We start from the raw sequence: 72,089 nt of genomic DNA on the forward strand, positions 1-72,089 counted from the left end.
TCACTAAAAAATCGATGAAATTTTTTAACTGATGAAGCAAGACCGACATCCAAACTGTCAGAATTTCCACTCCGAAAATTTCGATATCAAAGATATAGCTTACTCTGGTCGTCAAAAAAATTCTTTAAGGTATCAACAACACTTCCCTTTGTATGAAGAATATATTTTAAGTGAATAAAAAAGTGACAAATTTATTATAAATACATCTTTTGATGGAAGTTCGACGGTAGTGACCAGAAAAATTATGAAGCATGAAGCTTACTCAAAATCCTTATATACAATCCTTGTGTGCATCGCCTAATCTTCTCAATTTGAACAAAAACTTCCTCACCTTCTTTGTCAATTCAGATTTAAAAGGATCTGTAGTATGGTATCTTTAAAAACTTATTTTTTTTTAATTATTTATCTAAATTTCAAATGAAATTTTTTGTTGAATGTAACTTTTCCTCTCAATTTTAGTAATAGTCTTTGTGTCAATCCTTGCTCACATCAATTCCTGCTAAAGTATGTTTAACTTTAAATTACATATAAACCAATTTTAATAAAATTATATTTTATTTTGAAAATTCTAAACACTGACCTCGACTATTTAAGGCATGTTGTTAATAAACTCTTCTAAACTTTCTGAAAACTTAAATTAACTTTTCATTTTTCGCACTGAATTAGTGAATCGACTGACCCAACCCCGTTCGTTTGTTTGTTAATTATGGAAATATTTGCAATATTTGAATTAAATAAATTCGCTCTCTGTTTCCCTGTTCCATGGCAAAACACCTAAATTAGTGGAATTTAAATGTCGAATGTGTCAGGGATCAAATAAACTATTTATATGAAAAGCCCAATTTGCAAAGGCTTTAATAGTCGCAACAACTCAAAGCACCAACAAAGCAGAAATATAATTTGCTCTTCGGATTAATTTAAATTTCCAAATTTAAAATAGAAAATAAATATTAAAAAAAGGATAAAACTGAAAATAGAATAGAAAATGAAATTTTATGCATTCGAAATCGAGTCGAGGACAAAGGAACTCTTACTGAAAAATTTATCAAATATTTTGTTTAATTAGTTTGAATATTGCAATATTTAGCGCCGAGGCTCAATAAATGCTCATAATATCTGCGGTCGTCCGACCAACATTTTTGCTTCACCTACCCCTTCGCCCTGCTATATTGCATTGGATGCATTGGCCGTGTAAATATTTCATATTAATTTGTTGTGTTATTTATTTCGTTATCGTCCAAATACTTTCACAAATCCAATAATTCAAAATACATGCCTGATCCTAACTAATTTTTGCAAAGCCCTTACACAAATTACCCAACGCTTACGAGGGGATTATAGTAAGTTTTTTTGTCAAGTAAGCAAAATTATTATTATTAAATTTGATTTTTAAATAGAACAATAGTTTCTTTCTAAATAGATAGTGAAAATAGTGAATCACAATAAAGAACAATAGTCAATCACAACAAAAAAATTTTATTATTTTTAATTAGTTGAATATTTGACTAACCATACAGATGTTTCGAGTATTACCAAACATCCAATGGTCTTTTAAAACTATTTCTTATATCTAATTATTCGTAAATAATTTCTTGAAACTGCAAGAACCAAGACTGGAACTCCAACCCTGCCAAATTTAAAGCTCAGAGTTAGTGTCAACTAGTCTACTGACCCAAAAATTCAATTAAATAATAAATAATATTTTATTGTTGCGATTTACTAATTTCTTTCTCTTTTTCACATTTTGTTATTATCATTCCATGTGTCCTCTCTCTCTCTGTCTCTGTCTTTCTCTCTCTTTCTCTTTACTTCTTTTTTATATCCACGGTTGCCACTTATGGTACTTTAGTACCAAAATTGGTACTTTTTTTTCCGTTTGGTACTCTGGTACTCATGTTCAAAAAATGGTACATTTTTCGGCGACCCAACTTTATTGTGGATATTGTATTGTTTTATACTTTTTGTACATTTTATTAAATTGTATTTTCTTATAAAAAGACAATAGAAAAATTTTGGACCTTTTTTTACAGAAATGGTACCTTTTTAAACCAATTTTGGTACAGAAAAAAATTTTCAAGTGGCAACCGTGTTTATATCTCTCCTTCTGCCTCGCTAATCTCGTTGCATTGTCTCTCTCTCTCTCTCTTTGTCTCTTTCAGACTCTTTCAGACTCTTTCACTTTATTTCTTTTCTTCCTTTTTTTCTCCCTCTCTCTCCCTCGTTAAATCTCGTTTTATTGTATCTCTCTCTCTCTTTCGCTCTCTCTGTCTTTCTCTTTACCTCTCTATATATTTCTCTATCTCTATCTTTCTCTCTCAAATCAGATAATATCAACCTTACTCTCATAAGTGAGTCACTCAAAGTCTGCAATTACACAAAAAACTTTTAAGCCAAACATAGTTTTTACAAGTTTGAGCACATTTCTCATCCATCTCCCTCTGTCTCTCTTAGAAAATAAGAGAGCCTCTAACATTTTCTGTATTAGATGTTATATACAATAAAGAGACTTTGTAATGTTAGTACTTATGTTGAAGCTATTTGAGCCAGTGTACTTAAGCACTTTTACTCTTTTTTAACTCGAGGTATTTTCAAAACCCCTCTTTACGCCTTGAATGGATTATTGTTTATCACTTCAACAGACTAATAAAATACTCAATAATAACCTCAATAATTAACAATAATAATAATCGATAATTAACCTCAGATCTGCATAGCTCCTCGGGGAACCTGTAACCATTCTGAGATTTGATAACGCGGTGTTGATATGTTTGTCAGTTTTCGCCATAAAATAATTCTATACTACCTAGAGAATTCCGATTTTGTTCCGATCTTTGGTGCGTAAATATCTAACCGATCAACACAATCTATTCCCCGATATTCTCCTAGCTCTTTTATTTGCTCCTAGCCCTATTCAATTTCAAGACGATCTTGAGTTTTTTTATTTTTTACATTTATATATAGTATATCGCTTTTAATGATACTATAGTAGTTTATACCATACTACTTTACCATTTATTTTCTTCATTAAAACATAACTTGGCATACCCAAAACACAACTCAATGTAGAATCTTGGGTTGTATCTTTGTTTATGTGTGAAGACGTTCTATCTGACCCTGTTTTTATTATGTATTTATTTATTTTTTTTATTTGTGTAACTTGACTCATCGCATAGTAAACTGGTCTTATCATAATTGCAATATCCGCAAAATTGTACTATTGTAGTTTGTCCAGATTGTAATATCTCTAATAAACTTGTTTGGTGCCCAATTCAACTGTCACATAGGTATTGCAATCGTTGAACTATAATCATTTATAATGATGATTTAAATTTTTACTGAAAGTGACGCTTACGATGAAAAGAAACTTTTTAAAAGTTGGAAGGGTTCGAATAAAAGTGAAAAGACAACAACAAAATTATTAGTGAACTTATTGAAATTTTGCTGACTAAATCATTTATGTATATGATTTCATTTTAAGGACTGACTTTAATTTTGTATTATTTAATTTTTTTTTATCATTTACCTCAAAACGAAACAAATTTACTTTGAAATTATTTTCAGCCTTTCAGTTTCTCTATGACTCCGTGCATCATTTTTGCAGTATGATGTGCTCGATAAACGAGGCATTGTGCATTTGTACTGCACTACAGCACTAGAGTGCTACGTGCAGACACTTCCGTTAATGTATGAATGTGTATCTTTTGTTGCAATTTGCCTGGGTCCTTCGCTGTGAGCTATTGAAGTTGTTATTTACGCTGTCAAATTTAATTGGCGACATTTCTCTTTTCGAGATACGTGATTGCATTATTGCGTCTTATTTAAGTGTTTCGACTTACAATTAATTTGCGTCGACCAATTACGAACTGCAATTTGGTCAATTTTATTGATTCAAAAATTAATAATAAACGTTCATGTGTCAAAATGTTTTAAACAATGGCTGAGTTACTTTTAAATTGAATCAAAAATTTTTATACAACTTTAAGTTTTCATTTGGGCCGTGTGCGAGTTCGAGTAAATTGAGGTAAAGTAAATTGAAATTTACTACGAATTTTTTTCACTGCACTTATGTAAATATTTATTTATTTATTTATTGCATTTATTATTTTTCCTTAAAAGTTTTCAAATTTATTTATTTATTTATTAAACATCTTATAAAATTTTCACAACACCTAATTTACCTAAATTTTATCTAATTTACCCTACTCGAAGTTCTGGCAAATACCAACATTCGCTGCCATACCGATATAATTTACTATTTTCCTCAATTTACCATGAAATTAATCGAACTCGCATACGGCCTTAATATAACTATTATTGTAATTTTATATGAATAATTTACGTTAATTTTTAAATAAATTAGATTATTTTAATTTTTATAAAAAGATTTTAAATAGTTTTTGTGTATCTGAACTACTCTTTAAAAAGTATCTTTTAAATAGATTTTATAATGTGACTATAGCAACTAGTTTAAAATTATTAAAAAATATATTAACAAATATACTCGTACAATTATACACCCAAATATAATTAATAATTTATAATCTTTTTTGCTTTTTTAAAGAAGAAGAAAATGTTTTACAAAAATGGAACTTAATTTTTTCTTCCGCTATCTTCACTTTAAGATCTGAGCGACCTACACTCGTACTGAAGGACTTAAATAACGATTATGCACAATTGCGAATATCTACACATGTAATGACTATAAATCTTTTTCGGGGAACTGATAAGGATTTATTGCGATGTAATGTGTTTTGTCTGCTGTGGAATTGTTACAAACAGACGTAGTCCTTGTGTAAGTGCTCCTTACACAATATTACAGTAATATTGGGAAAGGAGGGGTGGGGGGGTGGAGAGCAAGCATTTGACCAAGTCACAAAAAACTGTCACAACCAAATTAATGATGTGAAATTGTTGGGCATATTAACAACATCTTCAAGGATATTACCGAATATTAGCAACAGTGTAAGCAATGGATGGATAGTTAATCCTACCCGAAAATTGGAAGCAGTGTAAATTTATTAAAGCATTACTTTCGCATTCCAAGAATAATTTCTATATGCATTCACCTAATTATTTTATGATGTTTTATTAAGTAAGAAATTTGGTAAATGTGGTTTTTAATAAAGATATATATTTATAGATAAACTGCTTTTTCAAATAAAAATATTAAATTTTTTTATGAAGAAGCATTTTTATAACAGAGCAGTGTTAGCTCTTTTCATAAGATGAGGGCCACCATTTTTTAGTTGATATTCGTAACATTAAACAATTAACCATCCCGTTAACCATTAAACAATATTAATCAATATTTATAAAATATTTTTGAAAAAATTAAATTGAAACCCGCAAATGTAGTAAAAAAATACTATTCCATCGTTAAGTTTAAAAATAAGATCATTCTTTTGCTTGAAAATTTCAGCAACTACAGTTTCTTCTCTTTCCAATTTCTTCTTAGAAATGCCATATACCATGAATTTTAACAACTTAATTTTCTATTCCTTCCTTTCCTTTTTTTGACACCACATCCAGATAAAGAGGACTATTAATAGACCAATTCTGAATCCGCTTAAATTGTCTTTTTGAAACCAAAAATTTAACTTAAAAATAGTGTGCTCATCTATGAACGATGAATTCTACTCTATGGTTGACTCGCATTCAGCTACGTCTACGTAACTCGCATTCAGCTACGTCTACGCTTTAGCAACTGTAAAAATTCCAAACTATTACCTTCATCACCAAAGTATACCAATATTATAGTCTCACAGCTATTCAGCAAAATATCCGATCATTCTAAAATTTCTTTAGCTTCATTAAAAAATAAAAAAATTCAAGCCCCGAAAGGAATATTTGCCGATAACCATACGCTGTACTTTAAAAATAACACAAAGGTTCCAATAAAAGAGATGTATATTGATATGTTCACCCAGAGTAAAACATTGCGTCCTTCCTAATTACCTAATGCTAAGCTTTGCTGTATAAAAATTGCACCCGAATAAAAATTTTCTCAACATTCAAATTTCAGATTCAAGAAGATCTGTTCAAGGTTGAATTGAAGCTATAGAGTATATTTATATCTAAGGTATATTTATAAGTACGTATCTAAGGTATATTTAGATCAATGACCGGATCTAATAATAGTCAGTTCATCAAAGCTAATAAAATATATAACAATGCCCAAGAAAGCACGGAAATAGTGTTAAATTCAATAGATGACACAGTCTCTACGATAAATGATGGAGTTTTGAACAGAATCTCGAAGTATTAGGGAATTTGAGAATATAAGGTGGTAAAGTTCTAGATAAACGAATTGATAACATTTTTATGGAAATGTACCATATAGTCTTATCGAGTAATGTCAATATCAGAAGCGAAGCTGCTTAGATACTGTCTCTTATACCGTAGGACAGACACATTTTCCAATTAAATAATTGAATGCGCTCTTGCGGAGAATAACTAAAAACTTCAATAATGGTTTGTGTCTCTGCTATTTGCTTATTTGTAATACGTATAACAGTTTTACAACCAAAGTGCCCAGATAATTTCACTTCTCACAGTTTTATCATCATAATTTGGAATTTCATTAATTTTTAATAAATGTAATTGGTACGGCTTTAATTTCTATGGCGATACGATTTCACGATGATAGATATCTCATCTACTTGTAGCTTATGTTTTCCCCACTGGACGAACTGGAGAATAGTAGTAGTATCTGGTTTTCTTATCCAAATAAATTATTAATTCATGAAACACACTATCAAAGGATTTTAAGTTTAAACATTATTAGGTTAGTTCCTCATATGATCAATTAAAGAAAATAATTTCTAATTTCTAACTTTGGACATACTCATTGCCCCATGTACATATTTTATAAAAATATAGTAGATTTGTGTAATCAAAAAAATAATCTTAGGAACAGTAAGCATACAAGGTAAAGCATATGATTTAACTTGATAAATACCTGCACGACCATCGTCACTGTTCTCTCCAAGTCAGCACACAACCACCACGTGGCCCTCTCTGGAGGGATACATTTGGATAGGATACATACTTTTGACGACACATACAAACCGTTTTAAGGAATATAATTTAATATGTACCTAAAATGTTCGAAAGTTTTACAGAGAAGATATATCTACTCAGCTAGTTAGTGTCTTCAGTCTGTTAAAATAATCAATGAGTATTGTACTCATACTAATAATCTTTACAAAATTATGTCATAAAACAAATGCTACTTCACTCTAAACTTTTTGTGAACCGGAAAATACACTCAGTCTGTTTTACAGAAACTGTCACCAAAATTTTTGAAAAGAATTATATGGTTTAATAAATTATTTTACAAACCGGTAATGGTAATCGTGGACCGACAGTTCGAACAGTGGAGAAAGTGAAGGAAATTATGTAGCTAGATTAATCTACTCTAACTCAAGGGACTGTAATGTTTTCATCCCATTGAATCGAAGTCATAACTCAAGTATAAACTTCTAGGAGTTGAAATGTATGAGTATTAAATGTATGAACAGGATAAGTAGAAACGGGACGATGTACAAAAAAAAGAGAAATATTTGCAAGAAAACGGGGTCTACGCCATTGAACCACTTGTCTACCATTGAACGAAAACGAAAAAGGCAAGTTCCGATTTGCTACAACAACAACGAGCAAGAGCAAATCACATTTCTAAGTCAAAATCCTCACATAAAACCTATCTAAAGGCAAGATCCCGGTTGCTACAACAACAATGAACAAATCTCACTTCCAAGTTAAAAACCTCACTTGAACCCTGTCTAATGTAAAATTCAAAGACGAATTTTAGGTTTTTCTCCTTTTTATTCATTTTTTTTTCAAATTTTTATTTATATGCAAATATTAAATTTTTTTTTTGTAGTTTATGGTTTTGTAATTTTTTTTTAAGTTTTTAATTTAAATTAGCAATATTACAATAATATTAGCAATTTTTAATTACTTCAAACTTAATTCTATCACTTTTTAAGTAGACTTACATACGGATATTATAATAGTATAACGTATTATTTTATTTATAATTTTTTTTTAAATAATAAAAGAGAAAAAAATAAAAGAATAGCATTAGAAAATATTTTCCCAAATCAACATTTTTACATTTCGATTCATTCCATATTTAGGCATTTACTTAAAATATCAATAATTCAATATAAAATATAAAATATTCGTGCGCGCAGCAGTAGGCGGCGTTTTATAATTTATATATATGTATATATATGTATATATATATATATTTATTGTAATTAAAAAAGTTTAGGTATTTACAGGAAGATAAAGAACAAAAAAAATGTGCAATGGCAACAAAAAGTGTATCGCGCTTAATTTACTTACAAAAATAAATCATGAAATCATTTACAATTTAAACTGAATTTTGAACATTTTTACTTTTTTTGGCTTTTTAATAATATTTATTCATATATCTCATATTTTTAATAATTTAAAAATAAAATATTTTTCGTACAATAGAAATTCAATTCCATACTAAAAACAAAAAAGGAAAAAAATATTATTATGAAATCTTACATACGTAATTATTGTTTATTTATATAGAAATATTAGTTAAAAATTTAATAAGTTTAGAATAAGTTTATGGTTCAGTATGTTTATCATTATCATATGTTTATATTTATATATATTGGACTAACTTTTAACATATTAAACATCTTAAAATTTTGTCAGTTACGATATTTATATAACAATAAAAATATAAATCAATATAAAAAATATACAAGTAATAAAAATATAAATAAATACTAAATATTTTGCCAGCAATTATATTTAATTTTAACTAATTTAATTTTTTTTTACTTTTTCTGATTTTGTTTCAAATGGTCGCATACGCCACTTATAAAGTATTAAAAGCAATTTAGAAAAAAAAATAATAGTCTTAGGAAAACAAATCTTATAAACTAAATTTTAAATTAAAAATGAATATCGAATTCATTTTCTTAAAAGCGACTATGAATTTCACACGGCAAACATCAACATAGGACTCCGGCAGTTTAAACGTGTACCTTTCTTTAAATTAATTAATTAATAACATATAAAAAAATTCTCTAGAATAATTATTATTCAAATTATTTATTTATCTGATGATGACGATGCTGTCACTGTTTTCATTTTTGTTGCTGTAATGGTTCCCTCTGCTGATGTCGAGTCTGTGGAAGTTACTTTATTTTGTAGCTCCGCCGTGGTTTTCAGCGCTGGCGCTGAATTCACAACGGACGTGGTCGTGGAATCTTTATTTTGTACTTGTGCTGATTTCGACTTATGTGGTTGTTTTTGTTGTTGTTGTTGCTGCTGCTGCTGCTGATAGTGTGGTTGATGATGATTATGGTTATGATGATTTTGACGGTTTTTTGTTGCTAAGCCTGTATTGCTGCCACCACCACCACCACGTCGCAAATCATTTGGTGAGCCATAACGATAATTTCGATTAACAATTTGTGGTTTATCACCCAGAGAACCACTACGAACTCTGACATTTCCACTTCCGAAGGAACCTGTGCGTCTTCTGTTATTATTATAATGATTGTAATTGTTTTGTTGTTGTTGTTGATGCTGCTGCTGTTGTTGCTGGTTATGATTATGTATGGGTGGTTGCAATTGTGCACGAGGACCAACGTAGTCACTTCTATTCGTAATCGTGGTATTCGGCCTTCGACCGTGCGATACGACCACAGCCGTACCTTCACTCTCAGACACACTTCGATGGCGCTGGAAACTACGACCTCTGTTGAGTTTACCAACGCCTTGTAACATTTCGTTAATTTCAGGTTCCACAACACGAAAATCTTCTATAGTTTTAAATTTCTTAAGATATTCACTCAATTTTGGTTGAACATCAAGTTTATTTGCATTTTTATAGTATTTTAGGAAAGCCCAGAATTTTTCGAGACCATATAGTTGACCTAAAATTATAGAATTTAATATATTATTTACAAATTCTCAACATGTTATAAAAGATAATTTTGTTATACAAAGTGCATATTCTTACATTAAGTATGGAACTCACCTGTTTCGTAATCGGCGATAGTTTCGTCTTGAAAATCTGAATATACATTTGGTCGGAATTTCTTTTCTAGACCATATGAAAAGAAACGGAAAAGACATTCTAGACCGTATCTAAATCCATTACCCGCATCCTCTAAAGCCAGCGTACGGAATTCGTTGTACATAGTTTTATTGAAATTTTCTCGCAAGAAGAAGGACCAGAATCGGTATAATGTATTCATTTCCTGAGACTGTCCATATCCCAAACGACGACGTTCCTTAAGGCAACGCGAGTGATATTTATGATATGCTTGTTGTGTGAAATTATTTTCTTTGAGCAACGAATGCGACGGATGTTGGAACACAGGCAATGATTGTGGTACTGAAGATCCGTATGAAGAAGTCGTAGGCGAAGTGCCTGCAGAAGACCCCATAGAAGTAGTACGCGGCCTGTGCTCAACTGAGTCCAATAACCAACCAACATGAGCTTCTACAGGCGGATTAGATGAATGTCGTGTCTTGCGTTTCCGTGGAGTACGCAAATCAATTGAATGTGTATTTGGCGCAGCATAAAATCGTGCACGACGTGATTTTGTTGTTGTGTTCAACGTCGAATTCAAAGTTGAATTTAACGTATTATTAAGTAGTGTGTCATCATCATCATAGGCTGGAGGAGGGGGTGGTGGAGGTTGTTGTTGTACACGTTGAGAACGTGCACCACCAGCAAGCATTTCGAAGTCTTTTTGCGAGATAACATTTACAGTACGGTATTCGTTGACTACATTAGTTGTTGTCCATAAATCTTCTTCATAATTAGCTAGTCCATCGTTAATGACATTTTCCAAGTCTTGTGTAATTTTTGTACGTGAAGTGAAATCCGCAGTACGGTCATAACCTTCGTGTTTTGGAACTCTCTGCACTTGTGCAACAATCAATAATTTATTTATATCTCTATCAGCAAACTCGTAATCAGATTCGTCATCATCAGAATAATTTTCAGTAAAGTTATTTATGCGTCCGGTAGCTGGTATGGGGTCCATTAGCTCTTCGTCGAATTGGAAATCTAATTCTTCCTTCTCGATGGTAGCTGATGGATGAGACTGAGCGGATGTTGCAGAAACTATTTTAGAGGAATGGGAAGATTGTGCAATGGCGGAGGCATTAGATGGTAATAATGTGGTGGCGGTGAATTTCGTATCGATTTTGTTCGTGGATGATTTGGATGTGGATGTAGAGGTGTTTTTATTGTTGGTTTTGTTGGTGGCGATAAGCGATTGAGATGGAATTTGTGTCGAATTTTGATTTGTTGATTTAATATCTTTTAAAGCATTTGATTTTGATCGTCTTTTTACCTCTTTCCACATACCATCAGGATCTACTCCATCTGTCTCTATTGGCACTTGCTTTGCATTCGTGTCCTCTTTATTTGTAGCATCACCACTCTTCATATTGTTTTGCTTCTGAGTAGTTGAAGAAGACTTTGGTTGTGAAGTTGTTCCCTTGATATCTACAACTGCTTTAACACTTTCTGCCAAACCGCTTAAATGATCTGCCAATTCAGCTACTGCTGCATCGGAACTTTTCAATTTTTGTTTGGCCGCTTCGGCTTGCAATGCACTTATAACATTTACCGGTGGTAAAGACGGTAAAGTGGTTTCATTTGTCGTATTTTCATTTGATATTATTGACGATGTAAGATTGAGTGGATTGCGAGGTATTGGTGGTGGTGGTATACTAGTTAAAGGAAGCGCTGCCATTGTAGAAGTAAGAATTGGTGGCATTGAAGATTCAGGTACATCCACCGTTATGTTAGACTCATTACTCTTTTCTAATGGTGACAGATCAATAGCTTCAGATGCAATTTCTTCTGCTGCATCATAAGCTTCGTCAACGATTTCTTCACTCTTAGGATAAAATGATGAATGAACTGCACTCACTATCTGTGCAGTTTCGATCACATCTTTTATTGGCCAAATACTTGGATTCGTCTTTGTACGAACTTTATAGCCTTCTAAGAGTTCTAATTTTTCTGATTCTTTTATTGCCGCTATTATAAGAGCCACTTCAGTAGTTAGCGCTAAAACGCGGTGAAAGGATGCAATCAATGTCACTGGAATGCAACCTTCGGGATCCATTTTACGACGCAAGAAGAAATCACCAGTGAGATTCTCTTCACTGAAATAATATTCACTAAAAAAAAAACAAAATTTATATTAGACTTTACCAAGATAATAATAATATCAATAATAATAATATCAATAATAATAATAATAATAATAATTACAAGAATAATAATAATAATAATTACAAGAATAATAATAATAATAATTACAAGAATAATAACTACAATAATATAAAAAAACATATATACGTACACTTTAATATAAATGAAATGATAAATAATAAAATAATTAAAATGAAAAATTATAAAATAGAAAAATATATATATATAATATACAACAAATATAAAAAAAAATAAATGAATTGAAAAAATAAATATAATTAAATAAATATAATAAAATAAATATGATAAAATATATAAAATAAAATATATAAAATAAAATATATAAAATAAAATATATATAATAAAATATATATAATAAGATATATATAATAAAATATATATAATAAAATATATATAATAAAATATATATAATAATATATAAACAATAAAATATACATAATAAAATTGATATTATAAAAAAAATAATATAACATAATAAATATTATTTCATATGTAATATAATACAACATAATAATATAGTAATATAATATAATAAATAATGATATAATAAATAATAATATAATAAATAATAATATAATAAATAATAATATAATAAATAATAATATAATAAATAATAATATAATAAATAATAATATAATATAATATAATAATAATATAATATAATAAATAATAATATAATATAATAAATAATAATATAATATAATAATATAGTAATTATGACATAAAAAAATAGTAATATAACACGATAGCACAGTGAAAGCTCTGTTAAATGGTGCTATTACTAATCGATCTTTCTTAACCATTGTATGTTGTTAGCTCTTAGTTTTCATAACTAAACATACATTTCTTTTAAACGGATAAAATTACTGTCTCTATACATACTCGTTTAAGAGAGCTTTAACTGTATATTTTAATATTAACGAGCACATGTAATAAATTTAAATAAATTGAAAACTAAAAAAAATACTTACACCTGCTTCTTTAAAGCCTCCTTAACGCTATCAGCGTCCATTTCGATATAGGCAGCAGGAACTGGACCATAATAATGTGTGCCCATAAGCACATAAGACTGTTCTCCACCGGCACCTTCGGCCGATAAAAACGTAGCGTAATCTCCACCAGCTAACAGATGGCGTGGTAGGCGATTTGACGAACGACCTGGTCCCTGTCTTGAGAATCCGCCGCGGCCTTGGCGACCACCGCGGTACGACGTGCGGTAACGTCTCGGGCCACGCTTGTCGTTTTCTCTATCGACACGTTCGGACCCGCTGCCGCTACGCCAGGAATCAATCCTCGTAGAAGTGCTGGTAGACTGTTTTGACCGATCATACGAGTCCCGTTCATTTGCATTTGAACGACGTCCATCGTTTTGCCCTTGGTCGCGATTATTCCAACGTTCTTGCCGATTAGAGAGTGGACGCCTTGATCTGCCAATCGGTTTTGTTCTGCTCGATTTAGACAAATCAATTGGCAAAGGTCGCCACTTGTGCTTGGGAATTTTCTTATTGTTGCCATTGGTGCCTGAGGAAGTTGCCGCTGTTGTAGTAGCTGTTGCGGCATCACCACTATGTTGTGATGAGTGTGGGGATTTGGACACATTTTGCTGCGTTTGACTTTTATTAGAATTTGCTCCACTCGAAGAAGACTGATCAGCGGCGTCTGATGTGATTTCAGCAGCGCCGGCTTGAGACTGTTTTCTTTCAATATTCTGAGCAGACGGATTCTCTTTATTTGTACTTGAACGTTTCTTAGTTGAACGTCTATTTTCGTTGTTTGAGGATTTTGAGCCAATTAGCATTGGCCAATCGCCAACGTTACTAAAATCGCTAGCCTAGAAAAAAATAAATGGATTGGTTAGGAAATGGGAAATTAAGTAAATGAAATTGCAGTGTCATTACTTTTTGGTTAGCTTTTCTTTTGTCTTTTGCAACACCCACAGTCACTGGTTCCGGTTTAGTCGCTTCTATAAGTTGAAGAAGAAAAAAAAAAATATAATAAAAATGAAAAAATATTATTGGAAAATGGAATGGAGAAAAATATATATTTTTATTTTTATTATTTTTTTTTTTTTCGGTGTCAATGTATTGCAAGTTGGACACACCCAAACAGAAGAAACGCAATAAATAAACTTTGCTTGCTTTGCTTAATTTTTTTTAATAATATTAATAATAATATTTGTATGAAAATAATTTTCTTACTTTATTTTTGTAAGATTTTTTTTTTTTTTGGTTGAGAGCAAATTTATACAAAGACGCCATTTTAAAAATAATTAAAAATAAAAACTTAATTAAAATAAAAAATAAAATAAAAATAAAATGGTAGAGGAGATAATAAATTCAACTCACCAATTGAGGTCGATGCTGCTGCTAGTGTTGCTGTTGTTGTTTCTACAACTGCTGCTGCTGCTGCTACTGCTGTTGTTGTTGCTGCAATTGTTGTTGTTGTTACTGCGGGGTTTGTTGTTGTTGTTTTATCTGTTGTTTGTTTGTTATTTTTATTCTGTAAATTGTTGCTGTTATTAGTGTTGTTAGTGTTGTTTGTGTCAGTTTGATTTTGCTGCTGCTGCTGCTGCTGCTGTTGCTGTTGTTGTGTCTTTCTTGCCTGGAAAACACGTTTATCCAAAGGCGAGGAACCAGTTTTTGGACTTGAAGACTGTTGTTTACTTATCTAAAAAAATAAATAAAAATATTGTTTTTATTTATAAGTTTTATTTTTATATATAGAATAATACAAGTGAATTATTTATTTAGAGAAAAAAAAAATTGCTACGACTTTCTCTCTCACATTTCTTTCTATGAGACTACCACCTCAACCTCAGGTCACCCACCAACTCTTATTATCCCTGACACAGTTTATTTAAAATATATATATTTTAAATTAAAAATAAATTAAAATTAAGTGAAAAAATATTTACCTAATTTATATTTAATTAATATTATTTTTTTTATTTCTTTGCTTGAATTTTTATTTGTAGAGCAAAATAAATATTTTTCACTTGTCATTGAATATAAAGAAAACACTTTTGTGGCTGCAATACAATTCATTACTGTTTGAATATATCACAAATAGATTTTTTTTCTTCTCTTCAATATTTAATTAATTAATTGTAATAATTTTTTTAAAAAATTTTAATTTAAAAACTGAATTTTTCTAACTGCGAAGCGGTCGGTTTCACTGTTCAATAAATTCTGACTGAAGAATTGTCTTCTGCGTTCTTTTTGCTGCGACGACTACGTGAGCAAAGCAACGAAAAATAAAGATTTTTCAAACAAAGCCAAAGCCAAAACAAAAACAAAAACATTTACATTTACATTATTTGGGCGACAAAGAAACATGAAAAAGGAATAATTCAGAAAACAAAATACATAACGAAAAAAAAGCAGAGCAAAAGAGACTACGTAATTACTGTGCATGCAACCCTCTCGTGTGATGTGTACACATGTTTTTGTTGTGTTTGTTGTTGTTGTTATTGTTATTGTTGCTGTTTTCAGCTTGAAGCAGTTGTGGTTTTTCTTCTTGTTTGTTTGTTATGGAAAATTTGTGACTGGCGCAAACACGAGAGCATAACAAAACATAAGACGAAAACAAAAAAAACATGTTTTTTGAAAATAAAAATAAAAAACATGTGACGTTGTGCACGTAGGCCAGCCAATGGATCTCAAAAATTGCATCAACCGTCAGCCAAGCAAGGAAAAAAAATAAAGTTTTATTTTTAATTTTCATTTTAAAGTTTAAAATTTTCCACTCAAGAAAATTGTAAAGCAAAGAAATGATAAAAAAAAGTATAAGAAAGTATAAAAACTGTTCTAACTGTAATACTGTACTATTGAAAGTGTGAAGTGGAGTTGCTAAATTTAACAGATGAAAAATCCAAAGTTAAAATGTAGTGGTAAATGGTAGTACATCATTTACAAAGCTAGCGAAAACCCAACTCAAGCGTTAGATTGGAACCTATAGGACAACCGGCGATATAGCACCTAATAAGAACTATAGCTACTCACAATTGATACCAAAGTTATATAAGCTCAGTAGACAAGTACAACGACACCAATAATACCGGTTCCAATAACAGTCAATCCTACATATCAGAACCACCCGTCAAGTTTGACGAACATGTATTGAAGATAATAATACTATAGTTCAGTACTCCCAAAAAGCGACTACACAAGCAAGCAAGCATAACGATAATTCAACTCGATTCCAAAAACGGCCGGATTTATGTCCCGTAGTCACTCGTTGACCAAGTGCCGTTCGACACCCTCTCAAAAGAACTTCACAAGCAGATCCCAGCGACTCACAACAACAACATAATTCGACTCAAAACAAAACAATATTTAAAATTAACGGGGGCAAAAGTATAACATGTATGTGGAGGTCCGGTGTATAAATGGTAGGACACACATATAATTGTAGAGTTAGTTTTAGTGTTGATAGACAATATATTAACAATATATTATGTTATCTTAATTAGTAATTATATAATTTAAAAACACAAATAAAAAGACTCTAGAATATTTAAAAATTTAAAATAATTTAAATGTTTTATCAAGTGGTGGATTAAAATCTTACAAATGTGGTAAGTTTATTAAAATTTAATGATAGAAATCATAGTCTGATAGAATATGTGAAAGATTCTCGTAGTTATTACAAAAGCTTACAGGTTTCTTTATAATTATAAATTTGTATAGACTTAAGTGAACAGAACATAATATATAATATAAAAAATTAAGACAAAAAAATTAAATTTAATTATAATATTCACATAAGTCTATACACAAATCCGTAAGTATCTTATATGGGAGATATATTTAAACTTGATAACACGAGTGCTAAGATGAACATAAAATATCAAAACTTGAAATAAAAAAATTAAAATCATATATTTAGTTCATCTAAGCCCCTACTAGTCCATAAGCATATAAGAACTTGAACTTGATAACACATAAAACAGAACGTAGAACTCAATCTTTAAAATTGAAATAAAAATTAATTATATTATTGTAACTACTTCGTTACAACTGGAGAATTAAAATCCTCAATACACATAGTAGTGATAGCAATTAAAGAGCACCGGAATTATCAAAACTATATCGAAAGTTGAACTTTAAATTTATATTATAATTATTATAATGAGATTCCAAATTACAAAATGAAATATGTTATAGAATCACGATACCAGTAAATTGTTAGACCTGCACTACATAACACGTAAGATAATTTTTATGGACTTTCAATTAGTAGTAGATACACACAGTTAGAAAAGAAAACGTTGCTTTACATAAAAATTGCAGGGTTAATTAATTATATGACTAGAAGCCCAACAATTTTACACTTCATAACAAATCACAAATAACAAATTAAGTTAAATTAGATTAATTATTCCAAGTGATGACAGTTTGAAAAAGTTCCACACGTAACAGTCACGTTTCTTAACTCAAACTATAATTTATAGACCAACTTTTTTTGAGTGAACAAATTATGGAAAATTATATATTCCATCAGTTCTTTAAATAGATAATATCAAAGTTTAATACTTTAATATATGTGAGAAATAAATTAACATTTAAACAATAATATTTTTCATAAATATTGAATAGAATACTTTATTATAAATTAACACATATCAGATCAGGACAAGTGATTATCATTATTTAATATGTATTTTTATTTAAAAAATTTAGTAGTATATATTATTAATACCTTCAATAAATTATTTTCTTATTAACAAAATTGTTTTTATAGTTTATTTTTTTTTCTGTTATTTAATTAATAAATTTTATTTGCATTTATACACTTTAAGAAATTGGTACTGGGTATACTATTACTATTATACCAATCCACTTGAAAAGACAAAACTGTTATACAAGTTCCACTTGCGACGGCAAAAGTGATACTGAACCACGTATTTGTTGAGTGGCGAATATAACAGCAACCGGCAAAAGCAAAAAAAGCACAAACAACAAAATATATAAAACTAAGCAAATACACTGCAAATGCTGATTAGAGTAAAAAATCAAGAGAATTTGGAGTAAAAAATGAAAAACGTGTTTTTTTCGCTGTCGTTGATAAGTAATAATAATAATTTCTACTTTACACATTTATTGCGTTTTAGAAATTCAAATTGAAAGGCGCTATTTAATTATGTAAAATTCTACACAACACCATAAAAACTTAAAAATAAGAATTCTTACTCACAGCTCTGAGTGGAGAGACGGGTTAGAAGTGGTGTCAGTCGAGGTGTTTTTAAATCATTTGTAAATAAATAACACAATTTATCAGTCAATAAAAATCTAAAAATAGTGAAAGGTCGGTCGAACCATTGCTCATATAACCGACCGAGTTTTCTAATAGAAGCAAAATAAGCCGGGGCTTTGCCGAAGCTCTAATACCCTTCAAAGAGATAACTACAATAACCCGTACATATCAGTTGTTGTGTGTGTGTGTGTGACTATTTACTTACTACATTATTTTTCACCGAAAAGCTAAAATTTGTTTATTTAATATAAACCCAAATCAATCAGTAGAAGTTTATTACCGACAGCTATTTTGCATGGGCGCTATCTGTAAGAGCCAACCAATTTGTTCCTTTTGTAAACATGATTTACATAAAATCCCCAAGCATAGTTCCATTTGATAAGTTTAGTGCTACTGGAGAGATTGTAACTAATTATCAGAGAGTGGCATAACATGCATCATCATATCCCCAAAGATCAAATTTTGACGTGCCCATTACATTCTACATAACATGGGCGTCAGCAGTTCTTAATATCAAATAAGGACTAGAGCTCCCAGCCAAGTCCACTACTTCTGAACCAGAGCTTAGTCGGAGAGTTACAAAGAATGTGACATTCTGTAATCTAATAGAATCTCTGTATTAAAACTAACTCTCTGTATTGGCTATATGGAATTTTGTCCTTGTTAAGCACTTTTTACTTCATCTACAAAATATTAATGAGAACATTACTTATCGATCGATTTACATAAAATCCCCAAGCATAGTTCCATTTGATAAGTTTAGTGCTACTGGAAAGATTGTAACTAATATTTAGAGAGAAGCATATTGCAACATTGATTCGTCACATCGTACCAGTTAATACTCGTAGTGCACATATATCTACTGTATACGTTACAAGTCTTTTTTATTACTAACGAAATAACTACCTGTAATATTTCGATCAATCTAAAAGATCCGAGTTGGGCAAGAATCGATCCTTTATGAAAGATATTTTAGACAGATGGAGATAATATACCTAAAGACCAATCCATTTAAATAGACAATATCGAAAAGTTAATGATATGTCATCAATGATATTTTGCGTTCATGTCTTATATAGTCTGTATCTTCTCCTTACTACACATATTTTGTTTGCGTTATTGTTTGCATAATCATCTATTGATATAGACGCTATTTTCAGATACTCTTGAAGACCACACATACTCTTAAAGACCATATGTCTTCAGACACTTTTAAAGACCATATGTCTTTAAAGAGTCTTAAAGACCATGTATCTTTAAACAATCTTGAAAATCATATATCTTTAGACAATCTTGAAGACTATATATCTTCAGATACTCTTGAAGACTTTATATCTTCAGACTCTTTTGAAGATCATATTATCTCAAATGTATTATCACCACAAAAGTGTATAAATATTTTCTGAAGAAAATTTGTTTGTTATGTCAAGATTTAATATTCTAATAACCTTTTACATACTAATATAATTTTTGACTAAAAATTAAATATGAGTAGATATAGTAGATTCAGCATAACAAAAGGTACATTGTCAACGCCTTTCAACATTTATATATAATATTCATTATATATAGAGAACATTTTTGGTATGTTTGTTATATATCAAGTATTTGATTTTTCATTATTTAGAGGATTTACTATATTTAAGTCTTTATTTTATTAAACCAGGAGTAGTAGCCTCCTAGTAGGCTACTAGCCTACTAGTAGAGTAGTAGTAGTAGTTACAAATATGAGTTTAGTCCTGACATTTATTTTGTACTGGTGCTACTTAATAGAAACTAACAATTTATTCATATATTTCAATTTTGAATGCAAAAATATAATCAATAAATTGTCACTTACACATAGTAAACTATAAAATATTCATACTAACAGATAGACAGACTTCTGACTTCATGGAATCACAAGATAGATTAACAACCAAATAGATATCGTTAAGGCAATTCGTTTAAATGGTTGCCAAAGTTTACCAAAATCTCTGCATATCATGTAATCAGAATAGTGTGAAGGGTATAAGAATCGTGGTTTGATTAAATTTAAATTGAAGGAAAACTAGTCTTCAAGCTTCATTATCATCATTGCAGTTCAATAACATTAAATATAGTTTCGCTAGCTTCGTTTAGATTTTGAAAAGTGTACTGCACTGTAACAGTGCTCCAAAAAAAAAAAAAATTAAAATGAAGAAAACTAGATACAGTGGTCAGAAAAAGTATTCGTTCGTGATATGTTGCAACAACGACTTAACGAAACAGAAAAATGGAAAAAATAATGCAATTTTCAACGATTGTATTCTGTTTATTTATTTTTATTGTTTTTACTCCAAAAATTTAAAAATAAAATAACATAACAAGTAATTCTATTGTGGAACACCAAAATATAAGGCAAAAAAGTATTAGTCATTTATGCAATGGACTGCAGAGTTTTGGTAACATTAACTACGATTTAATATTTCGTTAGGCGTCCTTTACGTTTTATTATCTAAACGCTTTGGCATTTTCAGTTTTCAGTATTATAAAAATATTCTATTATAGAATTAAATAGATAATAAAAAAAAAATACCAATAATATACTGAAGATTTTTTTATATGCTTCAAATTTGATACTCTCCCTTTTTTTTAGAATGAAAATTCGCTTTCATACTTCAAATATCATAAAAGATAGACATAGATAGATAGAAAAAATCTCCAAATAAAAAATTCATATAAAAATAAAAAACTATAAACAGTATAGAACTTTTCTACTACAATTGACTGTAACCAATCAGATTGTACTCAAAGTTTCAAAAGAAGTGCAGAATATATCCATTTGGTCAAGACCCATGTTATGTAGAGTGTCACGGCCACGTCAAAATCAAAATAATTGTTGCTTTCAATACAAATTAAAAAACTGAAAGCGACAGAAGAAAACAAATGTCGGTTTAAATTCGGTCATGAAAGCCGAGGCTATATGTGCCTCGTCACTCAATCAAAGCCGTGTTTTATGTATGTACCTATGTATGTATATATTTTCTTTCAAATTTAGGCACAACGAAGAAATATAAAAGTAATAGTAAAAATATGAAATTGACAAACTGATGTGACACTCTGCATAACATGCATTTTCATCATATCCCAAAAGGGTAAATTTTGACGTGCCCATTACATTCTACATAACATGGGCCTCAGCAGTTCTTAATATCAAATAGGGACTAGAGCTCCCAGCCAAGTCCACTACTTCTGAACCAGAGCTTAGTCGGAGAGTTACAAAGAATGTGACATTCTGCAATCTAATAGAATCTCTTTATTAAAACTAACTCTCTGTATTGGCTATATGGAATTTTGTCCTTGTTAAGCACTTTTTACTTCATGTACAAAATATTAATGAGAACATTAATTATAGATCAGCCCCAATAAAGCTACGATCCGGAAATTATGTAGGTTCAAAATCAGGGATAATTTCGTAAAATCGTAAAAATGCACGAGGTTGTCTGTTTTGAATGGCTATCAAACACCAACTGATGGACGTATCTTGCTCAAAATGAAAAAGTTGCCCACTGGTAGATTACAGCTGACGGCAGCATTGTTGCATTTGGAGTAACTGCGCGAAAAATTCAAAAAGTCACTGACTTATCAAACCACCCTCGTATTTCTCAAAATTAAAAGACGGCTTAAGGTTTTTTTCTAAACCCAAAATCTTTTGTCTTGCAAAAATGAGGGTTTAAAAATACTAAATGGATTGATTGGCAATATAGAAAAAACCTCTCTCAGATTTCCTAGAAATCTATGTTGGGTTTATTTTTTAAATTAAGTTCATATAATAGCAGTCTGACCTCTACACGTGACGGGTCGGAATATCAACATATTTAAGTAAATTTCCCAATAGGTCAATTTAAATTTCTAGACTGCTATCTCTACGGTTAGGTGACTATCTGTAAAATGTATTTATTTATAAAAAATATAGATTTTTTTCTTAAGTCTTTAGCAATTGAATTGAATTGATTGATTGATTAGAATGAAAAATTATCAGTTTATGTAAGTAATTACATGTGCTATTCACATGTTATTTAATTCTTTAAATAGAAAAAAGGGAAAAATGGAAAAAAACTGTGAAAATCGTTATCGGTAATTCAAAATTATTATATAAGAGGAAATTTTAAAAAATATTTTCACTTGGGATTTAATTAATATATACAATGGATACAAATTGAAAATAGGGACCAAAAACGAAAAAAAAAAAAAAAAGGGTCAGAGAATGACAGTATTGGAAAGATAAATTATTGTATTTAAAAACTTTAAAGATTCGTTTATGATTATGATAAACCTCATTTTTGATTCAATATAAGATCTTCAATGGACAGACATTTATCTGTTGTAGTTGTTGAATAAGTTACAAATGATGCAACTACTACGGGAGTTGCTAGCAGCAATTAGTCGTTGATAATAACTGACTTCCAGAACTGACTTCTGATCCATTTTGTTCATTTTTTCCGTCTGGATGATATGCTGGGCTTCAAAGTATACTTCCATAAAATCATCTAAATAACTTAATAGTTATCAGAATTCAACGGAGTTCTTATTACAGTGGTTCAGTGGTCATCCAAGTGGTCACAGACACTACTAAGAAAAAGTGCTTTAGATACAAACTTGAGTTTGATCAAGCAAAATAGAAGAAGACTCATTTCAGACTATTTCTCGACTAAATTATTTTTTTCTATATTTTAAATCTTCTTACCGAAACCTCGACCAATGTCATTTTTGGTTAACCGCATTCCAAGTCATTGTCGTGACAACATATTTAAACAGGTTTCTGACATGGGTACTTCTATACCCGAATATTTATTTCTTATATATAAGATAACACGAATGCAGTAACATTAGCAGTTACTATATTCTTTGGGCTTCATTTCTGGAACTTTGTCATAATATCGTAAACTAAAAATAACACCAAGAACACTAAATTTAGTGTTCTTGATAACTCAAATAACTATTTTATAGCGAGATTAGATTAAGTTTATATTGCAAACTCAATACAATGCAATAGTTTAATTAATTAATAAACTATATCCTTCAATTGGAGATCGCTTCAGATAAGTTAGGGTTTTTGAGTATATACTGCTGCATTGTACTGATATGAGACTGAATATGCTGATCTAACTATATACTATATAGGCGTAAACCTACACGCATTTTTGATTGAATCAACAGAGCTTTTATTTTAATGGAGCGACTGAAAATTATCTTGTTTACATATTCTAAAGCTTTAAGTATTAAATTACATAATAATCCTAGATATGACTATACAGCAATAATGAGAGGGGTCCTCAGTCACTTAAAAATTTATTTATTGAAATCGTTTAAGAAATTGAAAAAATGTGTATGAAGAAATTAATGTGTTTGGAAATGAAAGTAAGAGTAGATAATACATAAAGAAAAGTTCATTTCTACTTAACGACTTATCACAACGTTTCCTATATTATCACATACAATATTAAAATGATTCATGATCAAGTACATTGCTTTAATTCTATCAGACTTTATACTATTGTATAGTATATTATAGTGAATTTTATTTAAAATAATAGCTTATTATAATCACCTCACAAATCTAAATTAATGATTAAAGTTTATTAAAATGAAGTCAAAATTGAAAAAATCAGTAAAGCAATAGGAAATTGAGCCCTATAATCTTTTATATCTGTTAAAAATAGCACCTAATGTTATGGTCCGAATATATTTATATTAAATTTAATTCAAATTACGTCAATGCAAATTATTTTGAGGTCACATTATAAAATATGAACTTAGATTAAAATAAATATAAAAATGATACATTTTTTTTATTGATGCATTGTATATATTTAAATTTAAATTGTATATACATATATAAATGTACAAATAATGATAATTATAAAATTATAACACATTAAAAAATATTTATTATAGGAAATATTTATATTAACACAGATGTTATAAAAAATCTCAAAATTCGGCAAAAATATAAACAAATAACCAGAATGTTTCTTTTGTTTAATATTAAATAATATTTTACAAAATGTACGTATGACATATATATGAAGTAATATAAAAATCTCATAATGAACGTGTTATAGTTTTTAAAAAACATCTACCACAATGTAGGATAATACTTTATTCAAGCAAAAATCTTATATTTACACATCCACATCATCTCCTACAATTCTTAACAGATGGAATGGAGTCTTCTTTTAGCTTTTACTTAACTTTCATTAATAAAAAAAATTATTAGAAGTTGAATAATCTATAAACTTGGCTAAATCACTAATTCTACAAGATAACAGCTCTGTTGGGTGGGTCAGAAAAGGGGTCCCGAAGATCTTATGGACACTGACACATGAGCTTCAGCACAGTTTTCTTTTCACCCACATAGCCACAACCTCGACTAAAATCATTATAAGCCATTACAAAATGGCTCTTCAGCACTGAAAACGTAATACTGAACAGGTTACACCTTAGTTAAAGCAGCTGATTAGTAGTTATTTAACTGGACCATGTGTCTAGGAACCTATGTGAATAACAGGATATGCTATTTTTATTTTAAAACATACAGAAAAGCATATATACAAGAGGCAAAAAATTTATCAAAATTTGCTTTTCTGATAACAATACGTAAGAATCTCACGTCTTTACTCTACTGTTGATTGTAATAACTATCTTATCCCATTAATAGTCCCATTCTTAGGACTATCATCACAATCTAATTTATTATATATCGTATTTTGGAATATGATAACTTCTTATCGATATCGTCAGTCTTTATTTGATCATATATAATATGATATAATATAGTTAACGTAAAAGAAGACAGTGACGCAACAGCAAAGTATATTAAAAAACCAATTTTAGACATTTTTTTCGTATGTAATTTGTTGTTGTTCTGTGGCTTAAAAATACATATTTCGAGCAGTTGTCATCTATCTACGAGTTTACCTTGTCAGACATATAAAGTGTTCAAAAAATAGTTTTTTTTAATTGAATAAAAATTAAAATTAATAGAAATAAAAACTAATTTATTTGTTAAAACATGTGTTCACAAAAGCCGGTGCCATAGTAACAGTTACTTGCCATTAGACACCGGCGAAAAAAGGCGTTGGGTCCCATAGGACTATAATGTTGAAATAATGCAAAATAAATTTGAATCGTTAGATAAAGAAAAAAAAATGAGAGTAATTTTTATTTTACTATTTACTATGGAAATTTTACCATAAAATTTCAAGTTTGAACTTGTCTGGTAGTTAATGCGTTAAATGACTATATAATGCCGTTTTCTTTTTGGTAAATCTGGGGTAATTTTTCAACCGAAATAAACTTTTAATGCATTTCTTGTACAATTTTGTTTTTCAATTGGTAAATCTCGAATGAAATGTCTAACACTCGAGATTAATTTATAGTGCTCTAGATATTTTGCCAGAGTAGCAAGATTACTCTGAAATTAACAGCTGTTTTATATGATTTGTGATTATATTCAATATACATATGTATGTATGTATTTATGAAAAATATAAATGTCTACTAACCACTACTACAATAATATTAGATTACTCTAAAAATGTGGCCCCGCACTATCAGAAATTCCGAACTATGGTCAAGATGCCGCCAACTTCCCATAGCAAACGAAATCAAAAAGCGTAAATGGCAATGGATCGGGCACACTTTGATCGTGACAGTTGGAAAAAGTTCGTTATGGTCCAATCTTCCCATGGGAACGTACTGGATTGATTGATTGATTGACTCTAAAAATGTTCGATTGGGCAACAAAATTTTACAGATCGAGATTAAATCTAGATTGAATCCAGACTTACCAATCAAAAACACCATAAAAAAGGGAATATAAGCAATATCTCAAGGATGATTTGCTCATTATTTGATCATGACCGAACTAGTTTAAATGAACTATTTAAATCTATAGCTTAATTTAAAATTCTAACTAAATTTACGGTATTGTGATCTATATTTTATCTGGTCACCTTAACGTTAGCATACATATTACCGGCTGTCTTAATTATATCAATCACTCTTGTAAAATATGAGTGCATGTTCTTTCTTATCAACAAAAAAAAAAAAAAATTAATGTAAATAAAATTATAAAAATAATTATTTAAACAAAAACAAAACACAGTCACCATAAATAACAAAGCAATAAAGATAAGAATAAGCGGGGAGTAAACAAAGATAGTGTCGATCGCAGGGAAGGTGGCGGCGGTAGGCAGTTATCAGTTAAATTATTGTCAATTTAAATTTTCCATATACCATATACCATATACCATATTCTCTTATGAAAGAACAGAACAACAAAGCATAAAGTAAATGCACAAAGAATACATAAAATAAAAGGTAAAAAAAATACAAAAAAAAAAAATTATATAAAATAAAGCACATTACTTTTGTTTTCATTTTGTTACTGTTGCTTTCTTCCTCCTTCTGTTGTTGTTATTGTTTTTGTTTTTGTTGTTGTTCTTTATTTTGTTGTTGTTAAGATACAGAAAACAGTGGAAAGGCAGAAACCGCACAAAGCACATTTACATTTACGAAAACGAAATTCACAAACATTTCAGTATTTTGAAGACACCTCTTCCCCTCTCTGAAATGAGTGTTGCCTTAGGGGGGGAAAATTCCTATTATTTAATTTAAATATTATCACACTATTTATTTTCTTATACGCTTGTTGATTTCTTTATCACATTCTGCTTTAATTCCTTTGAATATTTCAAATCTACACAAGCAAAAATTCCACGTTTTCTGAGCGAAAAGCACACGACTGTTGTGAAATTTTCCACGATAAACAATTTTTGAAATTTTTTTATAATTTTATAATTTTCGAATTAGAAAAATTAATTAAATTTATATATTTAAAAATATTGTTTTACTTAAGAGTTAACTGATCTGCTTAAGAACTAAAACTAAAATGTGGACTTTGAAAATTTGCCAAAATTCGAACAGAACGAAAGACTGCAGAGCAACGAGTTCAACTGGTTTTGCTCGCACTGGTGTTGCCTGAACACTTTTTGTTTACCACTGGTGTGGCCAACTTTTATTCAAAGTGGCCACATATTTTGGCCCGTTTTACCCTTCATATGATATTACATAGCTTTAAACTTTTCTCTTTTTCAGTATTAGCTTTATTGGTTTAGACTAAAGATATGAAACAATAGAGGATGTCTGTCACCATGATGACATCTTATGGCAACCATAGATCTAACCTTTGATCTTATAATTATAGCAACAAGTAAATGGTAACAGAGCTTAACGACAAGAGAAGAGAAGTCAGTTACCATCCAAGGTTTTGGCACGATGACATCTTATGGCAACCATAGATCTAACCTTTGATCTTCTAAGTATAGCAACAAGTTAATAATAACAGAGCTTAACGACAAGAGAAGAGAAGTCTGTTACCATCTAACGTTTTGGCATGATGACATCTGATGGCAACCTAAGATCTAACCTTTGATCTTCTAATTATAGCAACAAGTTAAGCAACAGAGCTTAACGACAAGAGAAGAGAAGTCTGTTACCATCCAACGTTTTGGCATGATGACATCTGATGGCGACCTTAGATGTTACCTTTGATCTTCCAAGTATAGCAACAAGTTAATGGTAACAGAGGTTAGCGATAGAAGAAGAATACTCAACAGATATAACCAACAAAAAAAACATAAACATCATTTTCTAAAAAAATTGACTTTCATTCAAAGAACGAAATGTCTTCTGTTCGGTTAGATCCTGTACCAGCACAAAAGAATAACTATAATCGCGGTGCTCTGATCCGTCAAGAGCCGAAACCCTGTTTATTTCTATTATATTCTCTTTCATACAAAAAATAAATTTAATCAGTCTTTGGAAATGGTTTAAAGTTCAAATAAAATAGAATAAAATAGATAAATTATAGATAAAATAGAGATAAGATAGATTAAAGAATTAAATTTAAATAGAATGTACCTATATAGCATAGTTTGTGAAATATATGACTTTAAAACTAAAAATTTGTATATAAAAACCATACACAAGTAGATGCGATATCTGGCGTGTATTTGAAATTAAATGTATTTTAATAAAATTACATCCAAATGGCGTGTACTCTTCGTTAGTAAAAACAATGTAAGAAGTTTACAACCTTAAACCTCGATATCACAAAAAGTAAAAAGCTATGTATTAAGGCTTCGAACCGGAACCGAACTAAAAAAACCGATATTTTTGTCGCAAACCGGAACCGAACCGATATAGTTTTTTTGTTTTTTGAACCGGAACGAAAACCGAAACGGAAAAAATTCAGAGCTTCGAACCGAAAACCGAAAAAACTGATATTTAATCGGAGCAAAAACCGGAATATTTTTTTTGCTTTGAACCGGAACGAAAAAAAATTTCGATTCATAGCCCTGCTATGAAATAGCTAACTACTAAAATCTGTCGACAAATTTGCAACGACATGACCGGAATATCAGATTAAATCACAATTACTAAGAGATAATTTAAATAAAAACTAATTAATTAATGTTAATTTTTTGCTTCGTATGACGAAAAGAAACTATTTAAAAGTTAAAAGGGTTCGAATAGTAATGAAAAGACAACAACAAAAATTAACTAAAAACTAAATAATTGATTAACATTTAAAGTTGGTACTATTCGACTACTATATTTTAAAAATTTTCAATAAATAAATTTATGCTAAAAATTATTAATTTACCGATTACCAAAATTAATATTTACTAACATTCATAGTTGTCTATAGACGCAACTATAAATTCATAAGGCTCACTATGCCATTTTAGCGGTTGTGAAATAGGTTAGAGTGATAAGAGACAGGTCATAGGGATGGGTAGTGACATTAAGTGTTTTTTGCTGCTAGTGTGGAACGGACCTAAAAAACAATGATAACAACAACAAAGGGATATAATGAAAACCAACAAATAACAGAAAACCAGAAAATAAAAGTGACATTAGAATAACAGCAGTTGGACTAATGGACATTCCGACCCGAAAGGTCGAATACAGTTGCGAAGTCAAAACACAACAAAATCGTACAAAATTTAATTATTCATTTATAGCACAAAAAATATTTTATGTTTGCTATACCCTGCTCCACTGGGCCCTCAAGTCCCTGTTGTTATGCTAGGAAATTTTTGCACTTTGTGCATTATTTAACCTCGCGCCGTCACTGAACATGGTTAAAAATATATAAAAGACTTCTTAACAGTACTTGAATGATATTAAAAATCACTTAACGTACAATAATTCAAGAAAGATAAGCATAATTAATTTTTATAGTTGATGGAATACAAACGATAATTCATTATTGAATTGAATATTTTGTTGATAAGAATAATTTAGCAATAGGAAAAATTATTAACTCGTTTGTATAAAGATAGGTCTGTCCGAATTGTCAGAATTGACATCGTCTCTGCTTGGAAGAAGATAAGATTTTTATTCATATTCTTTCGAAGAAAAAAAAATACAATCCACGTCTTATATTCAATATGCTTTAAGGGGTGACAATCTGCTTATTATTTAAAAATGAATGAAATTTCTTCGATCAGAGACAACAGTTGCAGCAAAAGAGGCCTACTAGTCTAGTAGGACTAATAGATGACGGGGGTCATTATTGAATGTTGTTGTTGTAAACTGCTGGGATCTGACTGTGAAGCCCTTTTGGGAGGTATCGAACGGTTTTTGGTTGTCATTAACAAGCGGTTCAGGGACGTAGACCTGAACGTTCTTGAAGCTGTAATGATTACATGGATTTCTCTGGCAGAGTTGATTTAGAATATAAATAGTTAATGCTTCTAACTACTTAAATACTAATATTTAACAAATTTGGGATAATTAAAATACTAAACTACTATCTCAGAAATTCAAAGATTTCTGTGTCTTTACAGACGCAATAATTCGTCTTCTAATCCTCCAAATGTCCTGAAATTTTGACTTTACATCAGTAAAGGATCTACCCTATCGGCGCTTATAATTACCAATAGATGGCCTTACTATCAATAACTGCTTTTTTAAAAGGTGCTATTATATATTTCTGTATTATAAAAAAATGCAAAATATTCTAAAGTGAATTATTAACAAATACGTATCAAGTATGTTGACCTTGTTAGTTAAAATATTATGCAAATAGATTTGAGATTAGCATTTTAAAATGCCAATGACAATAAAACCACTCACAAGAAGTTTCTGATAGATAAATTAAGACACATGCATACTATTTACTGTATAAGAAACTCATTTTATCAGAAAAATTATTTTGAAAAACTTTCGATTTTATTGCTGCTAAGCAACTTAGCAACAAAGTTAGCAACATGACAGTTAAACAGCACTAATTTCAGCAGATCAGAATAAATTATTAATAACTTGAATTGCTCAATCGACTTCAATTTAAGTTTCTGGTATTAAAATAAAATGTGATGATTCTGGAACAATTTATCATATACCATATATAATATAGTTCTACTCAGACAAACATGTACTTGTAGTTGCACTGACTTTTAATCTGTTTCATGTGATTTTTGTCATCCATAGCTAAAAATACCATTAACTGTTTTTGAAACATAACTGATAGAAGAAATTTTCATATTAAGAACGCACAGTAAATAAATACTTAACTATGTATAGACCCTGACCTTAACTACTTGCGACTCAATTTATAAACACTTGATCAGTATCTATATATATTTTTAGTCATCTACTAGACATAAAAAGTAGAGATGAAACAAAAACTTTTATGATATAATCCTTAAGAACAATACTTATAAAGCATAAGTAAAGCAACTCAACCACACCAAGTAATTCTAATCTAGTACAGATTCAGCTAAGCCATCTTTGCAAATGAAGTGTAATATTAGATAAAATAGAGATGCTAATGGATATATTCTGTAACTGAATAGACAAAAACTATTCTACGTTTTTGTGTTTCCAACTTTAAAGGACAAGTATTATCACAATATTAGTTCTCTTTGGCAAATCTTTTTTGTCATTGGTGAAGACAGAGCAACTCCAACAAAGAATTAATACAACTGGAATTAACGGCATGAAAGGTGAGCTTTAATGTAACAAATTATATAATATTATAGAAAATGGTTTTTACACCAACATATACCTATAGATCAATTTTGAGTCAATGAATACATTGAACTAATATAAAAAGCATTTTAAAAGAAAACCTGGATTTTCACCGTTCCTGTTAAAAAACAAAAAAATATATAACGGATTGGTTCCGGCTTACGCTCCGACAAAAATATCACGTTTTTCCGTTCGGTTCTCGTTTGAAGCCCTGATTTTCAACCAATTATATAACTGTATATGTATGTAACGATTTATATCTCTAGTATAAGCAATTATTGGGATTATAACAAAAACTTATTTAAAAACTCTCATTCTTAATCCCTCATCTAACTTATAAAAAAAACCTTTTTTGTTTAAAGATTGAGAAAGAGATATCGACAAATCTTTTCTCTGTTGCGTGAGCGATTATGATCATTATGACGTTGGTGCGCCACACATATTTTTCATGGGCTCATTTGAACAACACTGGGAAAACCTGGCGTTCTATATTACTTTTATTATAAAATCCTTTTTTTTCTTTAAGTTATGAGGGTATGACTGATATCGGCAAATTAACCTTCAATTTTTATATATCTGGTGAAGTATTTCATAATGACAATGCTGGGCCATACATATTTTTCGTAAGTTTATTTGATCAACAGTGGAAAAATCTGGTCAGCCTAAGCACTTTTAATGTAAAACACTTTTTTTTGAAATTTTTTGAAATTTTTTTGAAATTATCTGACTGCCAATATCGGATGTCTTCCCTCCGTAACTATTTTAATAAATTTTTTATATTAAGAATAATTGACTAATACGAGAAGATGTTTTTTTGTTAATTTAAAAATTAATTTTAGAATTTAAAACAATAATCTATTAAATAATTTTTTCTATTAAATAATATTGTCTATCAAACAATAATCTCCAAATGTTTAATATCAGCACTTAAAAACAATTTTAATTATTTATTTTTTACTTTTCATTAATTTTTTATGCAAATATATTGTAATTTCAGTTTTACCGCCCCTTATTTTTTAAACCCACGTCTAACACTGCTGATCGTGCGCTAGAGATCATTGGATCACTAGAGTTAGAACAAATTGTCCCATGAGTGGAAAAGACGTGTGGTGCGAAAAAGTTTGAATAAAACAAATGTGTTTTTAATTATGTTTTATTCACAAAATTTATTTTTTGTTTGTGCTTTCACGTATGTTCATAACCTTGACATTTATTTTTAAACTTGAAACCTATTTGGATTGTTTTCCACAGTTTCATTATCATTTCATGTATACATAAAATTAATAATATTACATAAAATAGATTAGAGATCTATCTCATGATGTCAACACCACAATAGAATCCACACAATTTTTTTAAGCGATTTGGAAGAGGACCCCAAACTAACTCATAATGTGAACGCAATAATTAAGCGACTTGGAAGAGGACCACTAACGATCTTATTACTTATGGCACTACTAATCGATATTTGTTAATCTTCACTAAGACTCTGGCAAAGTTACTCTAAAGGGTGTTTACGCACTCTTCAGTGAACATAAAACTTCAACAAAAAAAAAAAAAACAAAGCTTTAAGCACATAAAAGTTTTTGCGTTTTTTTTTTGTCTTCCATTTTTTATGTTTTATGCTTTTATGAGTTTTTACGCATAATTTTACGTTATGTCATTCTACGATTATTTGTTTACATTTTTAGTATTTATTATTTTTAAAACGCAATTTCAGTTTTTCATGCTTGAAGTTTGTCGAATACAACGTTTGCTACAAACAGATTAAACCAAAACACTGACTGACACTGACGTCATGGACGTCCAAGACAAAAGATTTATGAGGTAAGAACACCGACTGTAATTATACCAAACCTAACTTTAATTTCCTCTTGGTATTATTTTTGAAGCATTCAGGCTTCACTCCACAAAACAAATGATGATATTGATAAACCCGATAGGGTCCAAATATTTCTGTATATTTTTTTCAACTTTAAGACCTTAGATCCTCAACTTTAAGACCTTATCCCATATAGATTTATTTCTGATTTATATAATTAAAAGGAACATGAACAATTTTTCTTACTGGATCATTTTAATTCTAATTAACAAAGGTATCCATTAATCCTATAAGAATTTCTAGGATTCATTATTGGATTTAAATTGATTTTCAAACGCTGGACAAATATTATTTCTCATATATTTTTATCGGTGATCTATACTATTAATCTGTAATCTAAACTAATCTTGAAACCGGTACAAAATACACACTATCCCATCCGAAATTAATATCATTGTTGCAACCGATATATATAACATTTATTGGAGAAATTTTTACTTTCTCTTCTTTATGTACTGTAGTACTCTTGGAGTGGAAACAGATTGAAACGCTTAACATTTTTAACGCATGAATCATTATCAGGCAACGTGAAGAAAACCTATGATGTTTGGCTTCAACTGTAGTGAAGAGGTTCCTCCGCTTCGACTCAGACTAGCTTCAATTAAAACCTATCCACTCATCTCATCCATTCCTTATTACCACATGTATTCACATGCTCTATGTCATACCACTAACAGCAGATATTCACTCTATTCACAACTATTTTCACTTGAATAGTACAAAGACTAGAAAGACTTAATTCCTAGCATAGTCTTTACGACTGTAGAAATGGCATTATCTAAAATTTTGTTTATAAACAAAAAAAAGAAAACTAGTACATTTTAAACTCAAATATTTCCTCAACAAAATGTGAAATTTTATGGACTCAAATTACAACTGATGTCCTGTCGATAACTATACCGAATTACTAACTCTTTCTGTCTTAAAATCGATAAATAAATAATGGTTGCACTTACCTTCCAAGCATTAACTTTTGGTGGCGGTGCAGCTACAAATTTTTTCTGTTGTGTGGTTGCAGCAGCATTGGGTGCGCTTGAAGTTTGTGTATCACCTTCAGCTGATTTCGCTTCGACTCCACTGCTAGCAGTATCAGCGCTAGCACTGGGTGATGTCTCCTTACGTTCTTTTTTAGATTTCCTATTAGGTCCAGCATTTTGACCATCTTTACGTTCGCCTCCACCACGATGCCTTCGATTATATCGTTTATTTTCAGTTTTACCTTCGCCATTATTTTCATCTTTTTCTCCATTAGTATTGCTTCTTCTATTACCACCATTTCCGCCATTACCACCACCACCATTTCCAACATTTCCACCATTATTCCTATTACCATTACCAGCATTCCTCTCGCCATTATTACTGTTTCGTTCTTTTGGTTTGTCCTTACGTGGCTTCTTGCGCTCACGCCTATGATGAGACACAACCGGTACGAAATCAGTATTGTCATCAACTTCAGAAGAATTTTCAGCTGTTATGTCCACATTTGCCGCACGTTTTTCACCAGCCACCGCAGCAGCAGCAGCAGTCGAACCATCCGTGGTAGTTGCTTGCTGATTATCCGCAAGAGTGGTTGTAGTGCCAACTGCAATTTCTTCTCGCCATGATTTAATAGTTTTAACAGCCGTTTTATTATCCTTAATATCCTTATTGTCCTTATCCAAACTAACAGAATTTACAATTGCACTACTGGTTTCATTTTCTTTATTTTCTGGTTTCTGCAAAACGTTGGCGTACGATTTACTGGCGGCAGTACCGGTTGCAGTAGTTGCGGTTGCAGTAGTAGCGTTAGTTACTTCAGTATTAGCCGGTACTGATCCGGCCGTTGGTAAAATCTCTTCTTTTGTTGACATAACTTGTCGATGAATTCAGTTGTAGGAGTGCTGTAACGTGCGTATAACTTGCGCTTTACGTTACCTCCTCCCAATCGTTCTAATACGTCTCGGAAACTCTTTGATGCTTCCTTGCCCAGAAATAGACAATAAACGTTTATATGTTATTTTGTTAATTTCACACTGTAAAGAAAAACAAAAATTTATTAATAATATTATGCACACACTATAAGGAATAATAAATTTTTTCATTTGAATTAATTTTTCATTTTTGCAAAACCAACGAAATAAAAAAAAAAAAAAAAAAATAAACTATAGTGAAAAATTTATTTTTTATAAAATCGAAAACCTTTTCTAATTATAATTACAATATTTGTGTATAATTTTTTGCTTTAATAACTCATTCAATTTGATTATTATTATGTATTTTAGTTGCACATAACGCACGATTTGTATGAAATACAAGAATAGGAAGTAATTGAGGTTATGTATGGAACACAATATTTGCCCCACACTAACGAATATTGAATAAAAACATACAACAAAAAATAGTAATGCTCGGTGAACTGCTTATGTGTGCGAGCAGCACAAGTTACAACAACGTCGTTCTGATTTGCATTTGCATTTGCATTAATAAAATAAAAATCCAAGAACATGCCAAACTAAATTTGCAAAATTTATTAAAACTTTTAAACATAAATATATATTTAATTTAATACATTTATTTTGTTTGTTAAAAACAATTTCGAATATAGGGTTTTGTTATGCAACACTGGTAGTAATACACGATTCTAGCACCTTCATCAGCTGGCAACAGCAAAAGGTTATATTGTACAAATAATATAGAAGCAAAAAATAAAAAAAAAAAAAACAATTTAATTATATTTATTTTGTAATACACACCAGTTAAAATTAAAATAAATTTCAAATTTCTTTTACGAGTCGCTTTTCCTTATTGCGGTTTATTTTATCGCGTATTTCGCCGTATTTTCTGTTTTTACACACAAATACACAAATGTCACTGTGTTAGAAAGGAAAGACGTTTAGAATAAAATTTGTTACTTTGACAATGCGAATGTCGTTTGAAGACAACGGAGTTTTTTATCAATGCGATTTTTCGTTATTTTTAGCAATTAACGCAGAAAATTTGTATTTATTTCAATAAATGGATATAAACCAATTTTTTAATCACACAAATTTCATTTATTTGCTACACTTTTCACCATAATTTACTAGAAATTTATCACAAACTCAAAACATGTGGTTTCCACACCGTTCGAACTCCTTCGAAAAGAAAGATGACAGTTCTCAACTTATTTATTTTCTTTTCGTTATTGTGAATTTTGTGGATCATAAAAAGAATAATAAAAACAATATTCCAAAAGTTATGAAAAATATATTATGATGTAAAAATTTAAATAAACGAATTGTGTAAAAAAACTATTAAAAGCATTTTAAATATTTTTAATTTGAATTGGAATTTATTTTAAGTTAACTTAATAATATATAATTATAGAAAAATGAGTTAAATAATATTAAAGTGTTATAAAATACACATATGAAAAAAATAAAAGTAATATATATTATATATAAAATAATACAAAAATATGACAATTAGATAGCACATATTTGTTTTATTATATTGTTTTATATATATTTTAATTTATTGTTTTATAGCTATATTTTATTTATATGTTCTTAAATGCATTAACACGATTTTTTAAAAAAGTTTAGTTTAAAATATTTAAACTCTATATATGTAATGAAAATATTTATACATAATAATATAATATGTATTAATAAAAATATTAATATAATATTTATACACACAAATTTTGAGTACAATAATAAGAATTTTAACATATATACAAGGTCACCTTTATTGGGACCATGACTGATTAGTTTATTTCTAATAAATGGTCTATTATATCTAATAGACCATGACTAATATCTAGGGAAGAGTAAATTGTCGTTAATTGCCGATCTGATATTATATGATCACCTTTATTGAGACCATTTCTTTCGCACTAACACCTGTTTTCTGATTAGTTAATTTCTTTATAATCCATTCACTTGGGAGGAGTCAGCTGTCATGAATTGCTGATCTGAAAGGTTTTTAACCTCTAAGTGGATTCAACTAATCCCCGTTATAACCTAATTTGATCTAACTTTTGATCTGGATTAAGTTGTTAGTGTTATTTGTGTGTTTATCATCGATTTTATTTACTATATGTCATATATCATGCCCTCAAACGAGACAGGTATCTGTCTAATAGATCTGGCCTGTTGAGGAGACTTAATAGAATTAAGCCTTCAGATCTACTCCCGAATTAGTAATTTAATAATAATTTAAATTACTACCACATTAGCACTAAATCTTTGACAAATTAATAATTATAAAACATAATGTAAAATATCACAAAACTGTTTGATAGTTCTCTGCACTTCTACCATGTGACAACAGTCAAATAAAAAATAAAAAAAAATTCGTGTTTAGTTTTTATTAGTCATGTGAACAGTAAAAGAGTTTTGACATAATTACTTCACCATTTTAAAATACATTATCTTGAGAACTAAGTTATATCTGCATAAAACATAGTGCAAAAAGGAGCTCAATATAACCGATTTGATAAAATCCATTATTGCGGGACATTATTAAGGGACATGCTATAATTTCAGTGACGTCACGACAATTGTTGGTGGTTTCAATACAAAATGAATGAGCTGCTAGTGTCAAATTTTCATTTTGCATTGAAAGCAACAACAATGGCCGTAATGTGACTACAACCATATCATGCTCCTAAGAAAGTGGTGAATAGGTTACTGGCATTAATTGGTGAAAATAGTTATATCTAAAAGCACTACATCTACTGAATTCGATAATACAATAAACACAAAACTTACATTTATTTATTTATATATAAAAACTAAATCAACAATAAAGCATATAAATAAAAAAAAATTGTCTTAATATTTTTCTATAAGCAAAAATCCTAAATTTGTTTTGTTAAATGTGCCTAAATAAGGCACTAGTACGATAGTCATATATAAAAATTAAAAAAAATATTAAGATAAACTAATTTGTTTAGTGCAATTAATATAAATTAAAAATGAATCTATAAAGGTTAATATACTTATATTTGAATTTAGGGATGTCGTGTATGCTTTTCATATTCAATCTAAATGCGACACGTCATATAATTAAGTATTTGTGGATTCTATTCAAATTCTATTGTGAATATTTTGTTTTATCATACATTTCAACTGTTATACGTTGTGGATCGTCAATGCATTTGTTTACATTTAATTGAATGATCAGCTGAGGTGACTAGTGGGGTAGATAAAATTCTTCAGACACAATTACTCAGACTTAAAAACGGAACAGACGTGGCATTATTGGCGATAAATAATAGCTCGATTATATATATTATACATAGAGTTGGTGCCAAATCATTAAATTCTTAAAAGATATTAAAATTAATATAACTAAATGTGTGGAATATTTGCTTACTTAAATTACCTAACGCCAAAAACACGGCAGGAAGTGTTGGATTTGCTGGTGAATGGTCTAAAGCGTTTGGAATACCGTGGATATGATTCCACTGGCGTTGCTATTGATGCCGTCGACAGTAATGATATTATAATGGTAAAACGTTGTGGAAAAGTAAAAGTTCTTGAAGATGCAATAGGCAGCAGTAAGTTTCCACTATTTCACCCATTTTTGTGTATTAAGTAAAAGTTTTTATTTAACAGATTTTGAAGACGCACGTTACAGTGAAGAACCTGTACTAACACATGTCGGTATTGCACACACCCGTTGGGCTACGCATGGTGTACCCTGCGAATTGAACTCTCATCCACAGCGCTCCGATGTAAACAATAGTTTTGTGGTTGTGCACAATGGCATCATCACCAACTACAAAGACGTGAAAACATTGCTTGAGAAACGTGGCTACGTTTTTGAATCTGAAACTGATACTGAAGTAATTGCCAAACTGGTACATCATTTATGGTTGCAACATCCAAATTATTCATTTCGCGAGTTGGTGGAGCAAGCCATACAGCAGTTGGAAGGCGCTTTTGCAATTGCATTTAAATCAAATATATTTCCTGGCGAGTGTGTGGCTTCAAGAAGAGGTTCACCACTGCTCGTTGGTATACGCACCAAAACAAGATTGGCTACCGATCACATACCCATACTATACGCTAAAGAACATCGCCCACATGGACCTTCCTTGCAACCGTTGCCTTTAGTTTCACGTTCAGACAGCACGTCCGAGTTTCAGCCATTGGAAAACAAGGAAGTGGAGTACTTCTTTGCTTCGGATGCGTCGGCCATAATCGAGCACACAAATCGGGTAATTTATTTGGAAGATGATGATGTGGCTGCTGTGAAAGATGGTGCATTAAGTATTCACCGTTTGAATAAGGTGTTGGATGAACCACACGCTAGAGAAATAACTACATTGAAGGTGGAAATTCAACAAATCATGAAGGGTAACTACGATTACTTCATGCAAAAGGAAATTTTCGAGCAACCGGAGTCGGTTGTAAACACAATGCGTGGACGCGTATTTTTCGAAACGAAGAATATTGTTTTGGGTGGCATAAAGGAGTATATACCAGAAATAAGGCGTTGCCGTCGACTAATGCTTATTGGCTGTGGCACCTCATATCACAGTGCCATAGCAACACGTCAGCTGCTAGAGGAGCTTACAGAATTGCCAGTAGTTGTGGAGCTGGCCTCTGATTTTCTGGATCGTAATACGCCCATTTTTCGGGATGATGTTTGTTTCTTTATATCGCAATCAGGTGAAACTGCAGATACATTGATGGCTTTGCGTTACTGTAAACAACGTGGCGCGCTGATTGTTGGCATAACCAACACCGTCGGTAGCAGCATTTGTCGTGAGTCTCACTGTGGCGTACACATAAATGCTGGACCCGAGATTGGCGTGGCTTCAACCAAAGCATACACCTCACAATTCATTTCTTTGGTCATGTTTGGTCTTGTTATGTCTGAAGACAGACTCTCTCTGCAACAGCGGCGCTTGGAAATTATCAATGGTCTTTTCAATTTACCAGATCAAATACGCAAAGTTCTACAACTTGACACCAAAGTTCAGGAGTTGGCGAAGGACCTCTACCAACACAAATCGCTACTGATTATGGGTCGTGGTTATAATTTTGCTACTTGTCTTGAAGGTGCACTCAAAGTTAAGGAATTGACGTACATGCACAGCGAAGGTATACTTGCTGGTGAACTAAAGCATGGACCACTTGCTTTGGTCGATCGAGAAATGCCAGTGCTTATGATAGTACTACGAGATCCTGTCTATACCAAATGCATGAATGCCCTACAACAGGTCACTTCGCGTAAAGGCAGACCGATTATTATATGCCAAGAAGGGGATGATGAAACAAAAAGCTTCTCCTCTCGCAGTTTGGAAATACCTGGCACCGTCGATTGTCTTCAGGGCATTCTAACTGTAATACCCATGCAATTGCTATCCTACCATATTGCAGTACTGCGTGGTTGTGACGTCGATTGTCCGCGTAACCTGGCTAAATCAGTCACAGTGGAGTAAGTGGACATAAGCATTTGAATTTTATTCCATACGCGATATTCCAGCAAAATAAGTATTATTTGTTCTCTCAAATGAGCGTAGGAGGGCTGGAGTTATTGTTATTTTGTGCTTCTACACATTTTTACCACATTTCATGATCTGGGTGAAGATAAAGGACAACTGCGGACTCTTAAAACTATTCAATATATTATCTTATATTAACCATTCTTATACGCTATTAAGTACACAATTTATCACACAAAATACTTTTGCCATTATAATCAAAGTTTTATGTTTAAGTTTATTCCTGTGCAATTATTGTATAAAATATATATTTTACAATTATTTGTATAAAACCAATATACCAAAGAAAAAATAAATTGTTTAAAAACAAAAAAAGGATTGTGGAAAAATATCGTATTTACTGGATGTTTACACTATCGCATTTAAATCGAATCTTTCATACAAAATTGTGCTATGTTAATAAAGTTCAGTCATTGTAAGTCTAAACACAGTATTAAGTATTTTAACCACAGTTTATGAAAATGGTATTTTACTTTTCCAAGAGTTGTGTTTAGTGGGTTTAAGTGTTACACTACGACTTTCCACTTAAAACCAAGTAATCATCACATTGTGCAATTGCATATTTAACTTAATCGCATGTCTAATAGCGCTATTATGAAGAAGGTCTATCAGAATTTGTTTATGAGGATTTAGCAGCAAATTAATTTTAATAGCTGATTAAAATTTAATAAATAATCTGCTATTTTATGTGTTCATATAAATTATACAAATAACTTGTGCAGTGTGAATAAGGTTTTAATGGTCAAGTACTGTTAGAGTAAAACTTATTCTCCTTAAATAATAAATCATATTAGCCCTTAAGAATCTTAAATAGGTTTGTCCACATACTTATTAGTAGTAAAATTGTTTTTTAAAAAAGATAATTGTGTTTTCATACCTAAAAAATAATTAGTAAATATAAGAGAAGAGATTTGACATTTATTAAATTTTTTCATTTAAAAAAATTGAAAAACTCGTAATAATTTATAATCCTCTTCAAACACACTAGAGCGATTATACTCATGATGTAGATAAAACATTGCATGTTTATTAAGATCAAAATTAAATAAAAAAAAACTAAATTTAGATAATATAAAAAAATATTTATTTTAATTTTTTTATTTTTTATCTTATTAATAAATAAATATAAAAATTATATTTTTTCATTATATAAATGAATGGTATAATTAGTAATAGATATAATTAATAATTAGTAAATATAATTTACGGAAGAGATTTGGCATTTATTAAATTTGTTCATTTAAAAAAATTGAAAAACTCCTAATAATTTAAAATCCTCTTCAAACATACTAGAGCGATTATACTCATGATGTAGATAAAACATTGCATGTTTATTAAGATCAAAATTAAATAAATAAACTAAATTTACATAATATGAAAAAATATTTATTTTAATTTTTTTATTTTTTATCTTATTAATAAATAAATATAAAAATTATATTTTTTCATTATATAAATGAATGGTCTATTGGAATAAAAACTAAAAGAATAGTTTTTTTCTTGAAAAGGTTTCCGTACTTGTGCACAAACTACTTGTTTTCAGGGAAAAATATTATATTTTTAATTTTAACGTTACTACATTTAAACATGAATAATACGGAAACACACCTTATATACTACCGCGATTAATTTGTTTTCCAACTCTCGTTTTATTCACCACTTAAGAGTTGCCACGCCGAAGAAACACATTTTTTGCGTCTTAACGAAATAAAATTCTGTAGAAGTTTAATTAAATTTGTTGTTCAATAAAAAATGTTCCGTCATATCATTTTTATATTATGAACTTTGATGCTGCAGGTCAACCACTAAAATTGGTGAGTTCGAACACGAAATTAGTTCCCAAATTAGTTAGTTAAATAAATAATAAATAAATAAATAATTTCTCTTTGAAAAAGAGTCAATAGTTGAACAGTTCGGCGTTCATTGAAAGTTACCTTCATTAAATACCTTTTCTGGAATATAACTTTAAAAATATCATATTATTAATAAATTTTTGATATAAAAATCTTAAAAAGGCATACCGTTTTCAATTTCGTCGAGAATCTGTATATAAAGTAACCCAATATATCAAAGGTGTTAACAAAAATATATAAACAAACTTAAAATGTAAATAAAAAAAATAACAGAAGCAACAACTGTGAAAATGATAAGTCGAAATAATATAATAGGTTCTAATTTTAGTAATTTTTTACAGCTAAAGTTGGTAATGTGCATATGGCATTAGTGCCATTTTATATACACAATAATATGACTACATTTGTTGTTGCTTTCAAGTAAGTTTATAAATTAAAATCATTAAAATCAGTAACAAATATAGTGATCGATTATCATTATTAATGAATCTAACTACAAACACAAGGTTGCATTTGAAATTTTGAGTTTTCAACTGATAGTCATAGTATAAACTTTTTTGACATATTATTTAAGTAAATTTTACACTATTGCTTTGATTTTTGTATTGCAGTATTTTATATACAAACCAATTTTATTAATTAAATATAAAATAAACGGAAGAAATATGAAAATATGATTTTCATTTATGTTAAAATCAATAATCATGTTTTGTCAGTGTGAACAGCATTTAAGAGCAACGAGAATGATTAGTAAGGTTCCTACCAGGAAAATGAATGCATATTATAAGTATTGTATATATTTTATGTATCTATAAAAAAAAAATATATATATATAATATTAATTTAAATAGCATTTGAAAAAGATTTATTCTTTAACTAAAAGCTATTAAATTCTAGAGCAGATATAATATTGATTTGATATATATATATATTTTTTTTTAATTAAAGAATAAATATTTTTAGGATGTGTGCGAGTTAGGCTAAGTGGATGCTAAACCAAATGGGAGTTTTCTTGGGATTTTTTGCACTGCACACATTTAGCCATTTATCAACACGTATCGACATATCACTATATTATCGGCACAACTTAGAATTTCCCTTATTTAGAACGCAACTTAGCCTAACTCGCACACGACCTTAAAACGTTATTTGGGACGTGTGCGAGATAGGCTACGTTGCGTTCTAAATAAGGGAAATTCTAAGTTATGCCGATAATGTAGTGATGTGTCGATACGTGTTGATAAATGACTAAATGTGTGCAGTGCAAAAAATCCCAAAAAATCTCCTATTTAGTTTAGCATCAACTTAACCTAACTCGCACACGTCGTTTGCTGGTTACTCGCTCTCTTTTTGTTTTTTATGGTTATCTAATTTTTTTAAGATTTTCCTTCTTAGTGGCAGCACTGTCTGAAGTAGCATTCAATATGGAAGACTATTTGGAATGAAAAATTAGTTCCTAAGTGCAGATTTTATTATTAATCAAAAACACTGTTTTAGTTGTGCGCAAAGTAAACGGAGAAAAATTGGAAAGTCATAATTTATAAAATAAGTTAACACAATGACGGTGGGCAATGTAACGCGGCCACGTTGTTTTTTCGATATTTCACTAGGTGGACTAAACATAGGCAGAATTGTGTTCGAGTTATTTAATGATGTGGCTCCGAAGACCACTGAGAACTTTCGAGCACTTTGTACCGGTGAAAAGGGCTTTGGCCTTACAACAGGAAAAGAACTTAATTATAAAAATGTTATATTTCATCGTGTGGTAAAGGACTTCATGATACAGGCGGGAGATTTTTCCGCGGGTAATGGTACTGGTGGAGAGTCAATTTACGGTGGAACTTTTGAAGGTAAAATTAATAAATTTATATAAAATAAATTAACTTAGTAGATACATATGGCCTATATATGCTAAAGTAACCCATGAAGTTTTTACTATTTATGAAAACGTTAGATCGCCTAACGGAAGTTGTTTGCGGCATTTAGTTTCCGCTTAGTCCGCTGCTGAAGGACATTGTTTTTTGAAATAATTTCCTCCGTTCAGTGATATAATATTATTTATTATTTTATGATAATAATATATTATTTTTTATTATATGGTATTAGTATAATATTAATTATTATATGATATTAATTTAATAATATTTATATTACATTATTAATATTTATTATTATATGATCATAATATAATATTATTTATTATTATATGATATTATATCATGTTTTATAAGAATTTAATACAACTTCAACAATTGAGAGCGAAAAAAAAGTATTTCTGGTATCCGCCCACATAAAGTGATAAGACAATATGAGTGACTGACACGTAAGCCTTGTTGTTGTAACCTGCAGAGATCTGCTTGTGTAGATCTTTGGGAGTGTTCCACTCGGCACTTAGTCGTCGAACTAGACTAGTCAGTTCAACTCTGTGGTTACTGGACGTAGATCCAGCCGTTCTTGGAACCAAGCATAAACCCTACTTATGTTGGATATAATTACTTTCTACTTATATTTTATAAATATTTATTGATATAATACATATTGTAAAATCTTAAAATATTTTTAATCAATCTTTGCATTTTCAGATGAAACTTTTGATTTGAAGCATGACAAACCGTTTCTGCTTTCCATGGCCAATCGTGGTAAAAACTCAAATGGATCGCAGTTTTTTATGTAAGTATGGAAAATGCTTGGATGCCGTATGGTAATAAAATTAACAAAAAGAAAAAAAATCTAATAATAAAAATGAAAACATAAACATAATTCTTTGCTTGCAGCTTTTATAATTTGTTAATATTTAATTGAATAATGAATGTTTGTATATTATATATTTTATTATTGTCATTAATTTGTTATCATATAGCTTAAACAACCCAAATGAAAAGTTAATCCTGAGATTAAAGATTTGGTGCGGCATCTGTTTGCATTTGGAGTGCAAAAAACGCTATTTAACAATTTGATAATTTGTTTTGCTGTGGAATTAATTCACAATATTGTTTGATAATGCTGCCGCCGATATATTCAACCAGTTAGTGTGTTTGTATATCAGCTACTCCAACACAATTTCTTCATTGGCCAATGTTGGATTGAAGCTGATAGCCATTTAGTACCAAATAGAAATTTTTACTTTGTTGCACAAAAATTAAAAAAAAAATCAGTTCCTCAACAAGATGTATTCAATGTGTAAAGAATATTTTTCTCTTATGTTTTTTATTATAGTACTACACAGCCAGCTCCACACTTGGACAAGTAAGTAAACTTAGCTCTTAAGCTTCCAGAATATTTATGATTAATTTGTTTTATCTTTTATTTTTCATTTTAGCATTCACGTTGTTTTTGGACATGTTATTAATGGACAAGATATTGTACGTCAATTAGAAGAGTTGCCTGTGGACAGAAATTCGCGTCCGCTGCAAGATGTAGTCATTGTTAAATGTGGGGAATTGGTTAAACAAGTTAAAGGTAAGCTTTAATTTGTAATTACTATGTACTAATTTTTATTTATTTGTTAAGAAAAAATTTTAAAACAATATTAATTTAGGCTACTCTGGTTTATTTCTTGGGAATTCAAATAAAAAGACCCACAGTAGCTTAAACTAATAATACTAAACAATATAACAAAATGGTCAAAAATAGCAAAATTATCATTAAAAGTTGACTGTCGTGTAGATCACATCCACCGATCTATGTTCTTAGCACCACTGGCCCGTAAAATATTGTATTTTCGTCTTAAACGATAGTCGTACCGATCCTTGTAAAACACACTAAATATTTTTCTTTTAATTTTAATATTTTTTTAGGCTGTTGGATTAAAATGATTTGTATTTAAAACAAAACATTTTGGTTCAATTTAATTATACAGAGGTTTCGAAAAATAGTGAACTACGTTCAAAATTCTTTTTATGTATATTATTTTAATTAATTGACTTTTGAGCTGAACATACAGCTGTTTCAAGAACTACCCAATACCTATCATCAGTGGCCTTGGAACTATTTTGTATATGCAATTATTTGTAAATAATTATTTTTACACTTAATTTTTTTTAAGTTATTAATAAATTCAATATTTTGACTATCTTTGAAGGTTATCTTTTGAAACAGGTAACGGAAACACTAATATAGATCATCGATAGGCACAAATATCAAAACAAACACGAACTTCTCAGAGTAGTCCGTTTTAAGAGTGTTGAATGGCGCTCGGCGAGTTTCTCCGAGTCAATTCCATTCGAAATGTGTACCTAAATTGCACCCCTACTCTACATGATGTCGCAGAACTGTTTGCCTGTCGCAGCACATACATAATCTTAGTTCAATCGAACTTTGGACACGCTCCATAAAAGTGGCTAGGTTTTTCTGTCTTAATTCTTGTTTGCTTCAATTTAAATCTCCCATCTCCAATCCACACCCACACGCTAATAATCGTCACTCCTCTCACACAACCATTACCTATACACATCTTAATCCAAGTATTCCTCGTAATTACCTTCATGTTATCTGCTTTAGGAGAAAAGCCTGTATCTTGGACGGCTTTTCTTTCTATTCTGCCACTAAGTCAATCAGGTGCAACACCTACCTGTACCTTGAACCATATTGGAATATTCAATAAATATCGTTATTACTCCGATTTGAAAAAAAAAATGTTCTTCATTCCACTTCTTAACTGTTTATAAATCTATCGAAGTTGTAAAGTTAACGGATAGCGGAATCAAGCTATTGTTTATAAACGGCAAGAGATTACTTAAAAATAATGCAATGTCTACAGATCCCCGAAGGCTAAAACAACATTCTCGATTATTTATTTATAACATTTAACATTACGTTTTATATAACATTTGCATTTTTAACACATTTCTATATCCTTCATTGTTGTGTAGATAATATTATCTGCTTTCCAATTTCTAGGAATCTTCTTTTGATGAGTCTTTAAATTGTAATTACTGGGACGCACTTAATTTTTTTTCTAACATTGATAATATGTATACAGAGATTTTATTTAAAAATTTTCAAGTCTAACGGTGTATTTTTATGTTTTCGCTTTACCCATTTTACCCCTTCGACCCATTTTTGATACTATTAGCTGGCACTTCTGCCTGTTTTTTTAGCAACTACTTTGATATTTAAGCTAATGAAAATTTAATTCGATTTATTTGTAGTGGAATATTTTTAATTTATGAATTCATTAATTAAATAAATGATGTATTAAAAAATATTTGTAAAAATTAAATTTTTAAGGTTTTCTTTGCTAATTTGTTATTATATTTTATTTTCAGTGAAAAAGGAAAAGAAGAAAAAGAAAAGAGCCTCTTCTGATAATGAATCTGAATCGGAGGTGGAAAAGCGTGACAAACGAAAGGAAAAGAAGAAAAAGAAAGATCGTAAACGCTCAAAAGAAAGAGCAGGGTAATACTTAAACAAAATATTTTTGGTCTCTAATTAGTATATTTTATTTTATAATTTAGTTCTGAAAATAAAAATGTAGTTCCGACTAGTTCAGAGGGAGTCGATGAAGGTGAAATACATCCTTTAGTTACTGTAACTAAAATTGATCCTGACGAAATACCTGAAGTACACTTTTTAAAATACATATTGTATTCAATTGGGTATATGTTTTTATGTATTTCTAGGTTTCTAATAAATTTCTATTGCGTAAAGAAAAAAGCGACCGTTCACGAGAAAGAGAAATAAGACAGGATAACTATGAAAGCAAGGGTAGAGATAACAGAAATGCGTTTGGTTGGTCAAAGAGTCGTGTGCCAAAGTCACGTAGTGGACGTATTATCAAAGGCCGTGGAGTATTTGTAAGAATATAACAAACCCAAAATAAAATATATAAAATAAATTAAATTTTCTTATTAGCGTTTTCGTACACCTTCACGAAGTCGGTCCCGCAGTATTACGCCGCCACATTGGAAGCGTGCCCAAAATCGTACCATAAAACTTTCTGATCTTGAGAGGTTGGAAGAAGAGAAGAAACTTCGCGAAGAGGAAATCAAACGTCGTGAAATTGAACGTAAAAAACGTCATGAAGAAATGTCTAAAGATCCAAAGAAATCATTTTTCGAATTATCGCATGCAAGTACATATGGTGGAACAGTTGGTTCACCAGAAAGGGTGGAGAAATCTAAGAAAACCAGCGACAGGCATGTAGAAGAGAAACAACGTAGTTATAAGACAACATCAGAGAAACGGCGTAAAGAAGATAATACTGATCAAAACGTTTCATCAAAACGCAGAAAGTCCGTGGATATGAACGCACTCGATTATGAGCAACAGTCAGAGAGTGAAAATGATACTCAACAGTCGTTATTAGTAGCTGATAAAAATGTGAAAGAAAAAGAGAAATTATCGCAACGCGAAATGGAAAAAGCTTTAGACAAAGAAATTAAAAAAGTAACTGAAAAAATTGCTGAACACGAAAAGTTACAAAAAAGTGAGGAACGTTCGCGAAATCGTGGTCGATCTAAGACTCATTCACGTTCTCGTTCTCGTACACGTTCACGTTCACGTACACGCTCTCGTTCACGCTCGCGTTCGCGATCTCGCTCATATCGACGACGCTCACCCATACGTGATAGACGTGATCGCTATCCAATGAGAAATCAAAGTTTCAGATCACCTCCACGACGTAATTTTCGTGGCAGGCGTGGCGGTAACCCATTTATGGATCGACGTATGAGGTCTCGTTCAGCTGACAGATATAGAAACCGTTATCCTCTTTCACCAATTCGTAGACGTTCTTCTGTGGATAGAAGGCGATCCCGTGATCGCAATCGCAAAAGATCAGCTTCATTATCAAAATCGAGATCACGCACTCGTTCTCCTCGTCGCGATTCTGGTCGTTCGAGGTTTGATCAAACAAGTCGTCGTAGCAAGGAACGAAGTAGGGAACGTGGTAGCGCTCCGAGATCTAGTCGCCAAAAAAGAGGTCGTTCAAACTCTCGATCACCACGGCGTACCGTGTCTGATGATAGAAATCGTAAATCAACTGATAAGTCATCGCCAAAGAAAAATAGTATACCACCATCAACGTCTTCAAATGTGGAAGATAAGGATAAGAACGCAAAAGAAAAAATGCAAAAACGTGCTGAAGCCTTACAGATGTTTAAAGATCACATGCGTAAAGAAATTGCAAGAGAGGAAGAAAAACGAGCCGAAAAGCAAAGACAAGATGACATGGAGAAAGAGAAAACTGCACGCGAACTTGAAGAATTGGAGCGTCTAAAGAAGGAAACACTGCTCAAGCTTGAAGAACATGAAAAATCAAATAAATCAGATACGAAAAGCAATACAGATAATCAAAATGACATGAAGAAGAAACATAAGAGATCTAAACATAATGAACACTCCGGCTCTGACACTGAATAGAATTAAATAATTATTTTGAAAGTCATCAGTACTTGTCTATGTAGTCATTAATTTCGAAAAATAATTTTGAAGTAAATTATTAAATATTTGTTGGAATTCAATTTTAATGTATTGCTTGTAAAAATATTATTGAAAATAAAAATTAATTGGAGAAAGTTAAATCGATCTTAACTACATTACATGTAACAGTATAGTATCGTATTCAGGTTGGACAATAAGAGATAGATTCACCGTCCTTGACAATATAAATCTACAGATAATAACAACTATACAATTCTTATATATTTTTGTTTTTAAATTTTATTACTAATATTAACTAGACCGTTTGATTTAACATTTTAGAAATACTGAAGAAGAGTTAGCATTAAAGAATATATATATTTATTTACTTACAAGTTGTGTAAATAAATTAAACTGTTATTAAATTTGTTCATGATTACTTTAGTTTACACAAAGAAGAAACTGAAATACAAAATACTTCCCAGTATATAATCCGTTTGACATAATCATCGAACTTTAATAAATAATTCAGTGAATTGCAAACCCCGGTTCTTCGCACAATCCTGCCTCTACCACTAAGAACAGATATTAAAGTTTAAGAGAATTTAGTAAAATGAAATGTATGGAAAGAAAGTATAAGGAAGTCGACATAACGTGTGAAGTAAAAATTCTGCCTGGATGGATATTGTTAGTATATGATCCTGAGCTTAAATATGGTCGAGGCAAACGGCAGAGCGTTAGACATTAAACTAAGCTATACACGGTTTTCATAAGGTATGTTCTCTACAAATGACTTATTTAAATCACATATATTGTTCTCCGAGTAGAATAAAGTTATGAAATGGAAAATAAAGGCGAAAAGACACAATCTTTACAAACAATTTGAAACTATGAAATGATTTACTTCAACTTTACTTTAAAAAAAATTTGCAATTCTGTAAATTGTTATTTTCAAAAAAAAGTACGTTTTTATAAAGTCCCCAGATCAACAGTACCTTTTTGTATATGCTATGGTCTTCTCACAATTCCTTTTGTATTTGTAATGTTCCAGGTGGACATTTTATCAAAATTAACATTTGATTGAATGAATGAAGCGGATTCCCCCCTCCCCCCCCTTACTAAACAAAATTTGATGTGAATTTAACCCATCAACTAATCTAAAAGTGTGCTTTACTCTATCGCTAATTTGCCAAGTATTTATTTATACGTATATATACGTTATAAGTATTTATTTATGGATGAAGTATACATCCATTTAATATCTCTACGATGTTAGCGATTATTTGCAACATTAATTTATGGCAAATTAAATCAATTTGTAATATTTTTCAGAGTGACATCTTCAATTAAATTACCAGAACGTTTAGAGTCCAATAAGTAATCCTTAATTTTTTGTGGTTAAAGTCCTCATAAAACTAATTAATCTGTTCATCTGATTCAATGATGTATGGATCACCTTAAAAAAAATTTAAACTATTTTTCTTCAATTGCTTTAAATTATTAAAAGAAGAACTATCTGAAGATAAAGTACCCTGAAGATTGCTATAGAATATAATCGAAATATTGGTTTAAATAAAATAATTTTTCAAAAACTATAAAATTTTTTTAAAATATGTATTATTTAATTAATAATTAAACTATTGGCAATAAATTTTTAAAAGTTATTTTATAAAAACAATATAACTTTTAAAAATATAGTTTATATATTATCAAATGTTTATAAGTATTGTTAGTGCTTTAGGTAAGTAGATAGGTTTGCGTGATTATTGACTTACTGATTTGACAATAAAAAAACTTCAAAACGGATATGAAAAAAAGTCCGTCAAAAATCATATTAAAATTTAATTCAATCATGCTTAAGAACGATTATTAAACACTCAAATTGTTAATAAGTAACTTTTACTAATTTTTGTTAAAATTTTATAGAGACCATACGTACACACAAGAAGCTCTCCAAATTCACTCGCCTACATCTCAGCTATATAGTCACCTTACACATAAACATCTTTTTGAATATTCTCTTTCCAGGTGCCAGTTTTGTAGCATAGAGCCTTTTACGTCAATTATCTATATCCTTTTCACTCGTTCTTACTTCTTCCATCGTAGACACAATAATTTCTGTAATATCACAATAACGTAACCCATAGGGGAAAACATTAATAAAATGATTAGTGTTCTCAAAACACTGCCGTAAGTCATTACATTAAAAATAAAATATTTTAAGATAAATTAATGAAAAATTAATAAAATTAAATTTAAAATTATCGACTGATTTTAATGTTTCTCCGGGAAACCTATTCAGTGATTTGTATCGGTCCGCGATCGCATTTGGTCGGGGCAGCCCTGCTTTATAACATGCATACTATTGCTATATAATAATTAATTATTAATATTAATAATAATTAATATTATTATCATATAGAGAGTTTCGAATAGCAAAGCAAGAAAACACAAACACAAAAATTTAGTTAATTTATTTATGGTCAGCCTCTTTCTTTGCTATTTGAAACCGTCTACATTTAAAAAAAAAACGACTTTGTCCTTATAAGAAAGCATACCTTTATCGCCAAAACTAATTTAATTTTATTATTATCAATACTGATTAATTATTATATATTACTTCTAACAAATTTTTAAATTTCAAAAAAATATTTTTTTAAAAACATATTAACCGTAATTTGTAGAAGTTTTTGTTAAGTGGCAGCATTATTGTCAAAGCTTTTCTTCTAATTCATTTTTGATTTTAAAATTTCTTGCAATTATATTTCTCTTCTAAAATGCAAGGGAGTTGCCAGTGTAAGAAAATTTTTTAAAACAATCTTAGGCGTAATGATTTGAGCTTTGTTTATGTTAATATTGCAATGCACTTAACCATATATTTAAGTGTTGCGGTATTTAGTTTTAAATGTAGGTTCGATACAATATGTTTTTTTTAAATATTATTATTAAACTATTAATTTTTTAATTAAAACAAACGTGCTTAAATGTTTGCAAATGAGTGAACTCATCAAATGTATATTCTTATTTGAAATTTAAAGTGCTACACGCACATACATATCGAATGATGGTAACATGGCGTTTGCGAAAATCAGAAGTTGCCAGAGAGAAAGATGTGAAAACTTTCAGTCTCGTTTTTAGTCTCTCGAATCGTGGACGTGTGTGGATTTGTACGGTGTTTGGCGCCGCATAAATTTTTTGTTTTCCAATTGGAAATTTCTAATTAAAGTTAATTTAAAATTTTGTTTAGAACATTAGAAAAAGAAAGAGTCGTTGAAGTTCAAAAGAAAAACGCTTACAATTATCACAAAAGCATGGCAAACACAAAGCAAAGAGTACATAAGGAAGAAGTTTATAACAAAGCAAAAAGCCGGTGCGACGCAATGCATATGACAAACGATTTAATGTTAATAAAAAAGCTCCTGTAGTTTAATTCATTATTATGAAAGTGAAAATAGTTCCATAAATTAAGTTTTTCGTTAAACCGGTTTCAAGGAGTCATTTCACAAATACACAACATACACAAAAAAAAACAAAAAAAAATACAATATATATATTTATATATAATATGTATATATATATATGGCAAATATTGCGAAATTCATTCATATTTGCTACATACAAATAATACAAATAATGTTGATAATGAAGGGAAACGAAAATACGCAAGAATAATAAAAATGACATAATTTTTGACGTCGTCGTCGTTTCGTACAATGGCGGTTGTATTTTAAATAAGAATAAATTTTTCCAAGCTTTTTCGTAATTATTATACAAAAACTGTGTTAAGGCAAATTAAGCAGCAAAATTAAAAATAATTGCGAACTCATAAACAATTAAGAGCGCATGAAGCACCACTGCCTTCGTATATCAAGGATACGACGCAATATAAATGGGGATGACGGCAAAGCTCCTCTTACCTAAAACTAATAAATTTAAAATATTCGTATGCTAATGAAAGAAATCAAAAATTACAAAAGACCATTAAAAGTTGCGATGCTGCTGCCGGCTTCGACGTTCCTCTTCATATCGTCGTCGTTGTTCTTGTTGTTGTCGCTACTCTAAAATAGTCAAGTTGATGATTCCTGTGCAAAATTTCGGGGTAATAAAATTACGACCAAATTAAAGAAATTTTTTTTGTCTATTTTTCTTTTTGTTATACATGTTTTCTGTTGTTGTTGTTGTTGTTGTTGTTGTTGCTGTTGCTGCTGTTGTCTAAATGCTTCGGAGAGGTGTGGAGCGTGCGTAATTTTGTTTTGTGCTTATTTGTGTTTTGTGCGCGTCTCTGCGAATAAAGTTTCCTTTGCAAAACCTCGCCTACCTATTATCAACTTCTAAAAAAACAAAAAAAAAAGGAAAAAAAAATTAATAATAAGAAGCATAAATGCGAAAAATAAAAAAAAATTTATGATTCAATTCAAAATTCCTATAAGTAAAGCCCATAAAAGTTATAATAACGATCAAAATAGGAAATAATATAAAATGTATTAAGCCAAACACAAAAATAATAAATAAAAGCACAAGAAAGAAAAAAGTGCATTTAAATTTACAAAGGCAAACAAGCTTTCATTGTCTTCTTTTTTCATGCCACTACATTTGTGGTAGGGCATGGTAAGCCGCTCACATACATATGCTTACGAGCGGTTAATTTGTGTGTGTGGGTATGTGTGTTTTGGTTAGTTATTATTTAGTTTCATTAATTAAAAATATTGTTTAAAAATCTAAGATCTAAAAAAGCTGAGAGGCATACACAATAAACAACAGCAAATAAGCTTTGTAGGGTACATTCCATTGAGCTATTGCCAAAAATTATCGTTTGTTGCTTTTTGCAATATTTGCAAAACATGTTCAACATTAGCAAAATGAAAACAAACTGAAACCTCAAATGCCAAAGAGAATTTGCAAAAACAAATTGCCAAAAACGTGTTCATAAAATAAAGCAACAACAAAGCAACAAATCAACAAAAACAACAACTAAACAACCACAAAGAATTTAATAACATTAGAATGAAACGTATTATGCTTCTAGGAAAAATACAGGGTTAAGAAATTTATGTTCATAATAAAGTAGTTTCAGAATGCAAAAAAAAAATAAAAAAAAATATGCTTATTCGCTTATTTTTTCATGTACATATGCGAACCAGTATTGAGGGACGTTGTTATGAAGTTCGTACGTAGGAAACAACAAATAAAGCAACAAAAATACAAATTTTGAAGTCTTTACCTTTGAGTTGAGTGCAGTAAGACACCTTGATGATTCTTAAGGATGCTCTGTGGTGTACTAAATTCTAATTCATTAGTTTGTATATGATCTAGTGGAGGAATAATTTCTGATTACTAATATTATTTATATCTAGCGCTAAAAATATGTGAAGACCTTAAGACAGAATGGCTAATGATTATTAAATATAAATTATTTCTTATTTGAAAAAATATTCCTTATACACAATACACTTTGCCCTAAAGAAAGTAGTCAAATGAATTTTGAAACATAGCCTATATTTATAATAAAATAAAAAAAATAAGTGGAATATGCTCAAAAGGACTTAATAAATCCATTTATTATAGGCTTTTTATTATTATTTTGAGGCTACTTGAACCGGTGCACTTGAGCACTTTTACTCTCTATTAACTACGAGGTTTCTTCATATTCCCTCTCTACGCCTTGTCTGAATTATTGTCTGTCTGTCTGTTTTCGTAAATAATTTCAGGGCTCTATCCTTTATGTATTTTTTGATAGGATCAATCTTGAGGTCGCTGAGGCTTCTTGATTACTGAAGTGTTTTTTAGGGGGAGATGAGTAGTAAGAAAGCTATTCAAGAAGCTATAGCTTATCTGGAAGTAGATAGTATATTTAAAACGAATTTAAACATATTATAAGAAAATCAAGCGGCTTTAAAGTCCTTAAGTTCAGTCCAATTTACATCTACGGTAGTACGGTTTTTGACTGCTACAAATCTCTAACCGAGATGTCGACACAGTTTAATATTTTTCAAGTCTAGCTAGAGAAATATTAAACTGGCAAGGCAGACCAGCTAGCCAGGCACGTTGCTTAAGGTAATCACACGGAACACCTAAAAAATTTGGGCATATCTTTGGCATTATGAAAACATTAGTTGAATTTTTTCTGTGCAGAGCAATTTAATAAAAGATGGAAATACTCAATGTTAAGTAAGCAATTGTATTAAAGATGACCCAGTTCTACTAAGGAAAAATAACATTTAACTATTGTTGAGATGTTCCGTGACGATATCTATCTTGTGGTAGGTATGTTTACGGGTCACAACCGATTAGGAAACCATGTTACCCGTTTAGTCATTCCTGTCACTGATGTGTAGAGAATAATAAAAGTGCCTCACGTCTGTTTTGTGGTCTAGCGTATTTGCTGCACCGATTTACTATTTTAGTGGCTTACTTTTTTGAGGATTTTTGCCAACTCCAGGACCACCAACTAAAAACATTTTAAGCTTTGTTAAAGATTTAAAGTAGTTTTTAAACCGCAGTTATTGGTATGACCAGTAGTGTTAGCAATATGGCAGTTATTTTATATTTTAAAAACGAGTTTTTTGAATTTCAAACTACATTTAAATGAAATAAATAATTATGTCATTAATACAATAAAATGTTAATCCATTCGGTTCATTTTTTTAAAACAGTTCCTTATATTTTTATGTTATAATTGATATTAGGAAGTACTAATCTCCATGAAATATTAGGCCAAAAACAGCTTTCAAAAAAGTTCTCAGATCGCTGAATACTTTTTCTCCAATCTATATTTTATAAATACTGATAAGATTCAAAAAAGTTTTCGTGACTTTTTTTTAAAAATTAATGTAGTTGTGTTAGGTTATGTTGGAGTAGCAGCTCACTTAAGATCACAAAATCAAGGAAACCTAAATATTTTTAGAATTATTTTGTTAGGTTTATATATTATTTAAATTTACTTTTTAATTCTCCTATATTTTTTGTTCCAAAACATGATACCTCAAAGTGGAATGCAGTAATTTTTAGCTTTTTATGGAAGCTTAGTTATATTAAACAAATTTTTTATTTATGTATATTTTCTTTTAGGGTTCTAAGAAGTAAAAACAATGGTAAAACTTAATCAATGACTTTAGAATAAATATTTAAAGATGCAGATCAATGTACACAAAAAAAATATAACAATATGTTCTTTGTAAATTATTACATAAAAGATCAAAATAAAGAAATTATTATACATTCTATAAAGTGAACCAACTATAAATAATCTGCGCCCAAATGGACCTTTCTAAACAAAACAACGACATTGTCTATTGGAGTCAAACGTTTTGATTGCCATGTTTTTATTTTGCAAAAAAGTGTTAATATTTCTACTCATTAAACTTCTGCTGATTCTGTGTGAGAATGGCTTATTAACAACTGGAAAAACAACAGGTAAGATAAATTGTTTAATAATAAGAATAATTTAAATAATTAATTTAAATATATAATTAATTATAATTACAAGAAATTTTATAGTAAATACAGTGGACGTCCAATATAACGAATTTTATGTTGCACCCCTTGTTCGTTATATCGAAAAATTCGTAATATCGAATGTTATACATTTACCTACCAATATGGTTATTTTTAGGAGATTTCATATATTTGAGTTCGTAAATTAACTTATAAACACGTACGAGTATATATTTATTTAAAAGTATTTTTTATTCTGTTGTTACAAAAATTATTTATAAGAAAGGACGCATTCAATCATAGTGTAGAGTAAAAAAAATCATTAATTTTTGTTTGTTTTTTTACTACACTCAAGACTTTTCTGAACAGCTTTTTCTTGTAGTTCTCTTAGTACAGCTAATTTTGAAGTTTCATTATTGTTAATCGCCCACTTTATGCATTTTTCGAAATGATTTATGGCATCTTTATGTTTAATAATTTCTAAATTATTTTCTTATATATTTTCGTCATCAGATCCATCATCCTCGTCCGAGACATCGATGGTATTATCAGCATTATTCCATTTATTAACTTCGTATGTACTAATGTCACACTAACAATAAAATTGAAAATATAATATAGGATATTTAAGCATAATATTCTTTCTTACATTAGGAAAAACATTTTGAAGTAATGTAATGGTTGTTTCAGTTACATTATCATTCGTTCGTGGTATAAGCTGAACCAAAGGTATATCGTCCTCTTCATCGAACTCAATAGAATTAAATGACAAAATATTAGCCCAACACTTACATGCATATTCTAAGCTGAATAATGCTAGTTTTATAGTAAAATTATATTCAAAAGCATAATTTGTATAAAACAAAAACGAATAAGAAACAAAAAATTTTTTGTTCGTAATATGGAGCAGAATTTTTTTTTCGTTCGTTATATAGAACAATCAATGTAAATATTTTGGGTGTTCGTTATATCGAAAATTCGTAATATCGAGCGTTCGTTATACTGGACGACCACTGTACTTGCTAAAATATATATTTAAAAAGTACTCATACGACAGGTGGTTTAAAATTTCAACAGCTGTTGTGAGAATCTACTTAATTTCTTTTCTAGATAATAATAAACGAAAACTTTTTTGATAATAGTATATATCTGTTACTGCTACAGAATATAGTGGAGTTCTTCCTTTCTGAGTGTAGTGTACTTTTGTCGATGTAGTTTTCAGCGTTCGATTTCGCTCCTAACTTTTGTCTATAAGTATATATTACTGATTATTAATTTTTATTTCATGTAGACTTCGTTAGTAGTTTTGTAAAAAGACTTTAGATTATTAAAAGCGCAGTAATAGAGTCAAGGGTGGTCATACTGATAATCATATGGCATATGGCTGGGTGTGAGTTGCATTTTAAAAATCATGAATAAAATGAAATTTTAAAATTTCAAAAAAATGAAAATTTTTTGGTATTTTAAGTATTGAGAGAGTCAATAAAATATTATACATAAGTTAAGATTATTAACTTTAGAACATTGATACCAGGAATTCTAGTCATTTATAAACTTTACAAATTAATATATTCATGCAAGGGTAAAGAAAAAGTTTGTTATTGAAAAAATAAATAGAGTTCATCTTTCGGCTTTCAAAAATGGATAAAGATACGACTGATCTTACTTATTCAAGCCCCTATTATGTATATTACGGAAAGTGATGGATGGTTTCTGAGTTTGAATCTCTTGAAATCTAAAGTATAGCGTTTTACAAAAATGCTAAGAAACATTAATGTACATGATTTTAATATTATATAGTATTTTAGTATACTTATATATAAAAAATATATACATTTATATATTAAGTATTATATAGTAGAAGACCTTCAGTTTTTGGAGTATTTAAAATATTTTTACATTTGCCAATAAGAAAAATTACTTATAATTTACTTGTAAAGCTACTCTTTTAATCAACATTTTACCATATTTCCGTTCGTTACTCTGTGATACTCTATCTGCTCTTTGAAGAAGATAGTATTTTGAATTTAGTCTCATCAGTTTTTCTTTTTATTAACTCTAGTTATTCACTGCTATCCAAGCCTTGGACACTTCAGTTTTTAAGCTTGTCCCGAACGATCAAAATCTAGTTTAAAATAGACTGAAAGCCAATATTTAGTAGAATAGTATTATATGCATAGTCGCCATCAGGGAAGCTATAGCTTGTTTGAATGTAGATGATATATTTGGCAGGAATATATACATACTATCAGACAGTCAAGCTGCACTAAAGTCCTTGAGTTCGGTCCAATTTACATCTAGGACGGTTCTTGACTGCTACACATCTCTAAACGAAATGTCGACGCAGCTCAATATTTCTCTAATCTGGGTTCCCGGCCATAGGGATATTTTCGGAAATTGCAAAGCAGACGAGTTAGCCAGAAAGGGTGCTTCAGAACCATACTCGGAGCACCTAGACTATCTGGGCATATCATCAATAACATCATGTAAATTGTTATTGAGTTCTTTCTGCAGCACTAATACTTTTAACAAAAGATGGGAAGACTCAACGATATGTAGACATCTGTATGCAATCTGGCCACTTTCCGATAAAAGGAAATCGAAAACTCTAATTGAGATGTCCCGCAAGGACATTGGTCTTCTGGTAGGGTTGACTACAGGACACTGTAAACTAGGGAACCATGCTAGAAGACTAGGTCTTCCTTTCAACCAAATCTGTCGTAGCTGTGGGGAGGACGATGAGAGCGCATCTCATCTTTTGTGTTTTTGTCCAGCTCATGCACGTCGGCGATTTAGTACTCTAGGAGCCCCCTTCCTTGAGGACCTGGACCAGTTACAGGACCGGGCTTTAAATAGCATTTTATGCTTCGCAAAAGGTTCTAGGTGGTTTTAAACCCTGAGGTTTTTTTTTTTGGATCCACTAGGGATCACCGGTATAACCTAACCTAACCTAACCTATTATATGCATATATACTTATATTATATAGTATTAAGGAAGAAATTCAAGCATTCCCCATTTCCCGGTTCCCCATTGGTATATGATAGTTAAGAGTATTTATAGGCTTCAGTAACTTTACTATAAGTTTCTTCTTTCATAATTTTAAGGTATTACTTTCTCTGTGCAGGTTTAAATTCAACAAAATTTGACTAAAAATATATAATAACTTAAAATAATCTTATTTAAGTTAAAATAAAATTTTTTCACGATTCGATGCGTAACATGCAATGTAAAAGCCTTTTAGGAAAAATTATTTAAGTAACTTTTGACATAAAAGTATTTCAATTTCGACAATAAAATCTTGTAGATTTTTTATAACAAATATTGATCGAAATTCGTTACATTGAATTTCCATTATGAAAAATATGTCACATGTCACATATTGACACCCATAATTTAAATTCACAGAATGAAAGTTTTCCATTTATCTTTATGTCTACGCTTTTTAGTATAATAGTAAAAAAGAAAATTTTTTTTATTATTTCAATATATGACACTACTGTAGAAGCGTAAAGATAGTGAATTAAGTTTTCTTATATATATTTTTTAATATTTGCGTTTATTAATAACCAATTTGATAATAATATTTCAAAAGTTATAAATACCGAGACGCTATCACAAAATTTGGAATTTATTTAATTACAGTTAAATTGTTGTAGTATTTTAAAAAAAATTTATTCTTATACTTGATAAAGAAATTAAATATTTACATTGTGACCGAAAGGTTTTCGGAAATTCTCATTTAAAATTCGCGCGCTGTATATTTTTCGATATTTTAAGTTTATGTAGTTTGGCAGCACTGTCCTTAATTACTATGCCAAAAATGAGCGCGATCTGTCAGACAGTTCGTTTACGGCAGCTGTTGAAACCAGTTCACCTCAGTAGTGCGTTGCGAAAAAAACAATGGAAAAAAATATTGAACAAAGAGTTTGCATCAAATTTTGTTTTTCGAACGAAATTTCGTGTGCAGAATCGTTGCGAATGCTACAAAAGGCTTATGGGGAATCAGTTTTATCGAAAACTCAAGTTTATGAGTGGTACAAAGCCTTTCAGGACTGTCGTACGACCGTCGAAGACATGCCGCGTTCTGGACGACCTTCGACCTCTACCACCGACGAAAACATTGAAAAGGCAAAGGAAATCGTGTTCAAAAATCCTCATGTGAGTGTTAGAGAGATAGCACGAGAGCTAGGCATCGGTCGTGAGATGGCTCGTTTGATTTTGGTGGACAATTTGTGTATGCGACGTGTCAACGCCCGGCTTGTTCCGATTCACCTCAATTTGTTCAACATTATCAACGATTTTAAGGCCAAACATTCAATAAATACCATCGAACAGCCACCGTATTCACCTGATCTTGCACCGTGTGACTTTTTCCTGTTTCCCAACCTCAAATTACCACTCAGAGGAACGCGTTTTGAATCCATAGAAGACGTAAAACAGAATTCGCAGAGGGAACTCAAAGCCATACCGGAAAGCGCCTATAAAAAATGTTTTGATGATTGGAAGAAACGTTGGCATTTGTGTATCGCTTCTAATGGAGCATATTTTGAAGGAGATAAAATAAATATTGATGAAGGTTAAGAATTTTGCGTTTTATTTAAAATTTCCCGAAAACTTTTCGGTCACAATGTAAGTTAATTTGAAGTAAAAAATTCTTTTCATTTGATATAATAATTTTCTTATATTAAAAATAGCACAACATCTATATATTGCTGCACTAAATTTAATTCATATTAATTATAAGTAAACTCTTCGCTCCACTCATGCGTACAGTCAGTACTCAACATATCTCAAACACATTGTATACATATATAATAATAAGCAAAAGCCAAAGAATCCACAAACAGATCAATAAAAAAGTGATGAAATAAAAACAGAGAATAAAAAATAATATGTAATAAATGTGCTATAAAAAAGAGAATGAGAAATAATAGGTGATAAATAAAAAAGTGCTAGTTAACGGCACTGAAAAAAAAACATTTTGAGTTTACGTTTCTTGGCACTCGAAAAGGTTTGAAAATAGGTGGCAGTGCTTGCAAAAAAATCTATAAAAGTATCTTTGAATCTAATGTTTATCAATGACTTGAATTATTTGTAAAATAAAATGTTTTTAAATGACATTACATACATAATTCACTAGCCAATTGCTCTTTCTGATATCATGTTCATTTAATTTACGATTAAATAATAATCTTTTTATGTTTTCAATTATCAATTAATTAATTAATTTTAAAAGAATTTATTATTCTTGAACTCTTATTGTTTATTATTGTACATTAATCGATTGTTTTACTCACAGATTTGCAAATACTATATTTCACTTGTGAATTATTTTGATTGCTTTGACCTAGTTTGTACAATAATCTAATACAAAAATATTACTATAAAAATAAATATAAATATTTTAATAAATGTCAGTATGAGATATGCCACATACATAGAAGTCCATCTTAATATATCTGTGGATTTTTCTTTTTAAGTTTTCAACTTTTTTGCTTTATGTACTTGATATTTGATTTAATAAACAATTTGCGTTCTTTATTGTTATACTCAGACGTTTTATATTAATTGGTCTATACTTTGAATTAAAACTCTTACTGTACAACAATCAAATTGAAATGAATTAGATTTCTTTGTAGTTTTTTAATATATAAAACTATTTACATTTCCCTTTAAGCAAATTCCATTAAATTTATAGTATTCTTAGAGTTTTCTTTCAAATATATCCAATTTATGTTAATTAATCGAGTAATTAAAATAAATTAATTAATAACTAATTTATATTTTTCTCACTTATATTAACATATTTTTATATATTTATTTTTTATACAGTTTACTTTCGTATGCATAAATGTTAATTCAGGAAAATTATTATATTTTCATCTTAAAATCTACATTAAATAAAAAATTAAATAAATTTACAAAATAATTAAGTATTTAAATATTCGATATTTACTTCATTACTAAATAAGAAATGTTTTATTCATAAAACAAATCACAAAAGAACTAACACTCTCCTTGGGGTCGCTAGGATATATATAATCTGCTTACAGCTGTCATTGTACATCATTTTTGTATAGGTTATATACCCATATACGACAAAATTGAGTGCGCCCAGCATGGACGTCTGTACAAGCTATCATAATGAAATTAAGGAGAAAAAAAGATTTATTGTATAATTTTTTTGGCTCTTCAGACAAAGAATGCATTATGCACCGTCAGATCGAACGTCGTCGGAATGGTGTGCCCAACTCTTTAACATTAATATGTAGTGTACGCACTGAAACACTACTTTCAACTCCTCTTTGGAGAGACTTATACCCTCTCGGAATCTCCTTGGCATTACTTTGAGGAGGCTCTCTTTTATGCTGAAATTTCAAGCCGTACTCGTGTGATTTTCGTTCTACGTTCACACCTCCAATTTTTTACTGCATTTTGTTGGTGTCTGCATTATTTATTAGCCTAGTTTCTGTGTGTCTTTTTTAGATGTAATTTCTTCGCTTTACGGACTTGAATCACATATGACTCTATCGTTCGTCAGTTCTCTGGGTTCGCTCTCTCACTATATTTTCTGGATCAAACGTTTTTAAGTGATTTAATAAAATGCGCTTATAAATTAACTACAATAAAATTTAAGGAGAATTTGCTTTAATACAAATTAATTAATTATAATGATATAATTTTATATTATTCAAAACAAGATTCAAAATTTGTTTTGCAATTTACTTATGCATTAAGAGTTCTAAATAAGCCTAAATAAGCTTCGAAGTAAGAATTGCCGTCAATTAATTCCCACCTTGTATTCAACTGAAATATGTATTATCTTTTTTGACGTAAACAATCCAAACCATTAATTTTGATATTATATAAATCTTTTAAAAATCTGAAGTGAAGCTAAAAATACTTCAAATGATATTTCTTTGAAATATGTTTAGTAAACACTTTCCATATCATTTAATCATAACAAGTAGAAGTTTAGGAAAATTCCAAAGAAGTCTTAAAAATCTCTTCGTTCTATCAAAATAAATTTATTTTCCATGAAAAGGATATTTATTATTGACGGAAAATTTTATTGCCATTCACTAAATATCACAGTAGAAAATATGTAGGCAGTCCTTCCTTCCTTCCTTCCGTAAATACGCATCAAATAATTTTATTTATTGAATTATTAAAAGTATTTAAAGAATTAATTTGATTATAGGCTCCATTATAAGCTTTATTTGGTAATATTTTTTTTTTATAAAATGTCCTTCACTTCTGCAATGTTGATTTAATTACGCAGTAAATAATGCTAAATGAATTTTAACTCTTATGGACAGCGATAAATTGAAAAGCTCAGATTAATTACTTCAAATTAAAGTAATTTGAATGTAATTAAAGGACTTAGAGTAAATGAAATGCCCCACAACTTAATTTACTGATTTGATTTGCTCAAGTTGCCAAGGCATAATATTGCTCTGAATAATATTTCAGCAGTGATTTCTTCGGGCAAAACAATTCAATTAAAGCAAGTAATAAACACAATAAAAACAACATCAACGCAACATAAACAACACAACGTCAATTCATTCAAAATAAATCACATTACGGCAATTTGCTCCCGGGCAAATGCGTAACTAAATGCTTTTGTCAATGTCACTCATACGCACTGTCGAAAATTTGTAATTATTTTTAGTGGAATTTAATTATTTGTTACTAAGAAATAATGACGAAAATTGTAAAATGGAAGCAAAATAGCTATATTGTATAACATTGTGACTATCATATATGTGACTGTTTCTATGTGAATATATCCTGCGCTTTTGATCATTTTTAATGTCCTTATTTTAATGCTATGCCACAGAAGACTTATATATACTGGAATGTAGGTTTTTGCAATTTAAACTTTTATGTTTCGGTTTCTAAAGCTACAGAAAATATATTAAATTAAAATTTATCTATTTGTCCATGGAGAAAAGTTTGACACGTGTAGTTATATGTAACTTCACTAAAGTCATTTTTAATCGAAAAAAATTTGGGTAAATTCTAGATAATATACTTAAAAGTTTAAATTGGAAACTTTTAAAATTTATATTAAATTCCAATTTTTGTATTCCTAAAGGAAGTAAACTTTTTTAATTTATTTTTACTTGCATAGATATTTCCAGGTAAATATCCATTTCGTTCTCTGCATAATGTATCGATTATTAATATATGTATATATTTTAATATAAAAAAAAAATGCATTTATATATAATATATGGAAAGCGATTAGCACTTGTAGACAGACTAAAGTCATGATGCCGAAACCGTTGGCCAGGAAAGTTATGAAAGTACTAAGCTATCCGCGGAGCACTATAAACTGGCTGACCTCATTGATTACTGGGCATGGAAACTTCAAGTATCACATTAAAAGGATAACTCTTGTTGACGAAGACACTTGCAGACTATATCTAGAAGAAAAGAAGACAGCGGTGCATATATTGTGCCAATGTTCACCACTGGCAAGCAGGATAATGACTGTCTTGGAACACTACTGGGTTGGTGAGCTGCTTGCAATAACAAGAAATGTAGTTAACATATGCGAACAGAAGCCACACTAGCGGCTTCCAAACATTTTAAGTGTAGAAAGGATCGTGATAAAATTATTTTAACACATTTTGCCTTAAAATGATATAAACCACAATCATTTACGTAATAGTCCTATAAATACATAATCCTATCGAACAATAGCTTCATATTCTTATCGAATTGTTACATTTTTTTCTACGTCTATTATCAGTAAATCATTATCTATCTTTTATTAACTTATTCATCTATTCCCATTCACCGCTAAGTAGCTGATTTTACTAGAAGCCTGCTTTCTGGTAACTTTACTATATATTCAAATTTTAATACGTTCTTATTATTCTCTTATAGTGATAACAATTTTTGACATTATATTCTTTTTATAAATCGCTTGTGTAATAAATTTTTTTTTCGTCAGTCTTTGTATAATTTTCTTAACCTAATAAATGTAATAATGGACTTCGCCTGTAATGTCCAACTAAGTAATACATGTATATAAACATAATATATAGGAACCAGAAAAATGGCCGAAAAGTACTGTAGTCCATCAAAGAGTCCATCTTTACTAATGTACTTCATAATATTCAAATGGAGTTATTGTGTTAACATAATATATAGAAACCAAAAATGATTATTTAAGATTACGTTGCGATATTATGTTAGAGCTTTGTAAAGCTAAAACACATCAAAAGAAATCGTATCCAACATGTTGTGCTCTTTAAAATATTTCAATTTTAGTATGATTACCCTTCCAACTAGATAGTAATAAGTTTATTCCACTTTATATGAGTATAATAACTTTATATGGGGTCCCGATAGTATTATTGGATCAAGATTACATTATCATAAATCAAAACTATATCCTAAGGATTGATAAACTTCTAGCTTGGTTATAAAATTAGCAGAAAAATCATAGTACTTATCGTGTCTATTTCAATTATGGTTTATATAGTCATAGTGATTAGAATTCTGTACTTCGAGATACGGAATAATTATGATTACTTAAGCGCTACAATTTGAAATCGGATTTTTGCAGGTTTTGTCATTTTCCAAAATGTTATATCCCGTTAGCTTAAGTAATCAAAAGAATCACTTTGATATAGCTTAGGTTAGGTTGTACCGGCGATCCCAGGGGGATCCACTTAGGCCTATAGGCCCATTCTGATATTGATATAGCTTAATATATACGCTTTAAATATACGTGTATATTAGAGACTGCTTTCAAAACAGAAACCAAACAGCTTATGTGTGTTAACATTAAATAGTTAAGAACTGCCTAAGTCTATTCTTATCTAAAGTCAAATTAAAAATACGTTTCGCATGAGTGCAAGCTCCCAAAAGATACATTATTTTCAAGATAGAACTTTACTATATTAATTTTTTTAAATATTTATAGACAAATTATTTAAAGATACATTAAATGAGTAACTCGTCTCCTTTATTCTTCCTATTCTTCGAAAGCGATTTGGTGAAAATGAATGTAATATCTTCATTTAGTTCCCATCAATCTAAACAAGTTTTGTAAAACTGAAATTTAAGACTATAAGATATTTATTAATAGTCACATATTTATTGTCATTAAATAAGAAATATTTTTTCATTAATAATATAATAGATTTAGTAGGCAAGTACGTACATTTTCCTCTAGCGCTTGCAAAAGAAATAAGCTAAGAGTGATTTTAATACTGTATATAATGGCTCTTCCTGACATTTCATTTATTACAAAAATGTTCTATAATTACCAGTAAATTGTCAGTTTTTTCTGTACCCTACTGAATCTCTTTATAAAGCTTAAATTAATCTTAATTTTTCTAAGTTTTATTATCCTGACAAAATTATTTAAATATTTATTTAATATATCCAAGTTCAAATAGTTGATTCTAGTTTCTGAAGTTAACTATATTACATTCTTTAGAGCTGTATGTAAATATGTGTTTATGTTTAAGTGCATATTTATTAAATTTTTATATAGAAGTAATATTGATTTATTTGATTACTGTATAATTAAGTTATATTACTATATATTTTGTAATGTAATATTTACTTAATTTCCTTTATCCTTGACAAGTCTCGACAACAGCGTTCTTAATGTATTCAGTTATCAGTTTTTATTTAATTAATTTGTGTAATCATAAAAAAATAATCATAAATGTAGTGTAATTATTCTAATTTATATGATTTCCATTAAATTTTTGGACGTCGTTATAATAATAAATATGTGTTAATACTGAGAATGTTGGAAATAATATTATGACAAATACACACAATGATTATTTTAAGTGTCTTTTATTTGATGAAAAAGTTAATTCCATCAAAATAAAAATTATATACATTTATTGTCATTTAATGCTCACTTCATACGCTGTGTGTTATTAAATATAAATATTTATTTAATATCAATAATAGTATTAAAAAGAATACAACTGGGAATTACATTTATAAATTTTTTGTTGTTTTATCTCTACTTTTCTTCAAAGATTTTCGAAAATCATTGTCTTATTTTCAACCGAATATAAAATTAATTGTTTTTCTATTTATATACTTTTTTCAAGCAGTCGTATTGGAAATATTATTTAATGTGACTCGTCTTTTCCTGAGGGTTTAAGTGTCTCCGATTGTTAATGTTTGCAACAAGATGCTTCGTTTAAACCTAACCTAAGCTATATAATCGTTCATATTTACCAATTTTGCAGTTTATCTTTATTAACTACAAAAAACCTTAAACATCATAAATTCTATATATATAAATTTATATTAATTAATTTCTAAATTAAATTTTAATTTAATTAAATTTGGATTTTTCTCTAATATTGTTATTCTTTACTTTATCATTACCATTAATGTAGGTTAACTTGTGAAACAGGGAAAATCTTTTTGTTTCATTTATGGTACACTACTAATTTTCTTTTTGATAAAAACAATTTAAACATCTCTGAATCTGATATACTATCTGTAGTAAGGACAGTTTCTATAGAATAAGTTGTAAACCCATAGTACGATTTGATAGTTAATGCTAAACCCATACAGAACCAGATCAAATTTTTGTGGTTTTTTCTTAGCTTAACGCTAACTCCCTCGAAGACCTCACTTGCCAGGGTACTTTTATTGGTAGATATACTGCGTACATTTTTAGAGTAATCAAATTACACTATTTGTCAAGTCATATAAGAAATCTGTTAATTTCATCTGAAACGGGTTTTGTGAGTTTATAATAGACAAGTTAGCCAGTTGATTTTCAATTCGTATTGAAGCTAATTCTATAAGTGAGCTCTTAAGGATTTAGACACAACTAATTTGAGATTTATAATCCATCATCTTAAAGCAATATTTTTTAATTTGATCCGCATGGGGCGGTACGCAGATCTTAGATCAATCATTGAATAATCACGAAGATTATCAGGAATACTCAAATTAGTCAGTGAGATGGGCGGAACTTTGCAGAATCCCTTTAGCTATCATAGAGTAAAAGTGCCCAGATGCACTAACTCGGAAAAGGCTTAACATAACTATAACTAGTTTGGGATTTTTCTAAATTACAAAATTTGAAGTCCCATTTTAATCATCGATGTTACTATGTTTTGATTGATTATTATTATGGACTGATGATAAATAATTTGAGTTATTAATTTTATAAGAGGTATACTTTATTATTTATTTTAGCCAATGTTAATGGTTCAAAGCAAAAGTTAATGTTTGAAAAATTAAGTGCATTTTAAAATATTTAATTTTTTCCATCATCACAAATCGTAAACAACAATTATATATAATTATTAAAAATAGATACATTTATGAGTAATAAAATGATAAGTAATTTATGCTTTCAACAGAAGAGTCGTTTTAATCAGCTGATCAATATAGATTCATAATTTCACTTTCTTAGTTTGATGAAAAAAGCAAGACAAGTATTAGTCCTGCTTGCTGTATTACTTCCACTTTATGGTGAAGTACTAGAAAATACTCTATTAAGTTTACTTCTCAAGAAAACTAGTTTTCAAAAAGTAATATGTGAACACGTTAGAATTGTTTTCAATTAAATTTTCAAACAAAACAAAAACTCCAGGATTAACAAAATAATTGCATCAATCTTATAACAAATGTATGATACAATCACATATCCAAGGGTTAAAAGTATATACTTAAGATAATTAAATTTAAATTTAATTACTTTTTTCAATTTGAAAATAATTCTATAGACAATATCTGCAGAACCACATACAATACGAGTTATATTTTTAATTCCAATTAAAATGATTTATTGTATACTACATTTGGTTAAATAAAAGAAGAAATATACAACCCGTTTTCTGAGTGCATGGATATGATAATATGTGTTATTACAAAATGATTGCAATCTTTAATTCCAAGCAACCTAACTGCCAACAAATTGTTGAGGTAAAATGGAAAGCAGTACTACGCCGAGTCAGTCTGCACGTATCTACGTACGAGTATCTACTCGTAAAAGTTTTCGAAATGTGGTTTTAACTGGAGTTCATTAACCTCTGGTGTGCATTCAAATGTGCTCGCTCGTATGGGTATAAATTTAAATATTGAATGCGTGCCAAAATTTAAGGGTAGCTGATTGAATGACAATGGCAACAAAGGCAGAACCATGCCGTATAGAATACCTTCGAGGCAGACCGACAAAAGACATACATATATGCAATATTTTTACCCTGCAATGAACTAACTCTTTGCCAAAAATGAAATAAGTGCATGCAGTACAAAATAAAAGCATGACGTCATGTGCTGAACCTATTATCTACTATAATTAGGGAAAGAAATTTTAAACTTAATAATGTATGGGTATATATTTTTTGGGGTTCTTCAAATTTTAACACTGGTATATTTGAAATATATTTTATTTATATATTTGTATATTTGTATATTTGTGTATTTTTATGTATAAAAAATATTTGGTAAAATATTCTCAAAAATCTGTTTTGTTGAAATGTTGCAAATCTGCTTAATCATTTTCAAATCTTTCCATATTTGAAATCGTTTCTGCTCCTACTTGAAATGCCGTATAGAGATTTATTCACTGCCAGAGCGTATGTGAAGTTTTTACATATGCTTCACGCTTGCTGACGTCATACAAAAGGAATGAGCTCACTGAATGAGTACGTACTACGTAGTACTGTTGTGTTCTGTGGAACGTATACCATTTTCTCCCTGAAAACGGAGAATGCATCGTATCACCATTTGCAGTGCGAATTTTGAGCATAAAACCAGATACACCAGACAAAGAATTCACTGCAAATTATATTGCGGTAGGCCAAGGTAAAAGTACGGCACTACTCGACTGCTGGGCTGTATTGTTAGTGTGTACGTATAAGCGATACATCCTGAAGTTGCAGTTTAGTAATGACTGGAATAAGATAACAACGGGGTTGTAGAATTTCGTTCTCCTATTGTTCTTGGAATTTTATTCTTTTATTTTGTTGTTTTTTCTTTTTTTGTTTTTTTTTTAAACTTTAAGCCGATGCATTTAAAAGGTATTAAGTACTTGCAGTGCATGCGAGGAATGCATACTCAGGCGAAGCCATTGAATTGAACCACTTGTAGGAATAAATAGGGGATTTCAGTGGCAAGTTCATGTTGTGTATGTTATGTTGTTGGACTTGAACTTGATATTGTCAAAGCAATTAGTACTCTGTATAGGGTATATGTAAAGTGAGAAAATCAATTAATCATTAAGTATAATATTAAAGGTTTTGTTTTTATACATTATAAAAAGAAGTTCAGAGTACCAAATTTAAAATTTAATTTATTATTAATTTTATATTTTAGCTTTTTAGTACAGTTTCTCTTTAAATAAGAATGATATAAACATATTTTTATTATATTTAATTTATTTATTCAAACATACAATATTTCGCAGGTTTTGTGTCTTTAGTGATACTTTATCATTGTTTAATACTGTAAAAATTTGATTATTTTTTAATAAATATATTTCA

At 29.8% G+C, this 72,089-nt stretch overlaps 4 protein-coding genes across 4 annotated transcripts; 2 read left to right on the plus strand and 2 right to left on the minus strand.

Moving 5' to 3' along the window:
• Nucleotides 1-8,788: 8,788 nt before the first annotated feature.
• LOC119683257 (la-related protein 1) lies at nucleotides 8,789-14,676 on the minus strand. The gene is made up of 5 exons (XM_038096895.1): nucleotides 14,602-14,676; nucleotides 14,155-14,219; nucleotides 13,228-14,087; nucleotides 10,034-12,201; nucleotides 8,789-9,929 (listed from the first exon to the last, which is right to left on the minus strand). Exons 3-5 carry the CDS (start codon nucleotides 14,052-14,054, stop codon nucleotides 9,100-9,102), a joined length of 3,825 nt encoding a protein of 1,274 aa, XP_037952823.1. The 5' UTR covers nucleotides 14,055-14,087; nucleotides 14,155-14,219; nucleotides 14,602-14,676; the 3' UTR covers nucleotides 8,789-9,099.
• On the minus strand, nucleotides 14,210-35,756 carry LOC119676076 (la-related protein 1-like). The gene is made up of 4 exons (XM_038087304.1): nucleotides 35,656-35,756; nucleotides 34,415-35,470; nucleotides 14,760-14,923; nucleotides 14,210-14,219 (listed from the first exon to the last, which is right to left on the minus strand). The coding sequence occupies exons 2-4, from the start codon at nucleotides 35,306-35,308 to the stop codon at nucleotides 14,210-14,212; spliced, it is 1,068 nt and encodes a 355-aa protein (XP_037943232.1). The 5' UTR covers nucleotides 35,309-35,470; nucleotides 35,656-35,756.
• Nucleotides 35,757-38,613: 2,857 nt separating this feature from the next.
• On the plus strand, nucleotides 38,614-41,209 carry LOC119685318 (glutamine--fructose-6-phosphate aminotransferase [isomerizing] 2-like). Its single transcript, XM_038099565.1, has 2 exons — nucleotides 38,614-38,982; nucleotides 39,041-41,209. The coding sequence occupies exons 1-2, from the start codon at nucleotides 38,778-38,780 to the stop codon at nucleotides 40,873-40,875; spliced, it is 2,040 nt and encodes a 679-aa protein (XP_037955493.1). The 5' UTR covers nucleotides 38,614-38,777; the 3' UTR covers nucleotides 40,876-41,209.
• Nucleotides 41,210-44,180: 2,971 nt separating this feature from the next.
• On the plus strand, nucleotides 44,181-50,260 carry LOC119685319 (peptidyl-prolyl cis-trans isomerase G). Its single transcript, XM_038099566.1, has 8 exons — nucleotides 44,181-44,641; nucleotides 45,374-45,461; nucleotides 46,008-46,037; nucleotides 46,111-46,250; nucleotides 48,059-48,188; nucleotides 48,248-48,353; nucleotides 48,413-48,586; nucleotides 48,645-50,260. Exons 1-8 carry the CDS (start codon nucleotides 44,350-44,352, stop codon nucleotides 50,151-50,153), a joined length of 2,469 nt encoding a protein of 822 aa, XP_037955494.1. The 5' UTR covers nucleotides 44,181-44,349; the 3' UTR covers nucleotides 50,154-50,260.
• Nucleotides 50,261-72,089: the final 21,829 nt, after the last annotated feature.

The sequence above is a fragment of the Teleopsis dalmanni genome, chromosome 2 (genome assembly GCF_002237135.1).
Source record: "Teleopsis dalmanni isolate 2A chromosome 2, ASM223713v2, whole genome shotgun sequence".
Classification (NCBI taxonomy): Eukaryota; Metazoa; Arthropoda; class Insecta; order Diptera; family Diopsidae; genus Teleopsis; species Teleopsis dalmanni.

What these genes read in the sequence shown, in the direction of transcription:
- LOC119683257 (XM_038096895.1), bottom strand. Translation starts at nt 14,054, where the DNA reads ATGCTAATTGGCTCAAAATCCTCAAACAACGAAAATAGACGTTCAACT. An exon ending in GAGGCTTTAAAGAAGCAGGT is followed by an intron (nt 12,202 to 13,227) that starts GTAAGTATTTTT and finishes TTTTTTTTTTAG; the next exon opens with TGAATATTATTTCAGTGAAG. An exon ending in TATCGCCGATTACGAAACAG is followed by an intron (nt 9,930 to 10,033) that starts GTGAGTTCCATA and finishes CTATAATTTTAG; the next exon opens with GTCAACTATATGGTCTCGAA.
- LOC119676076 (XM_038087304.1), bottom strand. Translation starts at nt 35,308, where the DNA reads ATGTCAACAAAAGAAGAGATTTTACCAACGGCCGGATCAGTACCGGCT. An exon ending in CAAAAGTTAATGCTTGGAAG is followed by an intron (nt 14,924 to 34,414) that starts GTAAGTGCAACC and finishes TTATTTTTTTAG; the next exon opens with ATAAGTAAACAACAGTCTTC.
- LOC119685318 (XM_038099565.1), top strand. Translation starts at nt 38,778, where the DNA reads ATGTGTGGAATATTTGCTTACTTAAATTACCTAACGCCAAAAACACGG. An exon ending in TGAAGATGCAATAGGCAGCA is followed by an intron (nt 38,983 to 39,040) that starts GTAAGTTTCCAC and finishes TTTATTTAACAG; the next exon opens with ATTTTGAAGACGCACGTTAC.
- LOC119685319 (XM_038099566.1), top strand. Translation starts at nt 44,350, where the DNA reads ATGACGGTGGGCAATGTAACGCGGCCACGTTGTTTTTTCGATATTTCA. An exon ending in ATTGGTTAAACAAGTTAAAG is followed by an intron (nt 46,251 to 48,058) that starts GTAAGCTTTAAT and finishes TTTTATTTTCAG; the next exon opens with TGAAAAAGGAAAAGAAGAAA. An exon ending in ATCCTGACGAAATACCTGAA is followed by an intron (nt 48,354 to 48,412) that starts GTACACTTTTTA and finishes ATGTATTTCTAG; the next exon opens with GTTTCTAATAAATTTCTATT.